At 38.9% G+C, this 69,897-nt stretch overlaps 1 protein-coding gene across 1 annotated transcript; it reads left to right on the forward strand.

Annotated features, from left to right (window-relative positions):
* Nucleotides 1–13,525: 13,525 nt before the first annotated feature.
* Nucleotides 13,526–42,264, forward strand: BACH1 (BTB domain and CNC homolog 1). The gene is made up of 5 exons (XM_065862616.2): nt 13,526–13,718; nt 26,265–26,562; nt 30,201–31,586; nt 33,274–33,480; nt 38,683–42,264. Exons 2-5 carry the CDS (start codon nt 26,323–26,325, stop codon nt 39,142–39,144), a joined length of 2,295 nt encoding a protein of 764 aa, XP_065718688.1. The 5' UTR covers nt 13,526–13,718; nt 26,265–26,322; the 3' UTR covers nt 39,145–42,264.
* The last annotated feature ends 27,633 nt before the right edge of the window (nt 42,265–69,897 follow it).

Raw genomic sequence — 69,897 nt, forward strand, 5'->3', positions numbered from 1 at the left:
ATGAGACATTTAATTTAAACATCATTTTCTGTTTAATATTGAAAAAAAACAAGATATGACTTAAGCAGTCACTTCTAAGATAGCTTTCTCTATTCTTAACAACATCAGCAGTGTAAAAACTTGGCAGAAGTTGAAGTCAAACAACTGCACCACTTGTGATAACCTACATTGTTATTTCAAAACCAGAAAGTACCTAGAAAATACAACTGACTCTTCAGTCAGCAGTTTTTTGTGCTGCATCATTTCCACTGCAATTGGCAAATAACGAAAAAACCAGCAAGCTGTTCACGTCCTGACAGAAATGAAGCTTCCTTGGCACTGTACAACTGAGAACTTTTAAAACCAAATATATACCGCAACATGCATTTAAGAAGTTTCCACCAATTTTTAAGTGGTTACCTGAAGTATTTCTCACTTTATGCAACAGAAAAAATTTATATAAATGACAGCCAACTTTGTATTAATAGAAACATGTGAAGCTTAGTCATCATGCTCTTGCAAATACAACTGCCAACAACATAACAGCAGTTTCTTGTTGACAGAAGAACAGCCACTAGTCTGAATAAACTTGACTGTGCTGACACATGACCTCTCTCAATTAGTGACAAGATTTGCACAATGAGAGACAGAACTGGTAGAACCTCAAACTGTGTTTTGTTTATATATCAGTTTACGTTTTAGATTATCTGAATGAGCTTTGACAGGTTCAGAAGCCTACTCTAGGGACCAGTTGGGGATAAAAGTAATTTTCCAAAGACAGTAAAATTGGTTATTACTGATTACCACGTAAGAGCATTTTCTCAAATTATTTTTATACAAAATATCTACTCTTCCTTGTTTTTTAAGATCAGTGTTTGGAAGTTTCCTTCCCATTCTGCTACATTAATTCAGCCTTCTAAATTATATTCTGCCACCAATGAAACTGCAAAACAGTAGTAAAATAACACAAATTAGAATGATGGAGAAAAAAAAAAAAAAAGAAAAAGAAAGATCTGTGATATTTCCTGACATAGAACAGAACAGAGCATGTTTTGAATAGATTTTTTCGAGGTTTGCTCATTCAGGTCTTGGTGGGACTACCCTGCTTATTGACATGTGCTCTGTTAAATGTCTTACCAGATGAGGGACTCAGTGTATACTATATTCCATTTTACTCTCCCTTTGGAGTATTTAGCACACAACTCTAGATTTGTGTGACTTTGCATAAACATTACTTACATAGGCTATAAATGCCAACCCCAAAGCCTACATTCCCAGCTGGAGTGGCAGCTTATTTGTGTTCCTTAATGCTTCTGTTTAATTTATTTCTTTGTCACAGAAACATTATTAAAAATGCCCCAGGATTCTTCATCCTTACCTATGCCTTACAATCTGTTAATAAGGCAATAGTCACTACTGTGTATCTACATGCAATTTCTGCATGTATTTATTAAGTTCATAGAGAAAAAATATCTAATTTGTGTTCTACTCTCTGCATGCAAAAAATTGAATGTTTTTGTTACTTAAACTATCATTTTAAGGTTTCTTCTCCTAGCACTATGTCAGCTGTGCAGTTCCTGCTATATTTCTCTGCCTGAAAGAAATGTATAGTATAATGTATCTCCTGGTGTCACATAATAAGCACTGTACAATACAACCATTGGCTGGCTCAGTTCAGTACATTCTCCTCATTTTCTGAGAAGCTATGTGAAATGTGGTAGGTGGTGTAATTTTTTAACGGGTAGTGATTCATAAGCATTTAACTAGAACATTGGTATTTTGTTCTTTCTTAGAGGGACTTCATGAGAGATAATTACCACAATTTCTGATTTACAGCATTTGTCATAAAGTACAAGGCATTTGCATTTTCTTTGGCAGCAATTTGCTTTCCCATGGCGGGTAGGTGTGCAAATGAGCACTCAGAGCTGAAGGCTTATACCTTATCAGGACCAAACATGACTGTGCTTTCCGTGGCTGCATGTAGAGATGTAAACAGGTTGATCATGACTTGCAAAACTCCACCTGAGCCCAGAATTTCAAATTTTCCAACCCATTCTTAGGTGGAGGGACGTGAGGAAAAGTAGGTAATATGCACAGGTAACACCCAAGACAACATTGCTCCTGTGAGCAACTCACAAACCCTAAGCTGACCCTGGATGGTTTGAGAGATCAGTCAACAGGAGATTGCTCTGTGGAGTGCTCCCTCTTGAAGCCCCAATAGTAGCAGCGTGCTTGGCAAAAGCAGGTAGAAAAGATACTGCTCTGGAGATCCTACAAACAGCCACATCCCTTAGAAAGACTGTAGGGTCTTGACCTCCTACAGAGTACTCCATACCATAGACAACAGCCTTGCACAAAGTCCTAGAACAATCTGCTATGTACTCAGTCTTTGAGTCAATACAGCCAGAATTTGCTAGACAGACAAAAATATGAGGATTTTTGGACAGAAGAGATCATGATGGCATATGAAAAAACATGAGAAAATAAATCTCCTAAGCTAAACATCAGTCAGAAAACATCTTACAGGGATTTCAAGGTCATGTTTGCCATTCTCCTTATCAGCAAATAAGTCTGTGTGCAAAGAAGTATCCACAGGAATTTGTTTCTCCCCCACTCTTCTGGCAGAGCAGCAGCCCTTCCCTCGCTCTGACTTTCCTCCTCTCCCTTACCCCTTTGAATGCTTGTTGAGAAGTAAGGCAGCCAACACATAACTCAGCTGGTCTCTTCTGGGGGCTGAAGACCTTAGGTGAGCTCTTCAAGCAAGAGATACGGCCTCTTTTCAGAAAAGATACAAAATATGCAATAGGAACTATCACCAACATACTCATAAGCTTCTTTTCATTGACTACACTCAAGCCTAACATACATTTGTCCACCTTGTATATTAAATCTGGCACAAGGCATAAGGCAACAATAGTCTGCTGTGTTGTTCAGGATGTCTAAATAAGGCTTCGCTGACTTTTTCAGGTGTTTTTCCAGAGTGTTTTGAAGAGTTCTCAGGCTAGGTAAGCTCTGGTTGAGACAGTATCCAGGCTCCAACAAACACCCGAGATCTGCACTGTTATAAAGTTCAACATTTACATGTTTGCCAGAGAAAAAGCATGTCTCAAAAACTGCTGTAATCATTTGACAGCAGCAGGAACAGCACCAGAGGTCTTTGCCAAGTAGATATATCAGCTTAGTCCCTGACTAGGCGTATTTCAGCCCTTCTTTAGTACTTCATCTCCACTAAGGGAACACTGAGCGGACATCTCACCAATGGGTACAAATATCTGAAGGGAGGGTATGAAGATGACAGAGACAGGCTCTTTTCAGTGATATTCAGAGAGACACAATGTGGACAAATCTCCATCTGAACAGCAGGGAACACTTTTTCACTGTGAGGATGACCAAGCGTTGACACAGGTTGCCCAGAGAGGTTGTGGAGTCTCCATTCCTGGAGATACTCAAAAGCTGTCTGGACATGGTCCTGGGCAACTGGCTCTGGGTGGCCCTGCTTGAGCAGGGGGGTTGGACCAGATGCTCTCCATGGGTGCCTTCCAATCACAAACACTGTGATTCAGTGAAGGGAAAGGGAAAAAAAAACCCAGCGTGTTCCTGAGATAAACTTTGAAAGTGGTTTCAAGAAGCTCCTACCTTGCACCATGAGAAATCCAACGCCAACGTGTTTTTATAAAAGGTTGTGAGTTTCTTCCAGTGCTGGCAAGAACAGCCTCCACAGATGTGGATCATCAGCTGTCCAAAGACGAGAGATGAAAAGCAGGAACAGTAGGAAACTGTCCACCTATTGTGTCCTATGCAATGACCTCAAAAGACAACAAATTAACAAAGAACCAAATTGTCAAGAAGTTACACTATATAATCAGTTCCATCATTTTTACAACAAATTCCAGATTTGCAAGTACACTTCCCAATTGTCAGCTTGCTGTTTTCAGCAACTTTCATTCTCTGACGATAGGTGACCACTAGTTTGTGCATCATCTACTGCTCTGTTTTTCAGAAGAGACTTCATCACAGTCAGGCCCAGTACAGAGAACTGCAGGTATATTTCTTTCCTTTTTTTGCATGTTCATGGTGATACCTCCTTCTGTGTCTTCTTTGCACTGGGTTACCTTTTGCTGTGTGTAGCAGTTTTGGGCTCTTTGTGACTTTCACAGAACTAAGCTACAGATAAAATCAAAAGCAGAGATAAATTTGGCCTCATTTTCCTTTCGGTATGAGTTGTGCATTTAAATCATGACTCACCACAGCTTGCAGTCACACCCAAGTGCACAATGAGCTGACTGGCCAGTCACTCGAGAACAGGAGGAAACCCAGATAGACACAGCAGATGGGCGAAGGTTGGCTCCCTCTTACTGGATCACCGCAGTGACAAACAAACTAGTAATTGCTCCGGTTTCTCAACTGAGACTCCAACTTAGTAATGAGTCCCAGAAACTGAACAGCTTCTGTTGTAGTGCATTTAACGTGCAGCTCTAAACAGAAGCAGGCACTGAATCAATTTTTCCTCTGTTATGACAAATGGTAAAATGTACAACCTCAGAAAGATAAATATCCTTTTCACAAAGCTGTAACAGTAGAGTTAGTACGTCAAACAGCCAAACTGTCTTCCTGGCAACTCATTGGGTGATCAATACAGAAGTAGTAGGCTACAATAAGAACCTTATGCTGTGAAATTTAAACATAGCCAAGTATTTGAATGTATGGTATTCTTTGCTAATTTTGGTATGCTTAGACATGTCTTCGAGAACATCATTCACTTTTGCAATCAGCCCAGCAAAAGCAAGGTGGGCGATCATAAAGAAGAGCTTATTTAAGCAGAACAGTAGCTTAATTAGGTACTTGAAAAAAAAAAAAGAAGTTATGCCATGCTGCAAAAAATCATATATTGTCTCTTCTTTATGCCACTGTCAGACATCTCCAAAAGCAAATGCAATTTCATTGTGTAACATTCTGCTCCAGGTATATTTAAAATAGCCTTCAGACAGCCTAAGCGTATGTCCTTCAGAAGCTTTCTACCAAAACATTCTAAAGTTAATCCTTCTTCAGGCATTAGATTCAAAAGCTAAATATGCTTAGGTATACTGGAATCAAAATTCTTTCCTATATTTTCTTTCAGAGTAGTTGAAGTGTTTCTATCTAATTGCCAGAAAACCTAGCCTTTTGAATCATTTAACCAGTGTTTTTGTTGTTCAGCTGTCTGTCTTGGTTGTGTCTGACCTCTGGGATGGTTGTAATAGAAAAAACATTCAGCTTTCCTTTCTTCACTATGACTCAACATCCTTCTCCTCTCTGGGGTATGACTACAGTTCTTAGGGAATTAGTCCAAAGTTTCAACATCTCAAGTCTTGCAGAGATTTATGAATCTGCATGTGTGTCAGAAAGAATCCACTTCTTTCCTACTTTCAAGGATCTCAGCCACAAGTACTTCTGTCATTTAGGAAAATTTGGTACCTTCTTCCACAGATAAAAGCAACCTTCCCTGGGTTTTCATCCAGGGCAGGGTGGGGAGAGTTTGCACTTTATTAGAAGAGCAACAAACTCCAGATAGCCCTGATAACTTGGTGCTAACGAGCAGACTCCTCAGAGCAGTTTAGAGGGAAAGCAAGAGAAGAACCCCAAGCTGGACACACATGGGAGTAATGCACCACCAGCTCTTAGTCCTCCTAAGCTAAGGGCGTGCAGAGGGCCCATCCCAAGTTGCTAATTCAGGGGATGGTCAATAGACTATATTACAAATTAAAGAAAACAGACGACCTCTTCTTTCCCTAGTACTGCAAAGACCATTTGCTGAAGAGATTACTGTCTTCCCCACGCCCGACCCTTTCACAGGGGAAGGGCACACAGAAGCAGTGGGGCTGCTATGCATTTATAGTTTGTGGTCCTGCGAGTGCACATCCTCAACCCCCCAAGCACGAGGTGTTTCACTATGTCTCCCTCCACCTTCCCAAAACACTTGGTCCTTCCTGGAATCTGTTTGCAGACCCGCATCTGTCTGAAATCTCAGCTTCTGCTGGTTTCAGGCTTTGCGGTTTTCTTCTGCAAGGGAGCGAATTCATCCAAAGCCCACACAGCTGTGATCCCACAGCATGACTTGAGACTGCAAACACTCATCCAGTCCCGGGTGACACACACTGGCTTTTCCCACGTACACCGAGGTTTCCTCTCAGGCTTCAAAAGAGCCACTGTGTGATAATGCCCAGTCTGGACAGTTTGGCTGCAGTAATTTCACCTCTTCTGATTTTTTCCTAGATCTCTCAGATCAGGCATTGGTGTCTGGCAAAATTACACCCATTAGCAGTCTTACTCCAGGTTTCCAGGAAAGCAAATCCATTTTTCATGAATAAAACAATTGTTTTCCTCTTTCAAGCTAAGTAGCTGGATGGGGCTTTTGTAGTTGTCCTGCTGCACTTCTCATTCTTTGGTATTTTCATACACCTCCATCAGCCTATCTAAGCAGACCTCTTGTTTTCCACAGCTAGACACTTTTCAAACCGTTTCCCACTTTTTTGCCATTGTTTACACGTGGTTTATAACCCTTCTCACAAAACAAAAAAAAAAATCCTCTCATTCTTTTCAAGAAAAGAAAAAGAATCTTTTTTTTCCCCATTGAAATATTACTCTTTAATTTAAGGTTACTGTTTTGAAAAATAATATGTGAAAAAAACCAAACCAAACCAAACCAGTTTTAACTGAAGGGCTATTTTTCATTTTAAGAAGCTTCAATGAGAATTTGGACCAAATTAGCTTTAGATGGAAGATAATAACTTCTATAATTGCATTTTTAAGAGACAGTTTACTAGAATAGGACTGATGTCTAGATGAAAAGCATTTTTTCGCTTTTTTATATACAGAGAATTTAATAATAATTTCCTATGATTAATAGTATGCATTCCCAGAATGAAACAAAGACTTTTTTAAGTAAGAAACCAAGAAAAATAAGCAAGTGCATTCTTAAGTATTAGAACAGTGCCACACAAATACAGCAAAAGACAGTAGGGAAATAAATTCTAAAATAATGTAGATAAAGACTTTCAAAATAGTTTTAAAATAAGAGGCAGATTTTCAGCTTGTACATATTGACATAGCCCTGAGGTTTCATTCACTTCAGGACATCATATAGTAACTCCTTGATAGCTCAATTTCTAGTTAGAAAATGTTATCTAAGTGTAGATTTAAAAAGCAGCTTTTATGTTTGCAAGTTCGCAGGAGGGAGTGGTTTGGTTTTCTTTTACCAGATTGTAAACGGACTAGTCTTCTATATGATGCCTCCAGAAGTCATATTTGATGTGGACGTGTGTACAATGGGGTCTTCAGCCTCTGCCCCAAGACACCAGGGCAGCAGTTTCCCCCACGTGACTCCTGCCATAGTTGGTGGCATAGACGGGCGCAGGAGAACATCAGAAGCAGGTCATGAGCTCAATAAGTTATTCCAGCGAAACCAAACCAGTCCCAGCTGGAATCTTCTCCCACTCCATCTGCAATCACTGCACGCATGTGTTTTAGATGTGCAACACAGCTGCTGTACGTATGCATGGAAAATCCATGGCTCTGGGGAAATGCTGGAATTGCTGCACGTGCACGAATGTAATTCACCATTTATGACACTATGGCCAGTGCTTCCAGGAAAGCATCAGACCTACCCCATATATGCAGTGCACTCAACCTAGGCATGTAAACCTTGTGCGTCTAGGACAACAGCATGCCTGCTACACCTGATGTAGTGCAGTGATCTGTACGCTTATTTGGTTTACGACCAGAAATGCTGGATTCATTATGTATGTCTAATCTATCGGGTACAGGGTAGGTAAAGAACCAAAGAGAGAAACACTCTTCTGATGCTCAGGTAAGTGTCCTGCTCAGCCAGAAAAAATCGGACATTTCATGATGAAAGGAGGATGGGCCTTTAGCACCTGTTTTTCTCAATGACTCCACAGCGCTCTAGAGGATTCTGATCTCAGCATCCTGCAGAAGTATGGGGACACAGGTTCAGTTAATGTGTAGTGCTCTGAGAGTTAGGCCTCTAGCCTCACACAGCTATCCACACTCCTGCCACAGACAAAGGAGTGAGACAGGCATCTCCAAAAGGAGTTTCATCACACCTGTCTCAGACGCCTACCATAGGAAGAGAAGAATTACCCTGTGGAGATGCCTATCTAGTTCCATTGATTGCACAGAAGTCTAGATAAGTAGCTTAGACTAGACAGCCAAATTTTAAATGGATAAAGACAGGTGAGATGAATCTCACCTTTAGTGTTGCAATTTACCTCTGGAGAATTTATTAGTCAAGTTTCTGTGGTATGAAACCAGCAGGAAGAGTGGGCAAGGGCAGAAAAGATCACACACAATATTAAAAGTGGCCAAAATGTTCCTTCTTTTAGGCTGTGCCCTGTAGTCAACACAACAAACCTCCAGAGGTTAGACCACTTTCATCTCTCTGGGCCATTACCCACCCGTAGACGAGCCAGAGCTCAGTGAAACAGAGCTGGCAACTAGTGTGAGCTGAGGCTGGTGCACCTGGTATGCCAGGAGCAGTAAACAACACTGGCAAAGAGACAGCTATAGCCAGGCTTCTTCGGGAAATAACAGTGTCTGATATAATGGGGATTAAAATCCCAATAATGTCATCAATGTGTCAGGAAAAAAAAAAAAAAAGATACAAAGGGGGACATTTTTCTTTGTTTTCTTCTAGTTATGGTTATTATTTGTTATCACGCTCAATAATTCTGTGAGCATCTATTATCTCAGTTTTTATGTTGTTCTATCTTTAAAACATTTATTATTCATCTGCAGGAAGACCTACTTCCTTGTTTTTCAGTTTAGCTCCGAGATCTCCTTTTTGCTGGTTTTACTTCTCCTTTTAAGGAAAAAAATGGATCAACTTGTTTTTTTAAAAAATTTTTCTCCTTCCAGTTGTGTCTAATTTCAATGAGGAAAGCATTTATTCAGTTCTTCAGTCTGACTATAAGTAAGAAGCAAGCTATCATGACGTAATTTCATTCCCTACTGTGTGGGAAGTCAGCACTGCATCACCCCTAGAATTGAGAACAGGAGATGAAGATCCCTTCTTGGTGGGTGCAGTCCAAGATTTGATAGCCAATCTTCAAGCCAAAGTAAGAGCTCCTTTTGTTTTGATTTATTATTTTATGTTTCAGTTTTTTTCTTCTGTTCCTCTCTCTTTCACACAAAAATTGTTAAGTGTAAGACCAGAAAAAAAACCCAAAACTCTTAGTCTAATGGTAGGTATTTTAAGTTTTCTGCTTACGCTTAAACATTGAGAACATCCTGTATTTCCATAACACAATTTTTACCATCTAAACAATGCTCTTAAAGCTGCCTTCTTCACATCTGAGTAGTAGGGGACTGGGAAGTACCAACATGTGTAAGGGCATGAGAACTACAAGCCATAGAAAACAAAGAGCAACTGTAGAAATTTAGATTCAGAATACATCATTATTGAGAACTGGTAGTACTCAAAGCTCAAGCAAGAAGTTACTCTTTGGATATCATCAAATAGCTGTCCTTAAACTTATGTGCCAATAGATTTCTTGTGTTATTTTGTAATGGAACTCTGGTTGTACAGAGGAATATATTTACCAAATAATAACTAAAAATAATTAAACGTTGTCTTCTTAATGAGGTGAAAGGCAGTTATCTAACAGTCATTGAAGGAATATCTGTATTAGCCTCTGTCAAAACTGAAAGCCTTGGAATTTCGTTCAATACGCTCTTTGTATGAATAGCAGGGAGAACCACACCCTTCCTCCAGTATGTGTGATTTTGCCGAATCTTGTGTGAGATTAAAAACATCTCAGATGCTCATCTCATAATACAGATTTAGCAAATTTGGGCCATCAATAATTTCTTGCTTAGTCAAAGTATGGGAGTTGTATAAACACAGGAATAACGGCTGTATTACATAAAAAGACAACTATGAGAGGGATTATTTCAATTTACGAAGTACTGGATATAACTTGTTCCTTTAGCAGAAATACACACGGACAGATTCACCAGAGAAATCCCAAGGAAAACGTGGCAGTGGAGAGGCAATCCTTCCTTCCCAGCAAGGGATTCTTCTCATCTCAAAGGCATCATACCTCCTTCAGAGAATGCTCACAAGATCAGTGTGTAAAATAAACAAACAAAGACCACACGGGTATGCAATTTTAAATTAGTAACTGAATATCCAGATTTGCTCTTAATGCAATAAGTTTTTTTGAAGCTTCCATTCTTTGCCTGGTCCCATACTTTACACTGCTGCTGTTCCTTATGCCCTTTCAGCATCTCTTTTGATTTGATACCTTCTCTGCTTTATTGGCTCCAGCGCAGCATAGGTGCAACATCTTTGTCCCTGCGGTTGGAATGGATGATCACATGGGTACATAATCCTGTTTGCTGCAGGCCTTTCAGAGAAAGCATTGCTTGACTAATCTCACGTACAGCCAACACAGTAGATTGTTTACTTTATCCATGTTGCTTTTATTTTTTTTGCACGACTGTCAGTTACAAAAGACAACTGTTACTCAGATGTATTAGCCCACAATTAAGACTCTTTTTAAGAATCCAGGCACATGTAAAACTAAAATGGAGGGTGTGTTGCTTGGAAGACAGCTAACATTTATGCGCCAGGCCTACAGCTGGCGTAACAGCAAGACTTCCACCTACTGAAAATCTAAACAAGGTGTTAACATCCGTCTTGAATGTTGCCAATGGAAAAAAAGACTTTTGCATCTCCATGCACAATTTTCAGAGTAAGTACTACGAATTCACAGAGCCAGGAACAACTGGGAACACTTAAGTAATCTGGAACTGCTACCTGGGGTATGGTCGCGCATCTGCTTTTATGGTGCTTTGAGTTGTCACTGTTATTTTGGGTGCTAATGAAGATTTCAATTTAAAGAAATGGAAACAAAGAAATAGTACAAAATGCACCTTACAAAACTGAGCCTAAATAACTCATAAATGATCCAAGGAAAAGTGAAGCCTGCCTGTGAAATGCAGCCACTCTCCACTTAAAAAAAATCCCATCCAGAACCCTCTCTTCAGCTAGCAGACAAATCAATAAAGCAGCAGGGTTTTCCTGTCTGTTATCAGTTATAATCTGGTATCATGACTTTTGAAGAAAGCTATTGAAAAGTTCCTTTCTAGTTTGCTGTGAAAATGAAACTTCAGTGTACAAGGGCTGCCCAGTTAACTGGGTAGCAGTGAAATCAGTTCAAGATCCCTGCGACCTCCTACTGGTGCAATTTCTAATTGGCTTACCGCTGAAAGACGAATTTAATTAGCATTACCATTCTAATGGTAGTAGCTCTTCAGAAAAAAAAAAAAAGAAGTATTAATACATAAAGAAGTAATATATAAAAGTATTTCTTTTTTAAGAATGACACTCCATGATTTTAAAACATAAGCATTTTTCCCCATGGTTTCATCTGTTTCTAAATTATGCAAGGTCAGTCATTACACTCAAACTCGAGGTGCACTCCCTTCCCTGTTATATGCACCTATTATTACTAAACATTGCCAGTAAGACCTTTGCTCATACCTTTATCAAAAATTCTCAGGAAGCCTAAAATGGAGTTTTGAATTTCTACTGTAATAACAGCTTGAGAAAGTTACAGGACACTCAAATACAACGCAAGACAGATTGCATATTTCATACCTCCTTTATTTTTGAGGCATAAATGCAATCACATTTCAAATGCAAACAAAATTGTTAAACTTAGTTAAAATTTCATAACAATGAAATTCCTATTAGTAGTCTTGGCAGTGCATCTTTCATAGCTACTATCATTAATGTTTTATTCAGGATATGCAGCTTCTAGGTTACCTGCAACAACATCCTTGAAAAAACAGGTGCACAGAGTTTAGCCTCCTCTGATCTGTCCAACAGAGATTTTTTTCCCTTTTAACACAGAGCAGAGCCAAGGTTTTTCCATTTTTCATTAAGTTTCCCTTTGCCTTGCCCTCAAGATAATACTGGGGCGAACAAGTTGCTCTCCAGCTATTCTTAGCAGTAGGAAAGACACTGCTACTCTAAGTTGCTCTTGAGGAGACAAATATCTAGCAGAGCCTGGAAATCCTGGACAGGGCAATACACAGCTGCCATTTTTAAGACATCCTCTTATCTATGTTAGGCTGAATTTGTACATAAAATCATAGAATGTCCTGAGTTGGAAGGGACCCACAAGGGTCATCGAGTCCAACTCCTGTCCCTGCATATGACAACCTCACAGTTCACACCATGTGTCTGAGGGCATTGTCCAGTCTCTTCTTGAACACTGTCAGGATTGGGGCCACGACACCTCCCTGGGGAGCCTGTTCCAGTGCTCCACCACGCTCTGGGGGAAGAAACTTTTCCTCATGTCCAACCTAAACCTCCCCTGGCACATCTTCATGCCATTCCCTCAGTTCTATCACTGGTCACCAGAGAGAAGAGCTCAGCACCTGCCCTTCCTGCTCCCCTTGTGAGGAAGCTGTAACTGCCATGAAGTCTCCCCTCAGTCTCCTCCAGGCTGAACAAACCAAGTGACTGCAGCCGCTCATCATATTGTTTCCCCTCCAAACCCTCCACCAACTTCGCAGTGCTCTTCTGGACACTCTCCAGCAGCTTGTAAATGGTATCACACAAAAATACTTGTCAGGACCTGAAAACAGCATGCAAGCTGCATACACACAGAACTGAACATCCTGGTCTACCTTTTAATAGGGATACTAGCTCAACAGTAACACCACAGCAGTTTCAGTTCTAGTACCGGTGTGTCTGTTGCTAGCTGAACATTATCTCTTCCACCACAACTTGCTTCGTTAGTATTTTTTTTTTCCTGCCTTACTTGGCATCTTATCTCCTCTTACACAGCGCAGCACAGAGTTTGATAGCTGGTTGACAAGTCAGACCCAGAACAAGGACAATTCCAGCAAACCACCTCCACATCAAAGCAGGTTGAGCTGCCACAAAGTGCTTTAACCTGCACAGCATAAATTCAGCAATCAGGTAAGCTACACCAGCAACAACTCACTGGGAACGGTACCTTCACAAAACGTTAGTTTAACCTTTCGTTGCACACCAGGCGTCACTAACCACATCACTGGTCAAGCTTGTCAACTGGTAGCACCTCCCAGCACAGACCTCGTGCCATACTTCTAAAAGAGTTAAGAATGTGACACCAGCAGAACACACAAAGTCCTGCCCCGTCGCGTCTCTGTCTCGGACACCACACGAGGCGACGGCCGTGGGACCGAGGCCGCCGCCGCGACCAGCGCTTCCCGCCACGTAACTGCAGCCCTTAGGGGGCACCTACGGCTTCCGGCCCGCATAGCCCTTTCCCTTCAGAGAAGCGGTGAACACCCCGCCCAGCATCTCAGCCATGCTCTGGGGTCACCGCTGCTCCTCAGCTTCCCCAGCCACCGCGGACACCGGCAGGCTGCTGACGGTGGCGCGCATGCGCACTGCGCCGTGGTGTGGGCGGCTGCGCGTCGGCGGGGAGCGTCGCATCCAATCAGCGGGCGGGGTGTGTGCGCGGCGGGGAGGGCGCAGGGGCGGCGGGCGGGTAATGTTGTTTGGGAGTCACCTGACCGCTCGCGCCGCAGTCGGGCCGCAGCCTCTGTGGCAGGAGTGGCCGAGCCCGAGGGAGCAGGGGGAGAAGGAGAAGGAAGGGGGCGAGGCGGTGACGGCGCTGCCCTCCGGCCGACGGGCCCGCGGGTAAGGAGGCCCGCGCGGAGCAGCGGCAGCAGGCGCTGAGGTGAGCCGAGCCGAGCAGAACCGTCTGTCCGGTGCCCATTGGGCTGAAGGAGTGGTAGTGGGGCGGAGGGGGGCGAGGGCAGCACCATTTCGCTGAGGGGGGGGTGGGGGTGGAGGAGGCTGAGGCGCGTTCGTGGGGGTGCTGTTAATCAGCCGGCCGCCCCCCTCGCCCCGATACTCTGTGGCGCGTCCCGGCGGGGGGCGGGCGTTGTCGGACCCCGAGCGAAAGCTGTGAGGACGACGGGGTCCGGCCGGGGGGGCGAGGGAGCGGCCGCACTCGCGGGGACGCCAGGCCGGCGCAGGGCGGTGGCGGAGTCGCCCTGTCAGCGCTGGGCATCGGGTGGCGGCCGGCTCCCCTTCCTCGGTGCCGTGCTTGAGGTATTTCCCCCACCCCTTCACCCTTTCCCCGACGCCTGTGCCCAGCGCCACCCGCGGGGCAGGGCAGTCAGGCGTTAGTCAGCGTCTCGCCCCCAGTTTCCGCGGGTACCCGTGCGCTCCGGTGACACAGGCGTGACTCTCCCACGCCGCGGTCGTTGGCCCTGTGCGAAAGGGACACCTCAGCTCTGCTGGAAGCCTGGCGGTAACCCCGTTTTGCCTGGGTGAAACGTGCAGCTGAGGTGTTTAGTGTTGGTTACTCTCTGTGGGAGCTGGGGAAGATTTGTTTTAGACCGTAAACAGCGAGATCCAAATCCTGTCTGTCTTGTTCTGTATACTGAGATACTTCACATGCTTTTGGGCACTCTGAAAATGTAGTAATTAAAAGAATTGTCACGTGCTTGTCTGTCGAATTATATTTACGTTCTCTATTCTAGTATGGCAGTGTAACAGTAATCCCAAATTCATCTACAGCTGGGCTCTCTAAATTTTGTTGAAATAAAAGAGGGAAGAGCAAACGCTCTAGTAGTAAAGTGAACATAACTGTATATACAATTTCATCATGGCTGTAACTTTTGACGGGCTTGCTAATTTGAGACACTTGCAGGAAGGCACTTTCACTGTGTTAAAAACATATTTGACTGCAGTAATGGAATAATTGTAACCCAGAAACACGGTAGACTGAAGTTATACAGCACTCTGAATACTCTAGTAATGGAGTCAGTTCCTTAATCTCGAATATTATGCTACACTGAGGAGAAAACAAGAGTATCTTCCTGTCAAACTTGTTGAGTCCAAATTAAAGTAACTAAGATATACCAAATCTTATTTCATGGTTTATGAGTTTAACCTTAGAGGTTATTTAAATAGTATAATTACTCTTGGATGCCCTAACATATATAAGTCTTTGTGCATGTTAGCAAGTAGTGAGTTGCAAAAGTTGAAAATTTGCAGGGAAATAGTTGTCACTGAAAACATAATACTCACACTGTATGCTCTTCAGGTGGGCTTCTTTGAAGCTAACTCTGTTGAATCCCTTAGTATTTGGGCTCCTTCAGATGTGCTTCCAGAGTATATTTCCCAATTTAATTTAGTTGGAAAAAAGAACCTGCTGTTGTTGTCCAGTCTTGTCTTGTGAAGTAAATGAAGGCACAGCAAGTAGGATATTTGGCCAGTTTCCTTTGCTAGCACACTCCTGATTCTAAGGAGAATGCTAAAGTGAAGGTTTAACTTGCATCTGTTCTGTTTTTAAGCGTTTTATACTCAAAATTGTCAAAGATCTTGGTGTGCTAAATATTTATTTGCATTTAATAGGATTTAAAATCATTATGCTAAGGATATTTTTAACAGTAATAAAAACCAGAATTGTCTAGTATTAAAAGTCTGATAGTTTGGATCAGATGGCACTGTCATTGAGTGTAGAATAGAAATGTCTTTGTATATGAGTTACTTCAGTCCCCAGTAACTTTGCCCTATGGTTTAGGGAAGCATAGCTCAACAGGTCTCCTTGTCCTGTCATTCCCTCAATACCACCCCCTTACCCCCAGTCCTGGTTTTATAAGATGAGGTGTTCATACACATTCTTCATAGATTTAATCATAGATCTGTCTTTCTCCCTGCACTGGGCATACTGGTGTGAGGGGGACAAGTGGTAGGTCAGTCAAAGGATTCATGGTTGTGTCCAAGTGCTGGCATTTTAGCTGTCCCTTAGAATTTGACCACTGAAAATTTCCTGAGAGAGGGTTTAAGGGTACAAAAAAAGCTTTGTGATATTTATAGCGTAAGTCTTAAGTCCTGTTTACATGCAATCCTTAGTTAAACCATAGGTAACATGTAAATTGATGCAAATGTGGCTAGGAGCAAAGCTTTAAGTGAGCAAAAAGTAACCACTGAAACAAGCATTAAATTGTATGAATTCAGCCTAATATGACCACAGTGGGGATAAAGTGTGAGGACCCACCTGCAGCTTTCCCTGCTCCCCACCTGCAGTTCAGAGGTTAGCAGTGTGGGAAGAAAAAAGGGTAGTAGAAAGGCTCTCTTTCCTTTAACAAATCATAGGCTGTGCCACGAAAGTAGCTCCCTCTCCAGCAGTATGCTGTATTTTTCACTTAAGGCCCCTTTGAGGGTGGACAGTTGTTTTTTTGTTCTTAAGTAATACAAAGGGAAACATTAGTGTTTTGGATAAATGTGAATTAGCAGGTCAAAGTAAGGCTCAACTGACCAGTCCACTACTGAAGCTTTAAAAAGAAGGGGGAAGTGCACTATGAAAGGCAAATTGACTTTAGAAGCATTGGTGAAATACAAATAAGTTGAGTATAATCATTAGACATACATTGGAGAGTGGAAGAGGTAGCCTCCGGTATCAGTCAGTCTAAGTGCCTTTAAATGACAACCTGCATCTTAAAGAATATTCAGCTAGTCTTTAGAATCACATTTAAATAATTTGCTTGTGAATGAGTTCATTGGAGCTGTCAAGTTAACCTTTGAAGGTGTTTGGATTCCAGTCTTGACCCATTAACTAATGCTTTGATAAGTACACAGATAGCACTGCTATCCCTGTGTACCCGTCTTTTAAGATCAGTATTTTCTATGGTGCCATCTCAGAAACACTTGTTTACGTCACTTGTGACTTGACTAGAATTATCATTTAAAGTCTGGTCTTCTGCATCTTTTTTTCCTTAATATATAAATATTGCCAATTCTGATGAACCTATGCTTTTCTGGTTTTGCATAAATGTTTCTGAAGTTCTTCCTGATTTATGTCTAAAATATTTGTATAATTTTGTTTCAGTTTCACATGCTGTGAAGAACAGTTAAGGAAACAAATTTGAGTTAAAAAGCTAATACCAGAAACAAGATTATGAAGATAATTTCCAAAAAGTATTTTATTTGACTTGCCAATTTATTTGCTTCTCAGCTCTTTCACATTCTTATGTCCTTCTAAGTTAGATACATTAAAACCACAGATGATTAATTTAGTGTTCATTAAAAATATTTTGACATACATACTTGTGAATGGATTCTGACAGTCATTAAAACAAAATAATTCATGTGGTTTGTTTAACTGTGTCAGGGAGTAGAATATGTAGCTATAAATGCAAAGGTATTCATCCTTTAAGTAAAGGCAAAAACTGAGAGTAGATGTTAATTGTCCATACTTTACATTGTACCGATTTACCCCTTATCCTAAGTGAATATTTTATTATTTAAACTAGTTTTTATTAAAAAAAATATACTAGTATTTTTGGGGTGTTGTGTTTGTGATGGTTTTTTGTTGTTGGGTGTTGTTTTGGTTTTTTGTTTGTTGTGTTGTTTTTTTTTTTTTTTTCTTTAGATGAACCATACATTTCAGAAGTCTGTGCATTGTTGTCTTCCCAGAGTAACTGTTGGAATGTCAGCAGAATTGAAGGGTTATTGGTGGTGAGATTTTGCCGCAAAGGAGTCTCTGAAATCCCTTAAGTCCTGTTTCATATTTTAGCACTGAAATAAACCCAGTCCCACAGTACAATTTTTATCCCTGATCCAAAAAGTAAACAATAAGTGTTGTGTAAAATAATGTTCAACTACAAAATAGTCACATTTTTTTTCCTGGTTTTAATATGGACTGTTTTGTGTCATCTTCTGAGGGAAACTATTCAAATCTCTGCTCTTAGGAAAATTTATATGACTACACAGTATCCATCCTTTTTTTTTGTTGTTTTGTTTCTTTACAATCCCAACTAGAATCTGGAGTCCTGTGACTACTAAGGATTTCAGGTCCCTGCTTCTCCCTCCTCCCCACACCCCAGCTTCTCATGTAGCTTACAAATGTTAAAAAAAAGAAGTGGACACTCAGGCTTAAAACCTGGAAAACAAATTAAGACTCTCAGTGCAGACTTAGAACTTGCCAGACTTCCCGTGATTCTTTTTAATTCTTGCTTGTGACTTGACAAGAGTCCAAATGCTGTGGCAAGAATTATGTTGCAGAAATACTATGTAATAATTTTTAAAGAGCTCATTTATGTAATTAAGCTGTGAACAATATAATCCAGGTGTTTGAACTAATAAAGAATACAATTTAGAATTTTAATTATGAATGTGCTAATCATTTGAAGATGCAACCTACTTTAGAGGAGAAAGCATTGTTCTTATGCAGCAAAGCTTCCTTTTTGCCTTTTTTTTAATTGCTTTTTTCTTTTAACATCTTTTTTGAACTGAAGATGGGGAGGCAGTAAACATGAATGCTAAAATAGTTGTTCATTCCTTGTTAGCATAACATGAATCAGCAGCTATTAACTGCTGTAGGCATTAATCTGTAACATAACTTTATTTCCTTAAAAGGAGAGGTAGCTAGGGGCAAGGCCATAGATACAAAACTTTAGAAAAAAGCCTTTGCTGTGTATTTTGAATAAACTGTTTCTTATGCAAACTGCCTCCCTTTGTACTTTACATCTGTGGATGGCAGATTTTTTTTTTTTTTTTTTTAATAGAATAAAGTAAATGTAAATGTCTCCCTTAGGGGAACCGAGAGACAAAAGTGATCTACTGGAGGTTACTCAATAGATCAACTCTGAAGTCGGGAGAGCGCCCAGAGTTTGTTTTTTCCAAGCTATTTTTTAGGGCTCAACTATGCTTTTTTTCTAACTGTTCAGGAATTTAAAGTGTTCTGAGAGTATAGATGCGCTATGAGAGTCATGGTAACACAGCAGAACTGTATTGTCTGACAGGTGTTAAATTAGTGTTGCTAATTTTGTCATGATGGTGATCACAACTGAAATTATGTCTGGATGTCCAAGTTCAACTAGCTCAGATAGCAATGACAGCAAAGCTGTGCTGCCTGCAATTACTGAAGGGGAGTGTCACTGTGTGCTTTTTCTTATTGAAAGAACTTTACCATGTACAAGTGAGAGTTACTGTGATTCCTACAGAGGATTGATATCTAGTGCGGTATTAGTGGATGGTGGTTCACTAAGTAAATAAAGACTAAGGAAAAAAGTTTTGTTTACTTTTTCAGTAAATTGGGTGACTTTTGAACTGGATCATTTACAGGAAATTTATGGTAGCTGAAGGTCAGGGAAAAAAAAGCCTACATGTAGGCTGAGTTGATTGCAGTGGTAGCACATAATTGATACCTGAGTCTAGGAATAAAATATTAGCTCTTATTTTAGAAATATTTGAAATGGATTTATTGACTGATGGATAATAAGTAAGAGGCTGTTGCTCTTTAAAAGCAAGCACGCACTGACTTGATAGGATGTAATCTCTTGTAACTTCTGTAGCTTATGTATTTTTTGCTTGGCTCTTGCTAGTGCCATTGCTGTCTCAGTTGAGCTTAAGACAGAAGAACCACAGGTCAATTTGTGCTGGCTTTTTGCCCCATTTTCTATTAAGTGTGTTAGAGGTGACAGTAAAAAAGTACAGTCCTGTGTTTTATTTGACAGTGAGTCTGTCACAGTCACTAGGTTTGGATGCTGGACTCAATCGAAATGCTTGTGGCTTGCCATTGTATCTTGGTGGCCATTAGATACTGGATTTTCTTTTCCAGGTCCTTAGACTTACCACCAAGAATATAGATTGTAAGTTTAGCAAGTCAGCTATGTTTTTTCCTGAAAATACAAGTTTTTTAAGTAGTAAAGGCATGACCATTATTGATTTCTGTGGATTTGTGTGCTCTGATTTAGTATTTTTAAGGACACTTGAAACAGTCAAACTTGGAATGTTCAAAAAGTATTTTGGTAAACTCCTATGCAAATCCTAGAGGTATCATAATGTAAATAGAAGAAGTAGTGACAGTGATTTGCACTCTCAAACCTGTATCTCAGTTTTAAGTGCCATTTTAGTATTCTTTGACTGCCTTAAAGAGTCTCAGAGCCTGTGGAACTCATTGGTGTGACTCATTCTTTCTAGCTGTGTGTTTTCTTCTAATGCTACCAGTGGATCTTTCGAGTGTCAACTGGTCCAACTTTTAAAGCTCTCTTTAGCTGTAAAACACACCCCTTTGTATGTTGAAATCTTACCCTTTTCAGTTTTTGTGGTGTTTGAGTATAAAATAAAGGACACTGAATTTACCAGTGTGTTAGCTGCCTTATTGTTTTTCTAAGTTATTCTGTGGTAAAGTTCCTGGCAGCTGTCCTAGGCAGGCAGGGACACCTCCAGCTGTTATTTTTAACTTCTTTGTTCAGAAAGAATGATGCAAGTATAGATAAACTAGCTATAAGCATACGTAATTGGTGGGTTTTGACTAGTTTTATAAGTTATTGAAAAGCTTAGTTGTAAACTGTTTGGCATTTTGGGGGATTTTCTAACATGATGCAAAATGCAAGATACTCTAAATCTTCATTTAAAGTCTAAAAAAGTTCTTACTATTAATTCGCTGCACTGAATAGTAGTTTGTATTATTTATTTAGTCAGTCTGATTTTTATGGTCCTGTATGTTTGGTATTTGTTATTAATAAAATATTTTGGACAGAGCATCAATGTTTTAATCTCTACAGAACTCTTTGGTAGTTGTCCAGTGGGCATCTGGATAAGCGGTAATGATTTGGGATAATTGTTGCTGATGTTAATATTTGTGGTGAGCTGATGGGTGGTACAATTGCTTTATTGTTCCAAGGTTTTTGAACGTTGTCTTAACATCTGCATCTTATTGCGATTGCTGCTGGTTAGTCATATAACTTGTCCTTAAATGGGATTTGTGATTGTTGTCAGCTTTTTACAGTGACAAAGAACCTAATCATTATAGCAGATTGTGAAGTTTAGACTCCACAACATAAAAAAGGCAAATGCTCATATTGAGTGTTTTATGTCAATATATGTACACTATGTGTTTTGCTGTCCTTTGCACAACGGGTAGAATTATTCCTTGGCATTAAATACTTGAGAAAATGGTACTGTGTCAAATCCTGACTTTTATGAGTGGTTTGCTTGGAAGACCTATTGTAAAAGTCATTTACTGTTGTCATAATGATATATATAGTATATTAAAATCTATTATATATATTTAAACATATAAAAATATATCTCTTATGTGAAATGGAATACAAAACTCTTTTCAGGACTATCTAATTGTCTGAAATGTCAGAGACATACTTAATCATCAGGCAGTTCTTTTGCCCTATCATGAATTTTGGAAGGTAATCTGGTTTCTGTGCATGCTTTGGTCAACTTCAGTGACAACTTGATCCTTAAAATCTTCCTTCACCTCTTGCATGACACTTTTCTTGTTGACCGCAGGATGTTGAGTGCAGACTCTCACATGCTGCAGAGGTACTGCTGAGTATGAAAGTTAATCTGCCTTGTGCCAGATTTATATGTGTGTGGATAAGAAATACATCACACTGAGTGTTATCCTGATAATATGTTCCTACTCTTATGCTATCTATTCAAATATTATATTATCTATTATTTTCTTTCAGTAACTTAACAATGCAAGTTCCTTATAGCTTTACCTAGTCTCACTCATAATGATAATCATCTTTGGAATATGAATATATATATATATATTTTAGTATTGAATGGAAGACCTTGTAGTTTACCTAAAGATCTACACTAAGTGACTCTTTAAAGCAGAGATGAGATCTGTATTTGCATTGAGGCTTGATAGGCATCTTGCTCTGATCTCTACACTGTATACTTAAATGTATATTCCTTCTTAAATGTTGTTGCAGTGCTAATTTTCGTTAAGACAAAAGTATTTTATATGTTCTTTGAAAATAAATATGTATATATCTAGTCAGTTAAAAGTACAGATCTCTAAATTTCCTGGAGACGTAATTTTGCAGATATGTGTTAGGCATAGTTTTCTTATTGGATCATATACTAGTAGGGAGAAAAAAAAATCAGACTTAACTTCACTTTCATGAAGCAGAATAAGGATTAATAGCCAGTATTTAGGAGAAAATATTTTTGGCCTTAGGCAAAACATTTTTAAATCTCAAATATCACTGTCTGATAAAGTATGAAAACTTCATAGTAACATGATTAGTTGTGTTTTCAAAGCAGAACTTGATTCATTCAGCTGCAAGTGTTCCTTTATGTGGTTATTATACTAGCACATGTGTTTATATACTTTCTCTCATGTTTTTTATTTTCCTCCCTCCAAGACTATGATGTTACTAGGTGCACAGAATTTCAGGTGAGGAATTTGAGGAAAGCTCTTATACTGGCAGTACTAGTTTTCTTCCACTAACTAAGGGTTTGTAGTTAGTGAGTTTTCATGTTCTTTTGTCTTTAATCATTTCAACCTGCATTGTAAACACTATTTTGAGATTTGGAAGATCTTTTCAGACTCCTTAATTTTGATGGTACCTGCTGTATCAAATGTCCTAAAGAATATTGTTGCATGTTTTTGTTTCTTAGCATCTTTTGCATTCAGTAATGTGGTGGGTTGTTGATGCTTAGTGAACAGTGATTTAAATGTAAGGTCATTTACTGACTGTTGGAATACTTTTACAAATTATCTGTGCCTACTTTTAGTTTTCCTTAATTGTTCATTTTAAAATAAAAATAGCATGATAGAATAGGATTTTTAGTCTGGTTTTCAAGGAAATAATTTGTTTTATCATTGTTAGTAGTGTGCCTTTTTCTTCTTTTTAGCAATTCGTTGCTGCTTTCATTTGAGGGCAGGTGGGAAGAATATGATAGATAATGTTTCTAGAAAATTAAGTTATGTAAAATGGACACCTGAACTGGGAAGAATGCACAGGAGGGTCTGTCTTTGTGAGACAGTTGCAGTTACAAAGGTTCTTTAAAAAGCACCATTGAATATTTTTTTTTTTTGTCCACTTCACACCTTTTCATTTCTTTGTCTGTTCAACCACTACTTTTAAAAATTTCTGAATCCTCCAGGGAGCAGTTAAAGTAGAAGAAAAATTAAACAGTTTACATTAAGAGATGTTTGTTTTTGTACAAGAGTGTTGTTGTCGTAGAAGCGTGCAGAATGAATCTACTTATGGATGAGTGTATTTTGTACTCGCATGCTGTGGTGGAAAATCTAGTTGGCTGTTATTACAAAAACTATCAGAAACGTGGTACCATGCCTTTATTACGCAGCTGGCAAACAGAATTAAGACATTAATGGATTTGACCTCTGTTAGTACTTCTCTGAAGTGTTACAGCTTTTTACAGTGGCTACATTTTCCCTTTCCTGTTTGATGTTTTCTGTTTTCACTAGCATTTTCAGTCTTCTGGTTCTTTTCCTTTTGATTTCTCTCTTTATGATGTACGACGGTAATTAGGTTTTATAAAGAAGACTGAGAGAAATTTAGTGTTTGGTTTGTGTAGTGTGTGTTTTCTGTTTTGTGGGGTGTTTTGGTGTGTGTGTGTGTTTCGTTTTTTGTTTTTTTCCAAAGGTTCTTTTAAATTTTGAAATGTTTAATGAAATGCTGCTTTTTATATTTTGGATACCTGAAAAAATCTTGCATCTTCTCTAAAAATAGTGGAGACATAATTTGAATGAAATAATCACATTAAGAAGTACAACATTGTATGACAGTAGTGTTAAATTGAGTTTTGCTCAAATCAAATATCTATTTTCACTTCACAACAAACAGAAGGTAGCTTTTCAGTGTAGAAACCTAATTTATTTTTGGCAGCAACAAGATTGGAAGCTCACTATCAGTGCTTCAAGTAGGCTGCATGCTGTTTTGAAACCACATTATGTGGCTTGGAGAGCAAGTGAAAAGGAGGTTTGACTGTTCTCTGTGCATATATATATATATATATATATATATATATATATACAAACATTTATATATATATATATGTTTGTATACACATACACACACTACTCTTCTTTTTAACCTTTCATGCTGTGGAAGTGTAATGAGCTGAATTGGATATTGGAACTGGCTATTTTGGGAAAACCCAAGAGCTGCATATGTGATACATGGATTGTCTGTCAGATGGTTGGGAGAACTTGGGACTTCGAAAAAAAGAAAACAAAAAAGAACCTTTGAAGGCCTGTCTTTAACTGTTGTCTCCCTTATGAATTTTGCCTAAATGTTCATCCCAGAATACGTCCTCATGTTTAATACTTCCCTGTATTTCCCACCACCCTGGATTTAGTTGTTTTGTGCTCTGTTCCTTTTTCACACTTTTTTCAGACTTTCTGGTAACAAATATACAGTCACACTTTGTTAAGCTGTGTGTGCTGTAATATTTGAGGAATATGATAAGGATATAGAGCAAACAAATTAGCAATACATGGTTTATATTGCACTGCTTAGATCTCATAAGCTATTATGTGAATACCTGTTTCACATGGAATTATTCCATAATTTTCAGTTAAACTGATTGAAAACTAAATACCAAGTAAACAAATCTCTGTAGTCTTGTCATTAGCTATATGAAAACATTTAAAGTGTATTTTTCTTCCAAAAATAAGCCCTTTAGGGTTAACAGCACATGGGGTAGCTGTTACTCATTGGGAATCTGATTTGAATAACTTCTTTTTTTCTTCAGAACTTTTATTTTCACAAAACAAAATCTTGCATATTTAAGCAAATGCCCCAAAACAGCCTTACTTTCTTTGTCTTTGCCAAGGTATGATCTGTACATTTTTTGGTAACATTGACTGAAGTTGAGCGCAGAATACTCCACAAGGGAGTGGGAAGGGCAGATAATGCTGATGCTCTGCACTTTGTACCAGAGTCCAGGGTGACACTGTGCTACTACTGCCATTGGAAATGTGGATCGAAAGATGACTAAAAATGCCTGTATCCCATGAAAATAACTGGAGTAGTGAGTAACCAGGAGTATAGCTGGCAGGGTTGTTTGTTTTTTCCCTGCTGTGTTTAAAAATGGCCATGCCCTCCTCCCCACTGTGTTGTGAAAGTTTCCCATATTTGAAAACCGAAGTTTTTCATTGGTGACAGTTTTACTGTTGTTGGAAGCTGGTGTATTATAACAACCTCTGTTGAGCAATATCATGATTGGGTATTCCTGTGTCAGCTGAAGTGAGTCTGAGCAGCTGTGTTCAGTTACAGTAACTCTTGGGTAGAATAGATTAGTGCAATCTAAATGCTCTGTTTGTTAATGCTTTTCCTAGTAATATCATGTTCTTCCTGCAGGACAGTTATGTGTTATGTGGTTTCTTGAACAAGCTTTAGATGCAACGACACTTACTCACTTACTAGGCCTTTTTTAAAATAATAAAAAAAAAAAAAAAAAGAGAAGAAAGGCTTAATTCAAAGAAGATAGGAACTTAGACATACAGTGTGGAGATCAGACTTGGAAATGCTTTTCAACTTTGCACTCTCTAGGAGGGCTGACCCCTCCCTAGCTTGCTTCTGTTTTGTTGTTTTTTTTTTTTTAAATATTAGGAGTTGAGGAATAGCTTCAGGAAACTTTTGTAATATTTAATGTCAAGGTTTTAAATATCATACAACTTTTAATGTTGTTTATTCTCTAATAAATACTGTTACTTCAGAACTTTGCATTGTCACAAAAGAGGTTCTGTTGCCGGGTGATCTGAATCAAAGTGATCCATTAGGAAAGGAAACTTGACAAGCATGACAATTCAAATAGCAATGAGCAGGAGAGGGAAGAAAGGCTGCACTAGATAGTTGAGGCAGGTGGTAAATAGGAGAACTAATCTGCCTTAAAAAGAAAACAAAGTACCAACCTACTAGAGAAAATAAGAATATTTTGCCAGTGCCTGATTGGTTTAACAGGCAAGCTACTTTTGAAAGAAGGTAGAACACAAATATTTTATTCTGTACTGGGTGAATCAGTAAACAGAAGTAGCTTACGTAGTATTTTGGTGAATTCTGGCTTAATGCATCTGATTTTTATTTCTCTTTACACTTTTGTAGTGTTGGAGTCAAAATATACTGATAAGTAAAAATGAAAGCTTAAAGAATTTATTGGTGTTACAGTGAAATTATGACTCTTAATCACTTGCTAAAGAAAATTCTGTTCTTTGTTGCTGAGATCACATTAAAAATTCATGCTCTTTTGGTCTATGAAACTACTAAAGCATTATTTTAAGATGTATGTGTTAAAGTTTGAGTACTTCAAATGCTCATAAGCCTGTATTTATGTATTAACATATGTGAAATATGGAGTAGTAATCTTAGTCTTAAAGAATTTGAATAGGCAATGCATGTTTAACAGTTTGCTTATTTTTTTAGTATCAACAGGTTCCTGTTGGATGGGACTTTTCACATGTACAACTTCTTTTTTCTTTTTCCAGATTTGAAGAATAGAAGCATGCTTTCCGCTGAGACTTACACTACTACTTGTGATACAGAATGTCTCTAAGTGAGAAGAACAGTGTGGTTTTTGCATATGAATCTTCAGTACACAGTACCAATGTACTTCTCAGTCTTGATGATCAGAGAAAGCAAGATATTCTTTGTGATGTTACTATTTTAGTGGAAGATCAACGATTTCGGGCTCACAGAGCTGTGCTTGCAGCTTGCAGCAGTTACTTCCTTTCAAGAATTGTGGGTCAGGTGGATGCTGATCTTATCATCACTTTACCGGAAGAGGTGAGTGTCACTCCCTTCTGTATTTTACCTGCCAGTGCTTCCAATCTGTTCTGTTTAATTCTGTTTTACAGTAGGCTGGTTGTGCTTAACTGAGAAGGTAAGAGAGTTAAGAACAGAGAGGAAGGAATTTCTAAGTTGTAAAGCTGCCATTGGTTGAAGGAAAGGCTGAACAGATCAGAGCGTATATGACAGACTGTGAATGCTCTCTTGCTGAATGTATAGGGGATATCTTTTCAATTAAATATATATTACTTTTAAAATCATGCATCTGATGCAAAGCATGTGAATTTGTCAAAAAACAGCCCTTAAATGGTAAAGTGGTATTACATAACTAGTCCTCTTATATGGAAAGAGAATACATTTGGAGTAATAAATAAACAGAGCTTAAAATGGTAGTACATCTAAATCAGAGTTATTAGGATTTGGTTTCATACATTTGACTAGTACAACTGTGCTTATGTTGCTTGCTTGGTGCTTAATGTTGGTAACAATTTTCTTCTACTCAGTTCCCCATCCTTTTTACACACTGATGATTAGCAGCATGTTTTTTTCATTGGTTTTATTGCTTTTAAGACTGAGAAAATGTATTGCAATTACTTGTTTTATTTTTTTTTTTACCCCTAAAATACAAATTCTTAAATCAGATTGAATTTAAAGGCATTTAGTGGGAATGAACCAGAACCTGACATCCATAGGAAAGAAAATTTATTATTGCCTGTCCAGAGCATCCAAGACATTTAAAGAGTCCAGTTCATATTTAGTTAAAAGTCGCATGAGGCAAGCCACTGATTGGATTTTCATATGAAATACTGTGCATGTAGGTGAAAATTAAGAGCCCCCTTGTGCTCTGATTGTGTCCAGTGACAGCAATAGTCTGAAGAGGGGGTTTTTAAATAATCAGTGGCTTGCTGGGAAGCATTTTCTAATAATCAGCTTGGGGAGTGCGAAATAACATGCAAATTGTTGGCAATTCAACTAGAATCATTAAGACTGGAGGAAAGGTGCACATCAGTGAATATTTATAGTGACCTTGGAGGTTACGTTAGACTTCTGCATGTACAAGACTGAGTTGAGTGTTAGTGCAGAGATGATGTGTTCAAACCGCCCGTACTTCAGTAAAATAGCTGCTTTACTGGCTTTGTAAGGTTGAGATAAGCACAGTGATTCTCTTGTTACCAGAATCTTTCTAATTTTAGAGAAAACAGAAAACTAAAATGGATCAGGCGGTCTCTTTAAAGAGTTTCTGGGGTCTGTGCTATTCTCTGTTGATCAATTAATTTATTACAAAATTGTTACAGCACAATGCCACTATGTCACTTTTACTCAGCCTTCTTACTGTGACTCTGTGTTCATTTCTTCTTATGCTTTTTTTCCTCAGTGGCTTAATGTGTTGATAGCCTGAATGCATCTCAGATTAAAAAAAAATAATGGTGGGAGCTGGTGTAGGAAGGCAAGTAGTTAAAGAGAGAATTTTGCTTTGGGATAATGGAAAAAATAGTACATCAAAGTTGGAGAGGGGAAAAACAGTCTGTGGTGCAGAGCAACTGTATTCCAGTGGACCCACAAAATAAACCTGAGTTAAAAGAGACCAGAGTTTGTGAAGGAAGTGGAGGAACATGATAATCCTAATATTTATTACAATGTAGACTTAAGAGGACTCTTAAATCAGTAATGCTGAATTACATTAAGAACTGAATCCACTGAAGCAACAAGCAGAAATACTTAGAATGAATCTCATCTTTTAATCATTAAATCTGCTTGCTTGGTAAAAGCATTTGAAGACTCAGCAACTTAAGCTTCTCTTCTGGGAACTGCTAAATATTTTGAAATGAGTCAGTTTATGAAGCTACATATTTAAGAGAGAGGCAAACACTGATCACCTGGTTTGACATGTGATTTTTATTTTTTTTAACCTTTTTCGTCATCCAAAGTACTTGAAGTTTAAAGATACCAGTCCACAATGTGAGATAGTAAAATGTTTTTGTATAATTATAAAATTATAAGTACTTCTTATATTGTAAAAACTGACTACTGACATCTTCATGTCTATTCTGTGTTGGTTTTCTACCAGTGTGTTTACTCTCTAAGTCAGACTTTCAACCTAAATACAAATTAAATGACTACTGCAAGAGTTGCTTTTCTGGGTCAGTCACACCAATAATCTTCCTGTGTCCTGTCTTGTTTCAGGATAGCCAGCTAGAAATGTGCAAGAGAAAGTGAAAGGAATAGAATGTGGTTTTTTTCCCCTCTTGATCCTTCAATTTTTTAGCATTACATAGAAAGAACCTACAGTTTTGAAATATCATTGTGTTTGTTTTGTTTAGTTTTGTGTATGAATATCACTTGTTTGTAAATCCACTGTAATGATTTATTGAATATACTAAGTTTGAAGACTTCTTGCCAGCTTACGGATAAACTGTCTTTTACACTTCACTTCCCCACATAATTAAGGATGAATTCATGTGGTGGTTGTAATCAGTAGTCTTTTTTTTTTTTTTTTTTTTCCAGAGCATATTTCAAATGTCATTTTAAGAATTCCTTAAGTTATATGAATTTATGCTAAATGCCTCTGTGCAGATCTCTTCAACTTCCTTTCCTGTGGTGTTTGTGTTCTTTAAAAAACCAACAACCACCCACTAAAAAACAAACCCTCAACTGATTCCTAAATTAAATTGCATTCGTAATGAATTATCTTGCTGGCAGAAGAATTCAGTATAGTTAATGCATTAATATAGTGTTTTATGCAGGATAAAGTCTTGTTCATTTGAGTGAAGGAGGGGAGCCGAATGTGCGCTTGAGTTGGAGTAGTAGTAATGGGCATATTGCTTTGTCCTTTCAGAGAAAGGCTAAAGAAGTGTCATGTAATATGGTGATCTGTTCACAACTTTCTGCCAAATTCCTTAGCAATTTTTTTCATGTGTAGATGATCTTGTTCAGTTTTTAATGACATAGTTTTGTTTAACTCTGGATTCCCTATTAGACAGCTGTTCTGCAGTAAAAATCGAGGTGATAATGATGGAAATGTTCAAACAAAACTGCCACCTCCAAAGAAACTTTAAGCTGAGAATAATTTGGTTTGATGTACAGTTTTTTCGTATGATTCTTTTCATCTGTGAGAAGAAGAAAGGAGTCGGTAGCTATATAATAAATAGTAATATGTGGTCGTATTCAATTTTTTTCAGACTTTTATTTTAATATCAGTGATGCATAGGACTGAACAAATAACAGTAATTACTCTTTAAAGGAAAAATTAAATATCAGCAGTGTTTTGATCTTATTCTGTGGTAATTCGTTTACAACTTGGGTTTGAAAGGTATCTGTGAAATAGGAATCTAGTTACTGGTTTTCAGTATACAGCAGTATTTTTTTTTCACTTGTTAGTACTGTATTTTCAGAACACTTTAGAAACTGATCACTGTGAAAAGATAGTTGCCATAAAATGTACAGAAAAAAATTGCATCAGACGATTTGTTTCAGAATGAGTGTGGTCTTCTCTGTGGAACAAATCTGCTGCTTTTGCCTTGTACTCTGTCCTACTGGCATGGTTTGCTCACAGGTAAATTTGGGTTCTGTGTGTTTCTCTATTTAAACCCATATTCACCATACTTATAAATATATATATTATTTTTTTTTAATAGGTGACACTTAAAGGATTTAGTCCTCTGCTTCAGTTTGCATACACAGCTAAACTTGTTCTAAATAAAGACAATGTGTCTGAAGTTTGCAAGTGTGCTGAATTTTTGGGTGTACACAACATTGAAGAGTCATGCTTTCAGTTTCTCAAATTCAAATTTTTGGACTTCAAATCGGATCAGCAGGAATGTCCTAGGAAGAAGTGTTGTACACAGCGTTGTCAGGAAACAAGCCCTAAAATTGCCAGTGTGGACGATGAAGACCTAGAAATAGATGATGAAGCAGAAGAACTTTTAGAAAAGGGATATATGCAAACTCCTGACACAAAGCTCTGTAAAGATGAAGAAAATGCTAAATTGTCACCTGCTGTCCAAGATAATGCAAATCAAACATGTGATCCTGTACATGTAGAAAGGGGTGGTGTTTCCAGCTTATCTTCCCAATGTCCAAAGTATAGGAAATTCCAGAAAGCTTTTGGAAATGACAAAGTTCATAATTTAGAGACTAATTCCAGTATTAAAGACATTCAGGTGCCACCAATTGCAACTTTTCTTGAGAAGGACATATCTGATAATGATGTCATACAAAAAGCTCAGGAGTGTGTACCTATGCAGCTGGTCTCAAAACGTGAAGAGACTCAGGTAAAAATGGAAGAAAGGGAGGAAGACATGGAGAAAAAGGAAGAGTCAAAGAGAGATTCTGTGACTCAGAATGTGTCGTGTCCTGTGGAGAAAATGGATTTTGCTGCTTTCCCCGCACATTCTGCTGCACCTCATGGACTCAATTCTGTGTCTTTTTTACATACTTACGAGCAATATGATAACTTGAATTTCAGTGGTATGCAAAACAACACAGTCTTAGCTGAAAAAACTTTATCAGGTACTGGAGTTGGGAATGACAAAATTGAAAGTCAAGATGACACACCTTTGAAGGTTGATTTGAGCACTAGAGAAGCCACTAACATTACATCAGCTGGTGATCGAAGCAGCGTGGAGAGAGAGGTAGCAGAACATCTAGCACAAGGGTTCTGGAGTGATATTTACAGTACAGATCAAATGCATTTACCACCTGCAGTTCCAAAAGAACGCTTGGAGCCTGTATATTCAGGGAAGAAATCAGAGTGTCCATGGCTGGGTATCAGGATCAGTGAAAGCCCTGAACCTTGCTCTCAGCGAACTTTTACAACGTTGAATTCTGTCAACTGCCCCTTTATGAGCAACCTTAGTACTGAAGGAGGCTCCAACAGCTCTGAAATAAGCAGTGGAGATTATGCTCAGGGGCAGCAACAAGAACAATGTCCCTATAATTATCTGATAACTTTGGGAGAGGATTCAGAAACTGACACCGAGGGAGACAGTGAATCCTGTTCAGCAAGAGAACAAGAATGTGAGGTAACAACATCCTGGTGTATCCTTTGCTTCCCTGTCTCTTAAGACCCTATTAAAAAATGTAATTCTGTGTCTCTTGTCGGGAGGGAGGAAAGGGGGGTGTGTGGTTGCTTGTTTTAAAATCTGGAAGATTAACCTTTAACCATTCAAAGGTTTATATGGAAGATCACTGTTAATTCAGGGAGATTTATGTTTTGGTACGGTATTAAAGTGGTGGATGCTTCAGTATTAGAAGACTTCAGATATTTTTCTGGAACAGCTTAATCAGGAAAGGTTGTGAGTTTTAAACCAAGGCATGAGGGTTCTTTTTTAGAATTATTTTGTGTACTTCAGTTAAATTTTAAAAAACTATTAAGTTATTGTTTAATTTAAAAAACTATTAACTTATTGTTTAATAGCTTTATTAGGTTTTCTTGTGTTTGTTCTGAGTTGTGGGGAGAACGTTGGAGATAAATTCTCATTTGACACTAAATGTGAAATATCATTTAAGTTTTCAAGCTGGCTTCTGGAGCTGTGTGTTTAAGACTGTTTTAGTAGTATTGCTTTCTCTGAAAAATTGGTTCCTTCAACAGCAGAAATCATTTAGCACTTTTTTACATCACCGTTTTGGTAGTGTTTTGGGCAGGTGCCATACATAAGTAGTATAGTCCCAAAAGATTTTACTACGTACCTAGAATGGTTTCTGTCACAGTTCTTAGAATTGTAGAATTGCAGTGTGACTCTGTGTATGATGGGTTATTTAATGCCATGAAAATTCAGTTGATTTTAAAGCACTTGTTTTTTTCTTTTGAGATGCAGGGCCTTATTCTAAGTGGAAGCTACCATCGATATAGAAAGTTGAGAGGCCAAACAAAGGGCCAGAATTGTTTCAATACGTAATTCCTGAGGGCAATACTGCCTTTTTTGTTTTTGCCTGTTTGTCACCAGTGTTAGCCAAACACAGAAAGGGTTTCTCCTTGCTTTTTGAAATAAATTAAGATCTTTGACCACAGCAAGATAACATATTCTACCACTTAATATGCTCAAATGTAAGGATTAAAATAAAGGGACTTCAGTTGGATATTTCATAAAATTATTTTGTAAAGGTAAAGATGTTTTTCAGTGTTAATCAGGACTTTGTGATCTGCATATGTTTGAGAAGCTCCTGCTTCTGTTGCTCGGGTGTACAGACAATAGCAGGAGCCTGGTTCTCTCTCTTCTCCAGCATTAAGAATTACAAGACAATAATTGTAACTTCTATATTTTAAGTAAATGCCTTTCCTTCAGAAAACTATAGGTATAAAAATGTATGCAGGATACTGCCTTAATAGGAGCTATGGGGAAACTTTAGGCTGTATGAATGATTTTTGACACGTTTTGTGTATCGCCTAACCAAAACTTATTTTCCTAGAGTGTATCACCTTATTGCTTTGCTGCACACAGGGACAGATTTCATCCTACTCTGAATATGCTTTTGAAGATCTAGTGTAAATTTGCAAAGTACTCAGTTACTTTACCTGTGCTTGAATCCATCTAGTTCAAACTCTGGGGTTATATCCACCTCACCTGATGGCTACATTAGCTTACTCTTGTCTCTGAGATTTAGGAAGAAAGATGAGTGGGGTGGTAAAGAATGCTTAAAAACTTGAATTGGCCTGTTGGTGTTTATATCATTTTGACCTTTGATTTACAACTGTATCTTACATCCTAGGTAAAACTGCCATTTAATGCACAAAGGATTATCTCACTTTCCAGAAATGACTTCCAGTCATTTCTGAAGATGCATAAATTAACTCCTGAACAATTGGACTGTATTCATGATATCCGAAGACGAAGTAAAAATAGAATTGCAGCACAGCGATGTCGTAAGAGAAAACTCGACTGCATACAAAATCTTGAATCTGAAATTGAAAAACTGGTATGTATAAATATTCATTACTGTTGACTTGAGTCTTTCTCTAAACATTTTGAATGGATATCTAGCAGTAGTTTGAGAGTGAGGTGGTTTACTACTTTTTGTACTTGAGATCAAAAAACCTTATCTGTCTTGGATAACTTCTTGGTAACAGTTCTAGATTTTCTGTGCTTTACTCTTCAGTACACACATTTTTCCTTCTGTGGACCTACTTCTCTTCGAGTAAAAGTGCATGACAGCATAATTTTTGGTGAATGGGAATTTTGAAGCCCATCAGCATTGTGCTTAATTGTACTGGATGATTCCCAAACATTCATCCCACTCTACTTTGTTTCTACTTTCTTACCTTTTCTTGCTTTGTGACTTTGTTCTTCAACTTGTGGTATTGCTCATGATCAAGTTTACTGTTGTGCAATTGTTAGTTGTGCAAGTGTTGTTCTTGTAACATATCAACATGAGCTGTTTCCCAAACTGTTTCTTGAATCTCAAAAATGAGACCCTTGCAGAAAGACGGAAGACATACAAGAATTCAGGAAGCTGCTTTCTTTTTTAGCAGTTGTATCAAGATTGTAGCTGAGGATCTAATGCATCCAGATTTCTCTATAACCATCTGTTTATATTTTTCTCCTTTTCAAAATACAATAAAAATTTAAATATGTAACTTAAATGTGCATAAGCTGAAGTTCTCCTGGAAAGAAAATGATTGTGAGTGGCTTTTCTGGTCTTTGTTTCTGATCTTCTCACCTCAGTTGCATAGTCGATCCTACCACGTGCAGTAAATGGTTCAGTTGTTTAGGGTTATCATACTCTTAATTCTTGCTTATGGAGTGTTTTAGACTTCATGTTTATGTACATGAATTTTCTATCTGCATCAGCTAGGAACATATGCAGTCATTTATGTTGCACCTTTCTACTTACAACTTCAGAGTAAAAAGGAAATTAAAATTAGAGCAAAGCGCCATGGGCTAGAAACTTATTTTCCTGAAGTGCTCCATCATGTTTCACTACATGCACTTCTTCAACAAATGAGAGAGATTATGAAGGAAGGCCTGCAGTGCTGTACAACCCTGATGAGTTGCCAGAGCAAGTCATTCAGTGTGCTGAATTAAGATGGTGCTCTGGGAGGGAAATTAGGTGATCGTATTAATAAGAGTTATTTTATTTTGACTAAAGAGAGAAGTGTCATTTGTGACAGTGCAGAACTGTCATAGTGTCATTTCTGTTTGTTATGTAACTTTGTGAAGATTATGCAACAGTTGGGGGGAGGGGGAAATTAGAGACTCATCTGCAAGATTAGACCTGTAGTTGACAAAGTGACTGATAATCATAGTGCTATATCCTTTCTTCTGTAGACCTGGGCTAGAAGAGGCTGAATGTCTGCTGTTTGACAAAGATCGCTGTGCAAGGTCTAGACAATGAGTGTTGAGAATTGTGAGGTGAGGTCTGAGTTATGAATCATGCTGTAGGCACAAAGGTGTTCCAGTTACTTGTTTTTTCCCAACTGTGCACGTAAGTTTCTTCAGAACTTCCTGAAAAGACCTTGTCTGGAGCTGTTGAGCACATCTGACAGCAGTTGATGTTATGCACCATCAAACTTGTGTAGGTTGTGCACAACTACAGAAACTTTGAGATCTGTCTAGGTGTAATTTCCAGGTGGGTGGAAGAAAGGAGACATCTCTGAAAAGCATTGTGTGGTACATCCAGGATGCTTCATGCATGATGACTCCTGCCTCAGTCCTGCTTCTATGGGTCAGTCATGTGTCTCAGACCTGTAGGTCTTTGATCGTTGCATGGTATCCTCTGTAATGTGGCTTTGAGAGAGGATAATGTAGTGTAGCTATAGTTTGAAAACACTTGACAAGTTTTTAATACTCTGTGCTGTAGCCTGTTAGGAAATATTAATTGGTTAAATTCCTCATCCTGACTTCCAATATATGCAGCATGTTGTCTTGTATTAATTTCTATTTGTTGTCTCTTACCAGGTTTTTGTTCTCTCAGATTAAAAGCTAGTATTTGTGCTATTTTTCTTGAGAAGTCCCATATCTGGAACATTCTAACTCCCTGCATGAGTAGAGCCTGGAGACTGACTGGCTGGGCAGTAGCTTCGCTGAAAAAGACCTTAGGGTTCTGGGCAGACAGCAAACTGAACATGGGTCAGCAGTCTGTCCTGGCTGAATAAAAGGCCATCAGGGCTGTTGACTGGATTAACAGGAACACAGCCAGTGGTTCAAGGGCAGCAATTGTACTCCTATACTTAGCAGCATGTGTAAGACTGGATCTTTTGCCCAGTTTTGATCACCCCAGTGCCAGATATATATTGACAAACAGGAATAAGGTTAGGAGAGGGCCACCAGGATGGTGAGGCCTGGAGTACTTATGATGTGGTGAGGGGCAGAGGAAATGAGGCCTCTGCTTGGAGAAGAGATGGATGTGGGGAGACCTAGTAGCCACCTGCCCATATCTGTGGGGAAGTCCTCAAGATCATGTAGGCATTGGGAGTGGAAGATCTTCAGCCTGCCAGGGGTTAGTACTTCACAGCAGGAGAACAGGAAACATTGTCATGAATTAAAATGAGGGGCTTCAGCTGTATATAGGGAAAGACTTTTTTTTTTTTTTCCCAATGGGGATGGGGAGGCAGTGGAGCAGGTTACCCAGAGAGGTTGTACGTGTTCTGTCCTTGGGGGTTTTTGTGACATGACTGAGCAAAGCCCTGAGCAGCCTGATCTTACCCAGAACGGACTTGGTTTTGAGCAGGAGGTTGGACTACAGAAGTCCTAAGGTACCTTCCCACCCAAGTGATTCTGTAAGATTGAAAGTCTTATGTTAAGCTCTACTTATATTGAAGAAAAGCGCTATTTGATACTGAATCTAACTGTTATCTGGGAGAATTAAGTTGGGTCATTTCTCTTTATCTTTTGTACTGATAAGATCATTTTGGCCATCATATAGTCTTCACTTAATGTTTTTTCAGGTGAACCTATGTGTTCTTATTGTTCACTAATGTTCCATATTTGAGAATACACGTGGGCCACTGAAGATGGTGTTGGCTTGTTAGAAAACCTGTGTGTATTCACAATCCTTGTACTTTCTTGCTTCAGAGCTTTAAAATGAGGGTACCTGTGAGGGGGAGCACAGTAAAGGACAACCGGCTTCAGGGAGCACTACTTCCCTGGAGATTCTGTTGCTTAGATGGAGGATGTGTTGGCGAGTGATACATTGTAGGCTGTAATCCAATAAATGTGATTGAGATCCTGTTATATATACTATAGCAGGGAGAAGAAATGTGTGAACAAAACAGATTACTTAACAGAACAATTAAAAGAGCTCTGTTTGATTATTATGACCTCAAAACTAGCTGACATTACTTCACAGTATTAGTACAAGGCTGCTAAAATAAAACAATAGTTAAAGGTATTAATCTGTCAACAACTTCATACAAAGGTGGGGAATTGACACTGGAATAACTATTTCTGGATGTTGAAGTTTGTGTTAGACAATAGTCCAGCTAATTTCATCAGTCCATAATACACAGCTGAGTGCCTCTGCATAACCCAAAATGTACATGAAGTGATTTTGGATTAGGAGATGTGGCAACAGCTGTTTCCCATATGCTGACAAGAAGTTTATTAGCAAAGCACTCTTTCTAATTATTTTAGGCAAAAAGGACTGGCAACAACTGCTGCTCTTGCAAAATGGCACTTAAAGTTAGTCAGTTCCTTCAGAAAGAAGTCATAGAGGTTGCAGTATGAGTTTCTCCTGCAAAAAGGAATGTGAGGAGGACTGAAAATAACTTTCTAAGACTGAACTGACATAGCAATATTAATAGCACACAGTCCCTATGTTTAAAATTTTTCTGAAGAACTATTTAAAGCTTTGTATGTCTTCAAAACTCTGCCTCTTCTTTTAATTAATTATAGAACTCAAAATGCGTGGCATATTTTTGTCCTTTTATTTCAACTGTTTCATTATGGTGTTGCTTGTCTCCTGTCCTTCTTTGCCATTTCCCCATTTTTCTTTATTCCAGGTATTCCTTGTTTCCATCATTAGACCTCTCAGTTGTCAATGTGCTTTCATCCTCAGCCAGTTGTATGGGAAGTCTCAGAAAAATTCATGACATTGAATAAAAAAAAAAAAAAGGAAAAAAACCCAACCAAAACAAAAGCAACCCTGCCAAAACCAAACAAAACCAAAGCAGCAACAAAAACACAACCAGAAAAATCCACCAATTTTTTTAAATGAATTATAATTTTTTTCTACTTGATATTCATTAGTGAATTACCATCCTTTTTGTGCCCTCTGTTTGAAAAATTGTTTTGCTTTATGTAGCTAGACTGTAAGGTCTTCAGAGCAAGGACATTCTTGTTTTGTGTCAGAGAGGTATCTGCCTCTCTTAAACATGTTTGCTGTGTAAATAAAACTCAAACATTCAGCTAGTATTCTCCTATTCCAATAGTAGGTTACCTACCTACTGGCACCTCTGTTCTTGTCTCTTTGGTTCACTAATGTGTCACTCCACTTTAGATTTTTTTTTAACTTCCAGTGTTCTAGTTGGAGCCTTGAAACAAAGCAGATTGCAGCATTTCCAGATAAAATATTTTATTTACAAGCTTAGCATGTTTTATTACTTTAACTTTCCTGTGTGTTCTGTTTACTTTAGAAACTCTTCTTAAGTCCATTGTTTGTTCTACAGTGAACTTGGCACTTCTCGAGAAGTGAATTTATTTTCATATAGCAGAGCAGTATCAGTAGTGAAAATGCGATGTCTGGTTTTCAACAGTTAACTTTTAAAATATAACTCTCTATGAAGACTGCCCTGCTCAATGTTTTGTTGGTCCGGTGGTAATGGTTTAAATGCATTTACCCTGTAAAAATAGGTTTCTGGGAGTACTTCTAGTAAATGAAGTGAGATTTCATTTAGTTCATAACTACAAATTACTCTTTTGGCTGCCAGCATGAGTTTTGAAGAAGTTTTTTATGTCTGGAAAAAACATTTCAAATAGCTAAGCTGATGTGTCTTCAAGAGAGGTTAGGATTGTCCTTTTGACAGGCATTTGATTGTGTGACTGTTAAACCTTGTAATTGTCAAATTACTTCTGTTTTGACAGACCAGATTATTTGGAGTCTTCTTGTAGCTTCAATAGGAATATAACAAACCATAGTTTTTGTGTTAAAATGTAGACTAAAAGACTATTTTTCTTCTTGCAGCAAAATGAGAAGGAGAACTTGCTGAAGGAAAGAAACCACATTTTGTCAACTCTGGGTGAGACAAAGCAGAACCTGACTGGACTTTGCCAGCAGGTGTGTAAGGAAGCAGCCTTGAGTCATGAGCAAATACAAATACTTGCAAAATATTCTTCCTCGGATTGTCCACTTTCGTTTTTATTCCCGGAGAGAGAACGAACAACTCCATCCAATAGTGAGCTTGCGATACCAGCATGTGTAGAATCAGCAGATGGTCTTTCAGGTGTTACATCTACAAATGAGCAGAGTTCTTGTTATCAGTGTGTGAAAAGTGTGTCTGATGCAACATATGATCAAGCACAAGAGCTGCATCCAGTTTCTGTGAGAACATTTGAGAAAACTTCACTGGTGGAACAGTGCGGACAGAGCGGTGGGATTACAGACTTCTGTCAGCAAATGACTGACAAATGCACTACAGATGAGTGACTCAATTCTTTTCCTATTGTCAGCCTCTCAGTGTTGCAACTAAAAGTGAGATTGAGCATTATAGTAAAGTAATTGAGCGTTATCGTAAAGAGAAGATGAAACTTTATGCTTTGAAACCCCATTGACAAGTACATGGTTGTTACATTACTTGGCAAGCGTTGGGTTTGGTCTGTGTTTCTAGAGTGTAATTTGGATGTGTCAGCCTTGAAGCTTTTTCTGTGTGGTGGTGCCAAGGAGAGTTGAGGAAAGTTATTAGAAAGTATAAACTCTGTGCACAGATGTTTGTTTGTACAGAAGCTTTCATTCAGGTATAGAGCAGCTTTCACTCTGATTTATGCCACAGTACCTAATGCCACTCTGCATCTCAAGAGGTGTTTATACACAATGACTTCTATACCTGGAGTTCCTATCTCTATAAGATTTCTTTTTTTCCTGACAGACAAACTTTAAGGAGAGTATATAGCTCTGTAAATGTTTCTTTTTAGATGGATTAGAATAACATGACAGTATGAGGAGATTCTGGCAAGTGTGCTCTGTAACAGCTGATTACTTCCTGCTGTTCCCATGCCTAGACTAGGGCCAGGTTTTACTGAATACATGCCTTTGTCTTAGCTCTCTGTACGTAGTTAAGACAACTGGGACAGTGGAGGTGCTGCTCTGTTTTCTAAATCTTGTGGGAGGAGTAACAGCAATGCTGGGAGAGCCAGAAGTTTGAAACTGATGGAGTTCTTTGATTCGTGCACATTGGATCTTCTGGCATCTGAATCCCATATGCTAGTTCAAATTCATATCTGTATTGTGACTTGCTATCCTAGCACCTTCAAGATGGTTGCTGTTTGTGGTAAGTGGGAATCAAAGTGTTAGGAAAGTTTAAGGACAGATGTTTTTTTCCAAGGTATTCAGGCACCAAATTCTTCATTACTACAGTTCCCAATTGCCTAAAGTAATCTACAGATGTATTTGTTCTCTAATCACTGGGACCAGTAAAGATCTATTTCAGAATTTTAATCTTCAGGATAGTTTTATGGCTAAACCTGCAGTGCGTTTTCAATGGCTTGTGCTGTAAGTAAAAACATAGAGAAAGCATAATAAGGAAATGAGCCGGAGGGATTTCCTTTATTTACTTTGTGAAGGAGAAATTCAACCACTAAAAATAATCCCTGGGTTTTAGGATTTTTTTTACATGGCAGTAAATGCTTACTGTATACCAAGGATGCTTTGTTATTTAGATGTTATTCTCACACCTGAACTAAGTACTGAACCTCAACACAGAGAACTTTGGTTTTGCTGGTTTACAAAACATGAAGAATCTTGTACAAGCCAGTGGAATTCTTCATTTCCTACCTCAGAATGTATATTAGCTTTTTGTGTCATTGTGTGCATGTACAGTAGGCAGCAACTAAGCAAAGGACTATTGTAAATACTGCTATGCAGTTTTATCTTGCAGTGAGACAAAACTTGCTGAAGAATGTTCTTGGCAAGGATTGATCATTTTTTTTTTTCTTCTCCCCTTCCTTTTTAGGTAACATAGCATTAATAAATGTATTAAGACTATTAAGCCACTTATTTAAAACAAAAGTTAAAAGTCTGATGGATTTCAACAGTACTTCTCATAACCAGCATGTAATACAAATGACTACACTACCTCACCTATGGGATTGAAAGTTGATTCATATCTCTAGTGATATTCTTGGATTTTCACCATATATCTTTACTTTTTTAAGGGGTAAATTTGTTAATGGAGCAGAGCTTGTATAAATCACAGTGCTTGCAGTAATTGAAATTCGGAAACAAATACTGTATGGCAGACATCATGAGAGTTCTGCTGGTTTCAATATATTTTCAGGTAATTGAATTGAAATGAATTTAAATCAAATTGAAATTCTTTTAAATTGCTGTCATTTATATATGTTGATTCTATACATGTATTACTTGTGAAGCTCTCTGGTTCTCCAGCATCTGTAAATGCCTGGGTGATTTAATCCTTCCTCTGTCCTGTGCTGCCACCCTAGGCAGTGTTTTGCTCTGAAGTCTCTATTTTATTTAAAAAGCAAACCAACAAGAAACAATAAAAAGAAATCAGAAAGCCCCAAACCCCTTTACTGTCCTTACATAATATCACCTTTAAAGCTGGTGGTGTTCTGAAATGACGTGGATAATGACATTAAAGCATTATCCTATAGTACACATACTCTAAAATGGAATTCCTTAGGTTAAATGCTTTTTATAAAGGGATGGAGCATATGTGTAGAGAATGACTGGCTGGGAGCTTAAACATCTCCAGTGGCCCAAACCCCTGACACGCTTGGCTATGGATGTTGGAAAACGAAGTCAGTGATTACCAGGTTCAGAGATCGGAATGTCCACCAAAGAGTTGAGCTCCACTGCTGCGATCTGGTGATCAGCCAGGTGTGACTGCTGTCCGGCAGACAGAGCAGGGCTTCCAGAGCAGCAATCATGGCTGGCATTTCAGTGACATTTGAAATTCATGTCAGGTATTTAAACCTTTGATGAACTTGATGAAGTTTGAGAGTAGGTTTTTGCCTAACCAGCTTCATCTAATTAATGTTAAAGATATTTATTTAATACAGTAAACATACAAGTTGCATGTTGACTTCTATAGCCTCTATCAATCAACTTGCAAAAATGAAGAATGATGGACAATTTTATGATACAGAATTCTCAGGTAAATGTTTTGGAGTTTTTTGTTTTGTTTTGATTTGGGGTTTTTTCAGTAAAGAAATACTCGATTTTGAAATTGTAAAATACTTTGTTAAAGCATGTTTTAAAATACTTTGGACAGACTATCTTAAAGCCATTAGAGTATGATGGCATACAGATTGTAAAATAAACAGATAATTACAACAGTTGATTTTGTATCTTTCATAATTCAACATTTTCTAAGACTGCAATAAAAACCACTATCCTTTCTACAAAGGCTTTTCTTTTTTGTACAAATCTTTTGCAGTGAAAGTCTTTACTGGTGCATTATTCACTTATGTAGTACTACTAAAATACTTCTGACAACAGTAGCAAAGTAGCCTATATAGTTTATACGTTCCTGAATAATACACATAGTAGCAATATTACTGAGTTGGAATAAATTTCCTGTAAGTTTGATTTTGTTGTGTCCTGTTCTGTTTGAGTGGGTTTTCTTTTCTGGGGATCTTTAATTTTATTGTTTTTGTTATTATTTCTTTTGTTTTAAGGGAGAGAAAAGTTAAATGGCTGATTAATGGGATACCGTGGGTTTGTTGTATTTAGAAAAAAACTTGGAAGTCATAATTACACAATTAATACAGATGAGTGCATGAAACTCCCTCTGCATCTCCTAAGCAGTAAACTGTGATACTTTCAATATTGCTTTTTACCTTCTTCAGAAAGCTTTTCATAAGAAGCCTTACTTCATCTGAAGTTTTTGTAACCTATGCATTTGACTCTTTCAAGTCCAAAATTGTATGAACCTGCCAGCAGACCTTTCATTAAAAGTTAAAATGCATTTTTTGGGGAAAATGCTGGGAAGCGAAGTGGTTGATTAGAAAGCTCAACTTGCTGCTTATAGTTGCTAAGGCAGTAAAAGCCATATCTCTTTCTCCAGGACAGTTTTGTTGTTGGAATTAGTCGTCACTTAGATTTAGTTAGTGTACTGTGCATTTATTGCCTTTAAGAACCAAAACGTTAGTTTGCACCAGAATGTTGTGTGGTTTCTCTTTGAGGAAACTTAAAATCTTGATGCAAGAGTCTGTGATATGTTTAAAGCGCCTCTTAATATTCAGCAAGAAACAACGGCAACAAAAGCTAAAAGGTACATACACCAAAGATCAGAACTGCACAATTGGTTCTGCCTCTGGATCTTTTTTTAGGAAGTAAGAAATGAGGAACTGCTGGTAATTGGCACCCTTTCTGTGAGCTCTGGGTTTTCATCTGAGCATGACTGAGCTAAGTGAAATCTGTTTAAAGTGAAAGAGCAAAATTTCTGCAAAAGCTGAGAAGAAGATAAAAGCATCTACTTTAACAGAAGCAGTTTTTGAACTAATTTCTTTAATAACTCTTGTGACAAAGGTTGGTGTGTAAACAAAACAGTTGATCTTTACAGAGCAAAGTGAATGTTGTCCCTTTTTGGCACTGAGATAGAAGCTGTACTTCAATGCCTGTTTGATATTCTTTTGTTTGCTTATTGATTTCTTCTTTGTTTTGTTTTTGTTCTTCAGAAGAATGAGCCTCAGAAGCACACAGCTGCCATTCGCTAGCATGTATAAAGCAGAATTTTAGTACTGATACTGCAGTTGAATTTTTGTGCAGAGAAGCAGAAAAATACAGGAAAATGAGCTGTTTTAGCACAGGTTTGAATTACAGAGACTTCATGAATATGAATATTGTAAAAGCCTATTTAAGCATATCATGCTCTCCAGGCCTCATAGATTTGGATAGACTGCACTTAAGTTTTTCATTATTATTTTTAATCTTTTTGAATTGCAAATATTAATCTGACAGATTGTGGACGCTAGAAATAATTTTTTTCCCCTATCTTTCGATAGCAGGGATGGATCTGGGGAAGCAGGGTTCGCCTCAGAGAAATGAACAGGATGTTTCCACAGACATTTCTGTTGAGAACAAGGCAGTGGACCTGGACCTTCACAGGTCCAGGTGGTGACATTTGTTGCTGGGAAATGTTTTGGCATGTTGTAGGTTTAAAAATAAGGAATGAAAAGTGCTTATTTTCCTGTTGAACCAGGAAACTTTCAGGGTAGAAGCTGTCAGGAACGCATGCTAAAACCTGTGGGGTTTTTTTTGTTTTGATTTTTTTTTCCTAGTTCGGATTAGAGAAGGTGGTTTGTACTTTTCTATCCCTTCTCCGCTGTTTTGAAGAAAAGTGGAAGACATAATATTTATAATCATGCTCATTCAGAATACAGCGTAACTTTCTAAGGATACTACTAAACAAAATAGCTTTAATATATGCTGGGTATTGTAGGCATACATGCAAATAGTCCCTCTTCAAAAAAGATTTTGATTAACGGATGTAAGATAACCCAATGACAGGATTTGCAAAGTACAGGATAAACTATAATCTCATTTCAGTTTTAGGACACTGTTTTGACTTGCTACCTCTAAAAGACTTAGGCGTTCTGGGCTGTGAGCAGGGATAGCATGACTGCAGGAGAATAAAAACAGTTTTAGATTACAACTGAAAATAAATCTGTTTGGTGGTGAATTGTATTGTCAAAATACTAGGTTTACTTATTCAGTAAAATATTGCCAATATTGCCTCACACTAAAAGAACCACATTGCGTGGTCAATATTCACTAGGAAGCCCTGAGGTTGTGTTTGTAAAGTTCACTAGAAGCTGAATATTTGCTCGTAGATGATAGTCTTGAGCAGCAGTGATCAAATAGAAGTGTTCTTTGGGTATGTGTAGTGGTTTCTTTCCCCTTTCAGCTGCTGAGAAGCTTTTTCTGAGGGATACAGTCAGTGCAAAGCTTCCATTTATCTTTCTAGCTCTTCCTGCCTCTGTCTCAGATGAAAATTATCAACTTTTTGTAACGTGGTGCACACTTTTTACTAATGAAAAAGTGACTTTCCGGTGATTTCATAATGTTCCAAAACTAGAGGGTCAAGATGAAGGTATTTGTAAATTTGTAATACCTGTAGAGGACATCAGAAAAATGTCATCTACTCTTGGGATTTTAGTCAGAACCAAATTAAACAGGGAACTTTTTTGTTTGTTCTCTCAGTTTTTTAATTAAAAAAAGCTGAAACAACAAAACAAACGAACACCAAAGGAAATAAAACCAGGAAGTGTCAGATTCTAGAAGACAGAAGTTGGTAATTTACAGGATTTTCACATTTAAAGAAGAAAAAAAAAAGACTTTTCCATTATTTTTGTAACAGGCAAACAGATTTCCAGTTTTCATGGAAATTTATCACAATTTCTTATACTCAGCTTGCTGCAGAAGTATATAATTTCATGAAGAGCCACTTGGAGAACAGAAGAATCTCAATGCCTGAATTGTTTTGTTATGTAAAGATTTTATTTCTATAACTTTTTTCTTCCAAGCTGTGTGTGTAATCCAGGTTCCCAAATCTCTGTTTCATGCAGTTAAATAGAAGCTGATTTTTGAGAGTGCTGATGCGCTATTATTTGTGCCCACGATATGAACTACACATGAATGTATTTGTGTATCTCTTGTTGATCACTTGCCCTTTGAGAAGCCTGGATCATTTTCATTCTATGAATGCTGAGTATCCAGTGGCTTCTTTCAGAATTTGGTATCAGTGCAGTCTTATTCTTTATGCTATAGATGGCAGCATGATACTGTGGACTGAACTTCTCAAAGTGAGAACAACTACATCGATGTTCATTGGTTTAAAAGCCTCCCAAAACCCAGTGGAAAAGTGAATTTAAATAGTTTTTTTTTAAAGTAATTTAGAAGATAATTTTTGCTATCTAGCTTTTCAACCTGCAAGTTATGCTTAGTGCTCACCTTACTAATTTCAACAGATCAGTGGTGCAAAAGCAGCATACTGGTTACTGATGTTAGACTGGATTCAGGTTTGAATTCCAAAAGCCTGCATTCTGCCCATTATCTTTTCATTCTTGAAGTATATCTTATTTTATGGACTTGAATTCAGGACAGAAATGGGAACAACAATAAAATAATTAACAAAATATTTCCTGAGGCTTTATGCATTGTGAATATACCTGAGTTGGAGAGTACAATGAGGTTTTCCTTGAGGCCTGGCCTAACAGTGTTTTAGCAACTTTTAATGTTAAATGTGCTATTAGATCAAGGAGCTCATATTATGTGTTTTCTAAAAGAGAAGACGTTTTTATATAAGTAGAGACAGAAATAGATTACGCATTAAAAAAACCCACACATTTTGGAATAAAATATTTGATTTTACACATTTTACAGTGTCAACTGCGGCCCTCGGTTGGTGCCATGTAACGCTGCCCACAAAGAAAAGAGGAAAGAGAAAGAATTAGTTGAGACAAAATAGACACTAGTATTTAATTATTTTGTTGAGAAACTATGATAGTATCATTCACACTGGTGTCTTTATGCCAGATTAATCCAAAGAGTATATATTAAAGAAGAAGGAAGAAGTTATGAGCTGGTATTTCAGCCATAGACTGAAGCTCTACGTAGTTCTTTTGTTATACAGATAAGTTACTTGAAAACTCAGTAACACAGATGCTAGAAGTAAGTTCTCCCATATCCCTTTTTCCCTCATCGTTCGTTTGTTTGTTTGTTTGTTTGTTTAAATACACCAAACAACATAGTTCATGTGTATGTGGCAAGATTTTCTGCCATAATGTTACCAAACATGTAATTATCTTTTTCTAGAATTCTTTCTGTAGAGACAGTAATGGAAGTGCTTTTAGGGATATTAATTTACTCGAAAAATGACAAACTAAACTGGAAGACAACTTTTTGTTTGAACAATATGTGGAAAAGTCTTTGTTCTCAATGCATGAAAATGCAAATGTTAAAAGCAGGAAGGTACAGATGTCATAAAAATAAAATCCTTATTTCAAAGCTAATATATTCCATTATTACTTTACAGTTATGAGAAATTTCCAAGTATTTCAAATGCCTTTTCTTAGTAATAGAAAATGACCTGTTCTTTTGTTTTTCCCATCTCAAAAATAGCTTTAAAGAATCCTTTATTTGAGCTGTCAAAGATTATTTCTGTCCCATCTTAAAATGAAATGGTTATGCTTCAGACCAGAGAGTACACTTAACATTGGACTATGAAAATACAGCCTGAACCATTGTTGAAACCAAGCAATAAAATAAGAGGGCACATTAATCCTTCTTTACTCTCTTCCTGTTGTGTTGATCTGAAGAGCTGATATCTGATCCCAGAAATATTCTTTGTTGATTGGATTGCCCTGTGGAGCTCTTAATGGGGAAGAAAAATGAACTGGGAGGAGGAAGGCTCGGTGCTGCAACTGAGGCACTTGCCATACAGTCGTTCCAATGCTTTTGGAGATACTCTTATGGCTGAGATTTTGTTGGCTCGCTCGCAAATTTAGGAAAACTATCAATCAAAAAAAATGTTATGCGGAGAACCCAGCTGCCCTGCATTGTTGGGAGTTTTGGTTTGTTTCCCAAAGGAGCTGTGATTTGAGGCTGAGGCTTAAAAGAACCCAACAGCTGCTGTTTGGGGTTGGCATTTTGGTGTTAGAACTTTTCGATGTGCAAATTATTCCAGAGAAAATACCTCAGGGAGAAACATGATCTCACATACCATGTCAGGAGGCATTGCATTGTCGAAATTGTTCATTTGTAGCCATCTTCTACAGGTGGTCTATCGCTTGAAAATAGTCATGTTAGAGCTGAATGCATCGTAGCTATCTCTGCTAAGTTCATATCCTAAGAAAACAATTCTTGGATTTTGTTCTCCCATTAGAAAACAAGTTGCAGCAGCTGGAGACATAGTCACTCCAGCTGATGCATTTCATAGATGCTTGCAAAAATATTTTAAAAGTCAAATTATTAATAAGTAATGATGTTTTTAATTTTCCCTTTAAATCTCAAGTCATACTGAACAATGCTGATAAATGAGTTTGGTGTGTCTTGGCACCACAACATCCAGTATGTTAAGAATCGCTGGTGGGATACTGGCAGAAGTCAGCTAGATCGCAGACCTTTTTTCAATGTTTTTAGCTAGCTAATGAAGGAGGAAAAAAAGCCCTTTGTACAAGCTTCCTGGTTTTAAAATGTCCTTTTTTGCATTTCTCTTCCTCCCAGTTTCCAACTAATCCTACAAGAGAGTCCTAATCCTGTGTGTGCAGGACTATCATCCGGTCAAGTCTACGAACTAGTAGGATTCAGGACTGTACTCTTCTCCTTGTTTACTAGAATGTAATTTAATACATATTTCTTTTATAAATCAGAAAAAACATTGTGCAAGACTTCAGAGAAGTCTTGTGCTTTTACTGATTTTCTTCTGCTATTTTTATCCCCTTTAAAACTTACTTGTGCTTTTCAGATAGGAAGTAAAACACATGAAAAAGTGATGTAATATTGGTCATGACTCCTCTCACACAGTTTTAAAAATGATGGCTTAATCATTTCAGATTTTTGCAACTCTAACACTGAACTGCAGATTAGACTAGGTATGGTACATCCTTATTTTTTACTAAATGGTGGTCATCAACAAAAGTGCTTTTCTGTGATGTTTCATTATTCCCACTGTCCTCAGTGTTGTTATTGGGCAGTCAGGGATCTAAATGTATATACTACCATGGCACATATAGCTCAAGAGCTGTAGCTTCAGCATCCTCAGCCTTTACCTCCTTCACAGATAATCTGAAACAGGGATGCCAGCAATCATTGTTTTGGCCAAAATTCATGGGTTACTTGGTAATTCTTCTGCTTGTTGAAGCCAGATCTTCTCTGCAATGGCTTGGACCTGTTGTCACCTCTCATCTGGTCTTCTGGTGCATGTGATGTATGGGTCCTAGCACTCTTCTGTAGAAGGATGCTAGAACGGAAATTGTATGGTCTGGTAGCTTCTTCGGCTCTGCTTTGGGGCTTGAACTGTCCTGTGGCTGGTAGCATAACATGGCTGTAACCTCAGTGGATCTGGCAGGAGGGCACAAAAATGTTGGTTATAACAAGGCTGTTCTGTTACAAATAACAGAATTGCAAAACAAGTATTAAGAGAGATTGAAACATCTTGCCAACTGGCAAGGATTCCTGTTGTTGAGAAGGACTTAGGAGTTCTGGTTGACAACAGGTTGACCGTGAGTCAACAGTGTGGCCTTGTGGCCAAGAAGGCCAATGAGTGAGACCAGCAGGTCAAAGGAGGTTCTCCTCCCCCTCTACTCTGCCCTGAGAAGGCCACATCTGGAGAACTGTGTCCAGTTCTGAACTCCCCAGTTTAAGTAGGACAAGGACTAACTGGAGGAATCCAGCAGCAGCTACGAAGATGGTTTGAGACCTGGAGCATCTTTCTGATGAGAAGAAACTGAGAGAGCTGGGTCTGTTCAGCCTAGAAAAGGGAAGGCTGGGAGGGGATCTCATAGATGTTTATAAATATCTCAAGGGTGGATGTCAAGAGGATGGGACCAGGCTTCTTTCAGTGGTGCCCAACGATAGAATGAGGGGCAATGGGCACAGACTGAAGCACAGAAGGTTCCACCTGAACATGAGGAGAAACTTCTTTACTTTGAGGGTTCCAGAGCACTGGAGCAGACTGCCCAGAGAGGTTGTGGAGTCTCCTTCTCTGGAGACATTCAAAACCCTCCTGTAACATTCCTGTGAGATCTGCTCTGGGTGAACCTGCTTTAGCGGGTGGGTTGGACTAGATGATCTGTAGAGGTCCCTTCCAACCACAACCATTCTGTGGTTCTGCGATATTCTGGATGAACTAAGGCTAACTTAAAAATCTCAGTGGATATGCTTTCAAACACTGTGTTCTTCCAGGGATGAAGAAATTCAGAGGAACAGGGTTCACTGTGGGAACAGTAATTGCAATAAGTAGTTTGATCGCTATACAGAAATATGCCTGCCAGACTAGATGCCTAGGAAACTCCAAGGTAAAATCCCTGTGATTGTAATTAATTTTGCTGCTGCTATCAGTGGCGCTGGTAGAAGGATTCAGTTGCCTCAGAACAGGTGATGAGGACCATTTCAAGTATGTGGATCTCCTGTAAATCCTACCTGTTAGGCTCATGAGATGTCCTGTATACCTGATGGCATTTACTGTCATACTTGTAGAGGGGGGCATGAGTAAAAGAGTTTTTTTAGCACTGGGCATCAGAGCACCCTTTAGACATTGCGATAGATAACATCCAATCAATGAAGTGAAACTGGGAAAGATGACTTTAAATGACACTACTGAAATCTTTGACAGCTTTCCAGCTTCCCTCAGAGAAGGTGTTTGAAAGTCGATATAGGTAGTATAGTTGAAGAGCTTGGTGATGGTTTTTCGCAGAAGACTTCTCATTCCAGGAATCTGATTAATTTAGGCAATAGGAACCTAAGATTAACAGAAGACATTTTAAAGCACTGGACAACAAAGCACCCTTTATATATTAAAAGAAAGCCAATAGGTAACCAAGCAAAATCGGAAACTATCATACTACTGAGACAAATAGGCAGGACACCATCTTGTAGTCAGTAAATATATTAGAAGAATCTAAACAAGCTTATGAGGGCAAAAAAGAATTCTTAACTCAGGAAAAATGAATTGGTAAACAAGGTTGAAATAAGGGAAACCTACACATTGCTAAAAGGAAGTAGTTCTTCCTGTGTTGTATAGTTTGATGTGGATGATTTTGGTGTTGTATTTTAAAGGCTATTGTAAGACTATCTTTGAAACCAGACTTCTTGCCTATCCAGATGGTGAACTTGGAAGCAGGCCTCAGGAGGTACTGGATCGTGCCTTCTGCAGTGCTTTCATCCAAGTATACATCTACAGGTCTGAAAAGTTAGTACACCCATAGCTCAGCATTGGCCAAGTGTAATTGATGGGCATGTCCAAACAGTCCATAGACATCTGTGTTAGTTGGATGAGGAAAGTGGATTACAAGTCTGCTGAGCTGCTAGTCATCCTGAGACTGTTCGTCAAGAGCCTTCTTGGCATAGTTAGACCAGAAAATAAATCTGAAAAATCATAGGGAGATATTTTGTTTAGTGAAAGCTTTATTCATTATAGCAACTGGGACATCACACATTTTGAGGGTGTTAGACAGTGGAATAAAAATGGGAAGAACAGATGAAGTCTCCTGGTTTTATGTTTCTCTGATACTCTTTAAATAGATCTACCTTGAATTGAACACTTAAAGAGTAGAGTCTTGTTGCAGCTGGTGATTTTGAATAGCAGGTTAATGTAACTAGTCCTATGTGTTTCAAATGTTAGCAAATGGATTTTAACAAGCATTGCAAAACCTGTTAATACATTGGTAAACTAAGCTTATAAACAGGCTAATTTGGTACTTGAGGCTGCCCTAATGTCCGTATATCTAATACACCTTAAAGATTGTCAGCTGGGCCTAGAAGCTCTCCTGAAGCTCTAAGTTTGACTGTCACCATCACTATCTACAAATTACTTGGCTGAACTTTAGCAAGACTGTGGGGAGCGATCCTATAGTTCAGTTTTTGACGTCTTCCTTCTACTCTCTGTTGGCTGTGCATAGCATCATGTCTAGAGGAAGAGACAATAATGCAAAAAAGAAAAAATAATCTATTTTAATATAGGCTTCCATATAAAAAATAGGTGGAGAATTCATACAGTCATTTTAAATGGGTGAATCCAACCCTTGAGTCTAACTGTAAGTATCACTGAAAGCCTAATTCAAAGAGTTGTTTAGTTTGAAGTAAAAAGGGAATGGAACAAAGATATCTTTTCTTATTTGTTCCTTCCTCCTCTTTACGAAGAAACCTACTTAGTAGAATAAGATCTCCAAGAAAGAGAGCTAGTGGTAATGTGGAAGTGTAGATGACACCCACAGTCAGGAAGAATCATCAGGTTCTGAAAATGTTTGTAGCAGCAGAACTTGAATCTAAAAAGATGTCTTGTTTCCAAAGTTGAAGGTGAAAGACCCCTGCCAAATCGGACCATAGAGAGAATAAGGGGGTGGTTTCCCAGTGGGTTGACATCTTCTTTTCTTTCTCCAAGTAGTCACAGATAACCAGTCAGTTTTGCTCAAGAACAGTGCAGCAGTTGCATTCATTCATATTTATTTATGTATGTACAGCAACTCTGTTGTTTGTAGGTTTTGTTTGGTTGGTTTTTCATATTGTATTTTGTGTGAGGATAACAATACTGAGAAAAGGTTCTAAAAATTTGGCATGACAAGACAGCCTTTTCATTTAAATTCAGAAAAAAAAAATACCAGTAGAAAAATCAAACACCTAATAACAGCTAATAAATAACAAACCAAACACCTAATAAAAACAGACATTAAATACTAGCTACTCTTTGGTCCTATTTGGGACTGCCTGATCACATGATGATTTACTGACTTCACTGATAATGCTCCCAGAAATCATAAGAAGGATGTGGGAAAACTTCTGGATATTTTTGGAACACTTCTGGATATTTTCAGAACACTTCAACTTCTTCATTTCTCACGTAGTCGAGCCGCAATTGTAACTTCCAAAAAGCTGAACAACCAGCTTCTGTTTTGCTGAATTCTTTTCCAATTCCAATATTAAACTTGAGGATTGAATGTCTTCCTTGTTATTCACATTAGGTTTTCTTGTTCCTTTCAAAGACCAAGAGTTGTGACAGGAGCATCTGCAAGAAAAAGAAGTCTTAAAATTTTATAATAGACCTCTTGCAAAATATGGAGATTATTAGGTGCAACTGTGTATGCTTTCAGTAGAGAACATGATGGAGAAGGATCTTCCCTGTGTTGGTCAGTGTTGTTTCTAAAACATTTCTTAATCCTGAGCTATCTGTCTCAAGGTAGGGAGGAAGAAAGACCTCATCTTATTCCTTGGATTGTGTGAATAACATCTATGCTTGCAAATGCACTGCATAAAAATCATTGTGTCAGAAACCGTGCAGGAAGCGTTCTTCTTATTCACTGAGTAATTTTCTCTTGTGTTTATTTGCTGGTCTCTGTTAAAAAGACCTTTTTTCCTTCTGACCTTTTCCTGCTCCTTTAAATAAAACCCTGAATAATTTTTGCTATTCTATCCAGCTGTATGTGCTCTTTGAGGAAACAATCCAGGTTAAGAAAAGTTTAATTCTAGCTCACTGGCCTCAAACTAAGTTGAAAATAGTTCAAAACTCTTTTTGAACTTTTTTCAGGAAATGACTTTTCCATAGAGTTTTCCTCTTGTGAAGTAATTTGAATAATTCAGGAAGAGATAAACCAGGGTACCCATCACTAACAATGATGTATAGTGTTTCCAGGTTTATGACGGAAAGTGCAAGAAATTGAAAATGAATTATGAAATCAACATTCTTGTTCTCCTAATGCAGCTGATTAAGATTTCTGTGACATTAAACAACTTCAGCTCAGCTACGTGCAGTGAAAATCAACACCTGTTTTGTCAAGCAACTCAGACACGTGGAAATTTCTGTATAAGACAGGGAACTCAATGCAGGGAGAATAAATGAAGTTCACAAAAGAAGAGAGGTGACTCTCCCTTTTATCCCAGATCTCTCTTGCAATCAGCAATGCTCAGTATGTGCTTGCTTTTGAACTAATTAAATTACCCGCACCATAGAGACCCTTCTCCTCATGCCAAGTCGGAGACAAAACCCTGGAGTGGGGCTTTCTTGCTGTGGCAAAGTGAGATAAATTACTAGATCAGTCACAGGAAAAAGCACCCTGGTGGCCTAGGAAGCCTCTAGCCCAGTGCTCCAAGGACTTGGGTCCAGAGTCTTTATTCTGCCTCCTCAAATGCTCTGGGCGTGGAGGTTGCCTGGGTGCTCCAAATGGCTATAAATAGCTCGGGAAGAGGAAAGGAGATGTTACAGCACCTTGTGATGCCTTGCATGCCTGCTGAAGTGCTGGTTCAAAGTCCTCTGTTAGCTGCACCAAGTCCCCACCATGAGATCCCTGCAGCCGGGGCTATCTAAGGTGCCCTGGCTCATGCCACCATGGTCTCCTTCAAACACAAAATAGGTTTTAACAGGCTTTTTGGTGTATAAGAGACCGTAACCATCTTAAAGGAGTTGCTGTATGTATTTCTCATTTTAAAAAAGACCTGTCCCTACCCTAAAGACTTTACAATAAAACCAGACATGTTCGGTAGAAATACCCTGGGATTTATTTTTCTTCTCAGTAAATACAATTCCTACTTTTGTGCAAACTATGTTGTTGACCTGCACTTGTTACTGAACTTGAGTAGGCATTTAAGCCTGTAGATGCCTCAAGGATTCTAGGGGCAAAGGCAATCCGAGTATAGCTCTCTTGTCAGTGAGAAATCTGGTCAAAACAGAATTACTTTCCCATCATATTAACAACATTTTAGAACACGTGCGTAGGCTTTGATGAATTTTAATTCTTTGCTGAAGAGAGATAAGGGTTCTGATTGTTCCCTGTCAGAGAATATTTATGTACTTTCCCATTTCTCCGAAGACCTACCTACAGGTTTGAAGTGACTCTCAGTTGCTGTTACTGAGAGACTGAGAAGGAAAAGGGGAAACAAACAGCTGTCTACCAGAGACAGGTCAGGGTCCTCTAATCTTCCATTTTATACATACAAGATTAAAGATCTGCTTTGAGTTCTGATTAAGAATGCAAAGTTAAAAGATTAAATACCAGCAAGCCAAATTAAAGAGGTTTAAGTCAATCTCAGAACTCATCAAAGTACTAAATTTTTAAGCTGTCATTACAACACAGGATTAGTGCAAAGCTTCCCTCAACCCTGATTTGATGTCCTTCAGTCAACAATGTTATTCTCCCTGCAGTTTTGTGCTCTTGGCGTAAAACCAGCTATTGTCTTGTATTTAGAACTCATCTCACCTAGATCCTTCTTTGGCTTTTTCTTTTTTTATACCCATGGCCCAGTTAATCTGGAAACCTACATTTTTTGTGACCCACAGTTTTATGCTCGAACAGCAATATACTGTTTTATATTATGCACTGTCACAAAATGCATTAAAGCTTAGTGAATGTGGCTGTTTTAGAAAAAAGGTCTTAGTCACTTGGATAATTATAGGCTATTCCTGTGAGTCCCAAGAATTAAATACTTCCCACTTCCTTGGTATGTTTCAGCTGATTGATTGCAAAGATCCAGGAAGGAGGCAAATGAAATGAGTAACTAGAATGAGATGAGGCTAATATGGTCATCACCACTGGGTTGCTGAAAATGAGTTTTAAAAGTCCATAATTGATGTTTAGACCTTTTCAAAACCGCAAATCTTTTCAGCTGAAATTAGTGAAAACCTGGGATGGGAGGGTAGAAGTCTGGAGAATGATTACATCCAGGAATCTGCTAATGCAAATAACTACTTTGGTAATAAATTTTACAAACTGTCATAAATGTTATTTAAAGCTCATACTGTAATGCATTAAAGTAAATGTTCCCCTGGTTTTCAGTATAATAAATTATGTCATTTCCATTTTTTATTTCTAGAATTTGGGATGCCTCAGCTACATTAAGATTATGCTTTCCAAGACCATAATCACAAAAGACAACTTACCTTACTAAATGCGGTACTAATTAAAGCTTTAATTTGAAGTTATTCCCCCTTGTAAGAGAGTGTGCCAAGTGACCTATTTTGAAAATTTCGTCTCAAGACTTACAATATTTTGTAAGAGCTAAGAAAAAGAATGCAGCTTTTTGAACCAACATTTTGATATACCTGTGCAGAATGTCTTATCTGAAACATCACTTATGTGCTAAATTAGATTTTTTAAGGTAAATTAAGATTTTTGTTATGTATTTAAATACAGTATTTCCCTTTGTATATTGGCTCTTCTCTGTCTGCTCTGACTCTCATGATCATTTCTGAGACTTGCCTTTATTAAGAGACATTTTAAAATACTGCTATACAAGTCATGTGAACGTACTATACTGTGGTCAGTCCCTGGTATTTTTCAGAAATACTCTTTGTGATAACAGAACACAAGGGAGAAATTCTTGGCCTTTGAAAAAAAAAGTTATATTTTTCCATTTAATGGTTTTCTATCATCTTTTTGGAAACAACTTACTGATCTTACTTGTTTTGGACATACTCCATACATCCTGAAAATGCTTTCAATCAGCAAATAAAATTCATATTAGTTAGGTTTCTGGAAATAACTTCATATGTGTCTTTTGGGTAATGATGGGGAAAATTGAATGCAGAAGAATGAGGAGAATCATGAAGGAGGAAAAACAGGTTTTGCTTAGGAATTTGAAGGCCATCCTACTCCTAGAAGACTGCCAGTTATTTTATATCTGAATTTTCCTTGTTCATGGCAGCCAAGAGGGCCACCGGTGTCCTGGGTGCATCCAGCACAGCACTGCCAGCCGGGCCAGGGAGGTGATTGTCCCGCTCTGCTCTGCACTGGTGCGGCCTCACCTGGAGCACTGTGTGCAGTTCTGGGCAACACAGGATAAAAAGGATGTAAAGCTACTAGAGGGTGTCCAGAAGAGGGCTACGAAGTTGGTGAAGGGTTTGAAGGGGAAGCTGTGTGACAAGCAACTAAAATCACTGGGTTTGTTCAGCCCAGAGGAGACTGAGGAGAGACCTCATGGTGGCTACAGCTGCCTCAGAAGGGGAGAAGGAGGGGCAGGCGCTGATCTCTTCTCTCTGGTGACCAGTGACAGAACTGAGGGAATGGCAGGAAGATGTGCCAGGGGAGGTTCAGGTTGGACATGAGGAAAAGGTTCTTGCCCCAGAGCGTGGTGGAGCACTGGAACAGGCTCCCCAGGGAGGTGTCACGGCCCCAAGCCTGACAGTGTTCAAGAAGAGACTGGACAACGCCCTCAGACACATGGTGTGAACTGTGGGGTTGTCATATGCAGGGACAGGAGTTGGACTCGATGACCCTCGTGGGTCCCTTCCAACTCAGGACATTCTGTGGTTTCACCTACAAGTATTTAAGTTGCAAGACAGAAGTAAAAATGGGGGAGTATGATTTCCAGCCCACTGGAAGGTAAGATATTCACAACAAACTCCATCACCTGGAAATGATATTGACAAATTCATCTTATGGGTAAGCAGACACAGATTGGGCAGATTTGGGGTGAATTTAATCATGCATTGGTAGAGATGGGGAGCAAATGACTCCACCATTTTGTGTTAATTTGTTCCTGAAGTTTGATGGACCTTTTCAAAATGTAGAATGTAGGTACAGTGATACTGATGGTATGTGGGTTCACTTGGCTGTGTATATACTTTCTGACAGTGAATACACAACTTTAGACAAACACGGTGTCATCCTTCTGGTGTATCTCCAGCCAGTGATTCACAGGTTATGGGCTTCCTGAGTCCAAGATTGCACTGGGATTTTTCCCTTTAACACTCTAGTGTTCTTTTAATGCTTTAGACACTAGTTAGTGTCACCGCGTAAATACGGACCAAAAAAATTAGTTCATTTTATGTTGCTTTTACATCTTCTGCCTGACCGATTCTTCTGATACGCTTTAGTGTTTTTATTATGAAAAATAATATTTAACAGGTTTCTTATTCATACTTTCCATTTTGTCTCTCTTCACTTTACCTTCTAAGCTAAGTTCTGCTGTATCCATTTTCAGATGTGGTGAGCAGAACTGCATGCCTTGTCTAAGACATATTGTCACAGTATAATTGCAGGGCAACAATAAAGTGTGGCAGATGCTCTCTGTCAACCTCCTCCACCTGCCCCCCCCTCCAGCCCTCTCCACCCAGCTGGGAAAAGGCAATAGGAGGAAAAGAGAGACAGACTTGCAAGTTGGAAAAAGTTAAAAATGTTTTACTAATGCTACTAATAAAATAGAGAAAATAATACAAAATATACAAAACCAATCTCGAATTTCCCAGCACAGCTCAGCGCCAGCTGCTCCAAGAGTTGCAGGGCAGGCACCCAGAAGCCCTGGGTTGAACTCTGCCGCAAACCAGAACTGGATTCAGGGATGCAGGGTCTGTCACTAGGCCTCAGATCGCAAGGATGACAGGCAGGGTCCTCTCCAGATGCCAGCTATAGTCGAAGAGAGCGAGACCCTCGTGATCTCCCACCTTTATATGATATATGATGTGGATGGGACAGAATACTTAGTTGGTCAATTTTAGTGACCTGTTCAGTTCACCCTTCCTTGCAAATATACCCGTCTCACTTACAAGACATACATTTTATCGGTATTTTGCATTCCATTGCTATGTTATCAGCTACTGTCTGCAAAAGCAAGCAGCCAACTTCAGAAAAGTACAGTTACTTAGAAGAACTTAGCTGAAAGGAAAATTCACTAAAAGAGAAACTGGTCTGTTTTTAACAAAACCAGGACACGTATATTTATATACTTGTAAAGAATGCTTTCTATTTTATTCTCTATTCCTAATCTTTTCTAACCTTCTGCTCATTGCTTTGACCACCATTGAGCACAGGGCTGTTTCCAAAAACCTATGCAAAATAGCTTAGATCTCGTTAATGTGTATGGTTAATTAAGGTTGTTTTTTCCCTATATGCGTCATTGTGTTTTAACAACATTGAATTTATTCTGCCTATTTTACCATTCAGCTGCTCAGTCTCTTTCTGCAACTCTTCATAGTCCATTTTATCTTTTTACTGTGCTGATTTATTATCATCAGCAATCTTTATCCTATAGTTCACTTTCTTTTCCAGGTAAGTTATGAGTGTGTTGAGCACAGAGACCATTACTGGACCCGTGTGGTAACTTCCTTTATGGTGAAGGCTAATCATTTATTCCTGTCTATTATTTCCCATTTCTTAACCTGTTCTTAATCCAGAAGAGGATGTGTTTCTTACAAAGAGCTTTGTTCACAAACCAATTTTGGAAATCCAAATACAGTTCACTCATACCCACGTGCTTGGTGACCCCTTTGAGAAACTAACAGCTTTGTAACTTCCCTCCTTGGGAACAACCACATCTAAATTAGGAAGTTTCCTAGCTTCAAGTAATGGAAGGGAGTTTATTGGGAGGGTATTAGGAGAAGAATCATGTATGTCTTATGTACTCTTCTCCTCCTGGCATCTACTGTAACTTCTGACGGAGACAGTATATTATATGGGCTCTTGGTCTGACCCTGTGTGGTTGATTTTCTGTTCTTGTTGTTTCTGGTGTAGACATGACACGTTGTGTGTAGGACCTTTATCATGACATTAGGATCTACATTCTCATGATTAAAAATTCTGCTTTGTCTGAGTATTTCAAAAGGGAGAAGATGTTATTGAGCCTAAGGCTAAGGCTAAGGAATAAACATGAGTGATGCCATAAGGCTGCTTCTCTGAAGTCTGTGTCAGTTGGTGCTCAGCACTGGGTAGTAGTTCAAGGCTCAGTTTCATCCTGAGTGTTCCTAAGGCTGGAAAAGCACTGCAGTGTGGTCTCCTATGTTTGAACTTAGGAATAAAGTAAATTAATTCATTTTGAATAAAAAACAAACAGCAACAACAAACAAAAAATCCCACCACAATCAACAACCACAAAAAAGTAGGATCATAATTATCATGTCTATTCAGAAATGACTATAACTTATATAACACTCTTCCTTCATACATCTTGGTCCTTCTGATAGTAATTGGCATGCTGTTTTGAAATCCATATGCGTGAACATTATGTGCTACATTGGGTTGTCACAAAGCTTCATCTACAATATGGAATATGAAGGCACAAAAATCACAGCTTACATTTTTGCAGAATAAACTTAGCCGGTGGATGTCAGAGTCCAATACTCTCTGCCAGGCTTCATTTAGTTATTCCATATGAAGATAGTTTAATATCAAATGTACCTATTAACAAGTTCACTTAATAGCAAATGACTTATTTGATTTATTTGTTGTTATATGGGATTTTAGTTCAGGAAAGTGATAGAACAATGTACTGAAATCACAACACAAATGTAATATAACAATGCAATACACAGTAGAATCACAATACAAATGTGATTCCCATTACCAGTCTCTATACACTCACCATCACCACACTGGGCATCTCCAGTCACCGAGAAGGAATACATGGGTGGAAGAAAGTTCAAATAATTGTCCTCTTCCAAATGTGCTTTATTAATTGTCCAATTTTTAAACCTTATGTTGAGCTGAGCCACATATGCACTCCCTGTCCCTCTCTGGACTGCCTGGCTGAGGAAGTGATTGCTCTTTGTTAATTGTCCCAGGGTGCAGTTGTCTGATCTAAAGCTGAGGTTGCCCTCCAGACTCCCTGGTGTTGAGATAAATTTAGCCTTCTTTATGATACATAATTCCCTGAACTCACTGTGGTGGTTGCTGTTGTTTGTTGTGGTTTTTATTTTGTTTTTGTTTTCTTCTTTTTTGGTCTGTGTTCTTTTTTTTTTTTCCTCTCCTTCGCTGTGGGGTTGTTCACAGTGGACCAGTTGAGTGATGAAAGAAAAGGCCTTTTCAAAAAACAGTTTACAAGCACGGTTCTTATTAATATATTTTAATGTTATAAAAAAATATTAGAATTAAGCTTTTAGTTACATTGAATCATTTTAAGAATTGCGCAATACATACTGTTCAGCTGTTACATTGTGCTAGTTCTTTCAAGTGCATTAGAGCCCTCAGTCTTGTTGGGCACTAGAGGTCTCTTATTTACTCTTTTTCAAAAGACCACCAGTTCATTTGTATTCCGAATACAGCACCCATCATGTTGCACTTGCTTGCTACTTTGTTATTAGAGGTACATAATGTACCATAGACCAGAAAATGTTAGCACGAATTAAAAGTCCTAGTTATTGAATATTACTCTTTCCCATACAAGCAGCAGCACAGCTTCACTAGCAGGAAAAAAACCCACAAATATTTTAAAAATATTTCTTAAGAAAACAAAGGTACAGGACATAACATCTTTTTGCTAAAGTCTAAAGCTCTTTTCCTTAATGAACAGGACAGTGCTGAGCATTTGAGCCTGGAGAGACTCTTCCAGATAATCGAGTATGTAGCTACTCTTTCTGGTACATTGATAAGAATAACTGAAGAGGGAATACAAGAAAACATATACTTCATCTTATAAATATGACTCAATTTAATTTTTGCTTATGAAAGATCTGGGGACTTCAAAATGCAGCAACACAAAGAAGAAACACACACTTGCAATAGATCCTCAGGCACTGTGAGGTATATGTTTGCTGTGACTTTTATGATGCACTTGACATTTTCCTTCTGCCCAGCGACAGTTTGTTACAGCTTCTACCACAAGAAAGGCTGTCAGTGGGAGGTTATCAGATGCTAGAAGTGCTACTCCTGGAAGATGTCTTCTGCAGATATTGCTTACATTTCTTCCCTTCATCTATGTTTTCCTCCTCTGATCACCCTGGGGGAAGAGAGAAAATGGATTAAAATTGATTGAGCTAATGAGTTTTGGAAAAAGTGCTGAAAGATACATTTTCCATAAAACCACAAATGAAATGCAGGCTGGCTGCAGTCTAACAGAGGAAGTGCGAAGATAAAAATGCTTGGATGCAATATTTTCCTTGATTATCACAGGACAAAATTCTTCCATTTCATTTGTGGCACCTTCCATTGTGAAAGCTAAGAACTTCTTACAAACATTAATGACTGAAGCAGCAAAGTTTAAATGATCAGTTTGGAGTGACTATTAAGCTTTTCTAGAGGGAGCATCTGAGGCACCCAAAACCCACAAACATTGCTCCCACACAGGGAGGTTTTAGCAAGGTAAGGTTACAATGTAGGTCCTTGGATTAATTCACTAGGAATCTGCCAGGGGTGGGTGCAGAGATGGCTGGGTGCCATAGGCACAAGTTGTCAGTCTCTGCCTTCCTGTCAGCACCGCTGCTCTTCTCTCTGGCTGCCTGATTAGGAGGCAAGGTCAGGAAAAAGAAAGAAAATAAAAAAAAGAAGAAAAAAGAAAAGAAAAAGCGAAGAGAAGAGAGGAGAAGAGAGGAGAGGAGAAGAGAGGAGAAGAGAAGAGAAGAGAAGAGAAGAGAAGAGAAGAGAAGAGAAGAGAAGAGAAGAGAAGAGAAGAGAAGAGAAGAGAAGAGAAGAGAGAAAAGAGGAAGAGAGAGATGAGGTGAGTACTAAGCATCTTGTCTCAGGAACAATTGTCCTACAGTGGATAGACATAGTCCAGGGCAGGAAAACCTGGGCTGATTTTTCAACACTGGGCTACATCTGGCCTCTGTCCCCATTTATTGGTCTATAAAAAACTAATAAGGTATGCTTGCTTACTTTAGGAATGAAGAGTTATTAGTAAATTGCTATATAATGCATCTTTAATTTGTTATTTAAAATGAGGGGCAGGGACAAACTGAAAATAAATGCATGGTAGGAGTATTTTTTCCATCCCACAAACATCTGTGTTTCTGGCTGCATTTGCCCTTCTATATCAGAGCTGCCTGAAGTTGAGAAAATGAGAGCTACCAGCCTCAGCATCCCCTGAGCCTTGTGCTTAGCACCTCTGGTGGTACCATCTCAAACCCTGTCAGGAAGCAGCTCCCACAGGAAGCCCAGCATTGAACACACCTGGCTGATTGGGCAAGGACTGTGGGTTTATGCCGCCTGTGTACCCCAGTAGTGCAGGGGCTCCAGACCATGGCCCACCTGCAGATGGGTGCTGAACCCCCACAGAAATGGTACCCAGCTATCTGAATGACAGGAGAGCTGGAAGCTGAGCGGGAGTCCCAGGCAGCAGCTGTGTCCCTACCACTACCTGCGAATGAGTTTGAATGTGAACTTTGCACATCCCTGAGCAGTGCTGAGGACTCACATCCCAGGCTACTGGTGGCTTTGCAGCAGCGCTGCATCTCCCTCTTAGGGCAGAAAGGGCGTGGTGGAAGAAGCCCACCCTGCAACATTTTGAAGAAAAAGAAATGGCAGAGCTTCACTGGAAAGATCAATATTAATTAGATATATTCATTTTGTCTTCTCTTAAAATTACAGATCATAGAATCATAGAATTATTAGGGTTGGAAGGGACCTCTGCAGATCATCTAGTCCAACCCACCTACTAAAGCAGGTTCACCCAGAGCAGATCGCACAGGAATGTGTCCAGGTGGGTTTTGAATGTCTCCAGAAAAGGAGACTCCACAATCTCTCTGGCCAGCCTGTTCCAGTGCTGTGGCACCCTCAAAGGAAAGAGGTTTTTCCTCATATTCAGATGAAAAATGCTACAAATCTCTGTCTGAGACCACTAATGAAAGATGAGACATTAGCTGAGACTGTGTCCTGGGATGCTGGCATTGTTTGCTGCTCATAGTACTTAAATCACTGACTTCAGGGGTTTGTATTTTTGACTCATTGAATTTGTCTCTGCATTCCAAGTCTCTTCACGTTTTTCCAGTTAAACTAAATGACTATTATTTCCTCCTCCTCCTCCCTCCCCCACCCGACTGTTGTTGTTTAATTAACTGTAACGTGCTGCTCTTCAGTGGGTGTTTGTTTATAGCTAGATAAATGTCAGTAATATGCTGTAAAGTCCTTTAACTGGGAATAGTTAGGTTCTTTTAACCGCTATTACATTTGTAAATAAGAAAAGCTGCCCTAAAATATATTTTTTCTGATTACTTTTCTTAATATTTTAATTATTATTTTAAAAGAAATGTGCGGTTCAAATTGGAAGTGAAATGTTAATCTCAAACTGAAACCATGTGTGATGGGAAAAGAAGATTATGTGGATTTCTTATAATATTTTTTCAAGAGGTTTAGTTCCCTAGAAATTCAGATCACATCTGCATTTCACAGCTTTTTATTATTCATCTTTTTCTTTCTTCTTATGCCTCTGAGAAAACATAGGCAAAATAAGTTCATGACCACCAAAATACAACATAGAGTGATCACTTAGATTTTTGATGTTTGTGTTCATTTTCTCCAAGGTGTGTTTAATATTTTGAATGACAAAGAATTTACTTTGCTAACAGTGTCACTGCAGCACTTCTAAAGCTGGTCCCTAAATGTTTTGTAATAATTTCTCAAAAATCACCTTTGTTTTAATATCATTTCATAAACGAAATACCTGATTTCCCTTTGCATGTGTGAAATGAAGTTAATAGTTAATAGATAATAGGACTACAAGATATCCTAATATCTCTCCTTTCTTGGTCAGTAGGAATACAATGGACTAGGTTTGCAGTTTCTTCCTTTTCCTAAGTTGTACAGACTTGGAACACAAATCCTGGTAGTAGAGCTCAACCCACTGCCCAGGATGAAGATATTCCTACTTAAAGGGAAAAAATAACTTTAAAAAAAAAAAAAAAGAACAAAGAGGAAGATTGAAAACCTTGGCAAAGGCAGAATGGGATTATATACATTTTACCCTACAGTAAATCAATACACTTCCCTCTTCAGGCTGCCCAAAACACTGCTGGTGGTCTTGTCTAATCACACGTGCTAATTCTGCCTCTTTCAGACCCCAAAGACTGCTTGTGGCCAGGCTGAAAGTACAGCCCTAGCCTGGAGAGCACCTCCAGAGCTGGTGCATTTGTTACTGTAAATCCAAAGCTAAATCAGCTTTCACACAACAGGGGCAATGCATCTCTGCTCTGCCGGGCAGTGAGGACCAGCCCTGCTGTGACCATTGATGAAGGGAAGCTGGTCCCGATGGGGAGGTGGCCACACAGAGGTGCTGGGCTGGGGAGGTCTCTGCAGTGGGGCTGCCCACCACAATGTGTGTGCACCCAAGAGCACTGCTGGGACAGGGCTGGAGCTAGAAAGTTGTCATGTCCTGCTCTGTGTTGGTGGGATTGGCAGTTAGGGCAAGTCATGGATGAAGCATCTTCAAGTACAGGGTTTTGCAAGGTTACTTTTTTTTCTTAACATCTTAAAATAATGAATTTTTGAGGGTGAGTTTGTTCTTCTTTAGGAAGGAAAGCAATTGCTCTATTTCTACTTATAAGCTGGCAGCCTATTAGACTGTTGTTTTTTTCTACCTGACTTGGCAGGATTGAAGAGCTAAGGAATATGGGCACCAAAATCAATTTGTCTGAACAAGACGTCTAATTGTGCCATAACGCTCATCCAGACTCATTCCTTGTCATGAAAACATGCTGAGAATGCTTCTAACTTGCTGAATAGCCACAGCACAGCAACCCATAGCTGGCACAGTGCTGTATGGTGCTATGGGGCCAGGCAGCCCCAGAACTGGCTCAGGGGGCCCTCTGCGCTGTTCTGAATTACTGAGCCTAGAACAGCTTCTGTCTTCCTAAATGACTAGATATTTTGTATTTTACTTAAACATAGCACTGTTCTACTAGCTGTAGGCTGAATCTGGAAGATTCATTGCCTGTAGTGTCCTACTCGGGAACCTATGCTGAGATTGGATATCTGTGGGGTTTTTGTGTGGAAGGCTCCCAGTCCCCATTTTATCACCAGAGGGCATAGACATTCACTGTGCGGGAGAAATTCCTGTTCTTAAAAACATGAAATTTAAATGGGTGAAAGCATGGAGAACACCCAAAACCAGACAATCATGGCCACTGGATGTCACAAGAAGAAGTCATGACTTGCTCTGTGTCACTTGGAAAGCATGTGGTAAGCTTGCTGTTAATACAAACCTATCTTGTGCTTTTCACAATGTCTTTTTCCTTTTTCTTCTTTTATTTTTTTTTTTTTTTCTGGGCTGTGGGGGAGAAAGGGGGGCAGGGATGATTTTTTTTACATGGTGGCATCTGCATGTTTTTAACCTGGAGAGGAAAAGGGTATTTGTTACTAATCTTGTAAGAGTCCAGAGCTTGTACAAGCTTTTACCTGTACACACATTTATGTTTATTGGTTGTGAGAAGATTAGCATGTCTTACATTACACTTACAATAGCTACTCAGAAAGATCATGGACCTAAAACTGAAAGACAGGAAGGCAAGGAATGTACATACGCTGGCATACAATACACAAAGATTTCACTTGGGACATAAGCGCTGTTTTCTACCACGCATTTCTATTGAAGCAAACTGTCTCAGGTCAGGAAGAGCTGTTTTCCCTGCACCATCATTTTTATTCTTCCACAAAAAAGCTCTTCTGAGAGAAATAATGTGTCAGCTGTAGTCATTAGCGTTTTGTACCATGAGTGTGCATACACATAGGCATGTTCATGGCCCTGCTTATTCCCCAGGGCTCAGTATTGGGGCCAGTTCTGTTTAATCTCTTTATCAATGATCTGGACGACGGCATTGAGCGCACTCTCAGTGAGTTTGCAGACGACACCAAATTGAGTGGGAGCATTGATCTGCTGAAGGGTAGGAAGACCATACAGAGGGATCTGGAATGACCGGATTGTTGGGCTGAGGCCAATTGTATGAGATTTAACAAGGCCAAGTGCTGGGTCCTGCACTTGGGTCACAACAACCCCAGGCAGCACTACAGGCTTGGAGAAGAGTGGCTGAAAAGCTGCCTGGCAGAAAAGGATCTGGAGGTGTTGATTGACAGCCAGCTGAACATGAGCCAGCAGTGTGCCTAGGTGGCCAAAAAGGCCAACAACATCCTGTCTTGTATCAGGAATAGTGTGACCAGCAGGACTAGAGAAGTGATTGTGTCACTGTACTCAGCACCTTGAATACTGTGTTCAGTTTTGGGCTCCTCATCATAAGAAAGACATTGAGGTGCTGGAGAGAGTGCAGAGAGGGGCAATGAAGCTGGTGAGGGGTCTGGACCACAAGTCTGATGAGGAGCAGCTGAGGAAACTGGGGCTGTTCAGCCTGGAGAAAAAGAGGCTGAGGGGAGACCTTATCACTGTCTACAACTACCTAAAAGGAGGTTGTAGCATAGAGAGTGTTGGTCTCTTCTCCCACGTAGCAAGTGATAGGACAAGAATAAATGGCCTCAAGTTGTGCCAGGGGAAGCTTAGATTGGAGATTAGAAAAAAATGATTCATGGAAAGGGTTGTCAGGCATTGGAACAGGCTGCCCAGGAAAGTGGTGGAGTCACCATCCCTGGTGGTGTTTAAAAGATGTTTAGATGAGGTTCGTCTGGACATAGGTTAGTGCTAGAGTTAAGTTATGGTTGGACTTGATGATCCTGAGGGTCTTTTCCAACTGAAATGATTCTATGATTCTATGGCCAGCACACATATATGCATGATTTGTCTTAATTCAAGAACTCTCTCCCCAAAGTCAGTCTGTGTTTTTATGCCAACATGTGTGCAAACCCCACCGAACAACATGGGGTACAATCTAGCTGTGTGGCAATGCTGGTTCTTCCCTGACATGCTGGGTTGGTGATGCACCCATGACCCTGGACACGCACATGGGTTTCAGGAGCAGAAAATCCTGATGTGCATCTGCAGGTGTGTCCTCCCTTTCCACTCTGCCCTGGTGTGGCCACATCTGCAGCACTGCGTCCAGTTCTGGGCTCCCCACTTTAAGAAGGACAGGCAATTACTGGAGGGAGTACAGTGGTAGGCTATGAAGACAATTAGGGGCCTAGAGAACCTTTCTAATGAAGATAGACTGAGAGAGCTGGGTCTGCTCAGCCTGCACAAGAGAAAGCTGAGATGCCCAGAGGGGTTGTGGAGTCTCCTTCTCTGAACACATTCAAAATCCACCTAGACACGTTCCTATGTGATCTGCTCTGAGCGAATCTGCTTTACCAGGTGGATTTGACTAGATGATCTCCAGATGTCCCTTCTAACCCCAACCATTTGTGATTCTGTGAAAAAGGATTCCATGTTAATATACTGGGAGAAGGGGAGAGGACTTAGTGTTGTTCTGGCTGTCATGAGCTAAGAACATTAGCCAGGTGAAGCTTGGGAACAGAGATAAATTCCTTTATTAGACAAACTGTTAAAGCTGAGAAAAGTAAAAATGTTTTCTGACACATACACTGTCCTTTACTGAAATGAAAACAGCCAGTTTCAAAGTGAAATATAAACTTGGAAAAATTGCTCCATGTTGACGGTTAGGCTGTTTGAGAGAGAAGGTAAGAAGTAAGCAGTAAGGGACGATTTTAGTACCAGGAAAGGCAGCTGAGGAAAGGGAAGGAGGAGGCGGAGAAAGGAGTTATCACTTGTAGAGCATGGAGGGGCTAAGGATTGACTGTGCTGAGCTGTAATATTCTTTGAAATCACAGGAGCAGACCTGCCCCTAAAGGAACAACATTCTTTTATCTTACAAGAAACTACTGCATTTCATAGTTATCTAGGTTTGTTTGCTTGTTTGTTTGTTAAAACAGGTGTGAATTTATTTTTATTCTATTTTCTGCCTTCCCTCCTCTTTCCCTTCACCTCTTCATACCTTTCAACTACAGCAAGATGAACAGTGCTTATGCATTCTCCTCAGTTTTTAGAAAAGTTCTCTTCCCCTCCCACCTCTTTCCTACCCCTACCTGCATGTCTTATAAAACTCCATCCTCAAAAAAGGCGTTGGCACAAGGGAGAAGAAGGAAGGAGGGAAGGAAGGAGGGAGGGAAGGAAGGAAGGAGGGAGGGAAGGGAGGAAGGGAGGAAGGGAGGGAGGAAGGAAGGAAGGAAGGAAGGAAGGAAGGAAGGAAGGAAGGAAGGAAGGAAGGAAGGAAGGAAGGAAGGAAGGAAGGAAGGAAGGAAGGAAGGAAGGAAGGAAGGAAGGAAGGAAGGAAGGAAGGAAGGAAGACTTTTAAAATGAAATTTATTTGAAAAAATGTTAACAGCTGGAAAAATGTTTAATCAAAAAATTTGGGTTTAAGAGCTAAGCTAATGCTGCTACAATAGTAGGAATAGGACGTGAAAGAGAAGTACAAGCATGTTTAGAGCCAAGTACGTGCATAATGCCCATGTGTCTCATGGCTAATTCATTGCCATGTTCCAGCATAGATCATGCATATTTTGTGGTAATATCTTCACTCACCTTTCTTCTGGTGGCTGTTCTTTTATTAGTACGTGAAATAATAATTATATTGCATAAAGTACACGTGAAGTTTCTCCCTCAAACTCGCTAGTCTGTTCAAATGTCAGTAGTCCTGCTTAGTCTCTGACAGCTGCAGAAGTGACCCTGGCAGGCAGAAGCCTCAGGCCACCCTGCCACAGAGCGAAGTCCAGCACTGGTGTGACTGCAGCACCAGGAGGACACAACTTCATGCCACCTGAACGCATGAACATGTGCGTGCACACACACTGCCATCACTCATCTTCACTTTTGGCAGGGGAAGTGAATTCATGCATCAGGCACGTCACTCTGTGACCATCCTCGCTCTAGTTTTGTATATATAGTCTGTCCTGTTGAATGAGTACTTTATAATCTTAAGTAAGGAGGTCTGCTAACTGGTATGATGCTATTTAGGAGGCATTCATGTACTTCATCACTCTTGAAGAAGAGAGTACTGCTTAGTTTCAATAGGAGTGACAATACACATTTTTTCCAAACTTGTGCCGCTCATCTACTTGTTTGAAGAAGCATCAGTCTAAACTAGAAGATTTCATCAATGGATACAGCATAACCATGACTGTCTGTATGACATAAAGCCTATACAATAAAGACTTTAGCATGTATCTGTTATCTTTGGGCATGTTAGTTATGCTTTTGTCCTTATTATTTAAGGATTTAAATGAGCAGAAGACAAATGAGTTCAGAAATTCCTATGAGACTTCTCTATTCTTAGCTTTGGTTCTTGAATATGCCACAGATGTCTTGTCTGACCTTGATCAAATTGCTTAACACCTCTGAAATGGGTTACTCTGTGTAAATTAGTGATAATAGATTTCTCTCTGCTTTCAGTTGCTGTTTCTATTTTAAGTGGATGGGAAGTGTCACCTGCTTACTTTGGTTCTATATTTCATTCATGAGCAGTGCTTAGCATAATGTGACCCAACTTCAGCTGAAGCCTCTGGTAGTCTCAGACAACTGTTAAGAATGGGTACTGGGCAGTTCCATTTAAATTGTGTAGTACATGACACATGCTTGAAACCTGATATGAGTGACAATCACATTTTAAACCTCTTTGATTTTTTTTTTAATGTATACCTATCTTAATAAAGAGTTGTAAATTCATGCTTCTACCTAAGCCGAAGCAGTCTGCAAGTTCAAAGTGCCAGATTTCTAAGATGCTAGTGTCAATCACAGTTTTTCTGATCTAATTAAAATAGGACAGAAAAACTCAAGAGAAATCTCCCTTCCATAAAATTTGTAGATCAGGTTTTCAGCCTCTAAGAGTTTATGGCAATATTATTCCCATCAATAATTATTACCTCTGAGACTTTTATATGACTGCAGAAATTCACAATGTCCCATTGGCTGTTTTAGGGTCTTTCTTGGGTCATT

This window comes from Patagioenas fasciata, chromosome 1 (genome assembly GCF_037038585.1).
Source record: "Patagioenas fasciata isolate bPatFas1 chromosome 1, bPatFas1.hap1, whole genome shotgun sequence".
NCBI lineage: Eukaryota > Metazoa > Chordata > Aves > Columbiformes > Columbidae > Patagioenas > Patagioenas fasciata.

What these genes read in the sequence shown, in the direction of transcription:
- BACH1 (XM_065862616.2), top strand. Translation starts at nt 26,323, where the DNA reads ATGTCTCTAAGTGAGAAGAACAGTGTGGTTTTTGCATATGAATCTTCA. An exon ending in TCATCACTTTACCGGAAGAG is followed by an intron (nt 26,563 to 30,200) that starts GTGAGTGTCACT and finishes TTTTTTTAATAG; the next exon opens with GTGACACTTAAAGGATTTAG. An exon ending in AATCTGAAATTGAAAAACTG is followed by an intron (nt 33,481 to 38,682) that starts GTATGTATAAAT and finishes TTCTTCTTGCAG; the next exon opens with CAAAATGAGAAGGAGAACTT.